The sequence below is a fragment of the Peromyscus californicus genome, unplaced genomic scaffold (assembly GCF_007827085.1).
Source record: "Peromyscus californicus insignis strain IS unplaced genomic scaffold, ASM782708v3 Scaffold_20__1_contigs__length_68692818, whole genome shotgun sequence".
In the NCBI taxonomy this organism is placed as follows: Eukaryota; Metazoa; Chordata; class Mammalia; order Rodentia; family Cricetidae; genus Peromyscus; species Peromyscus californicus.
In genome coordinates this window covers 24180948-24252473 of record NW_026294503.1, presented here as the reverse complement: position 1 = coordinate 24252473, position 71526 = coordinate 24180948, and the positions used below count along the sequence as shown (strand labels likewise).

At 41.3% G+C, this 71526-nt stretch overlaps 2 protein-coding genes and 1 non-coding gene across 7 annotated transcripts in view; 1 reads left to right on the top strand and 2 right to left on the bottom strand.

The window, feature by feature from the left end:
* Nucleotides 1-13435, bottom strand: part of Ntaq1 (N-terminal glutamine amidase 1) — a 19931-nt gene extending 6496 nt beyond the window's left edge. The window contains exons 1-3 of one of the 4 annotated variants that reach the window (XM_052747854.1): nt 13190-13435; nt 4769-4876; nt 3406-3456 (exon numbers count right to left, since the gene is read on the bottom strand). In XM_052747854.1, coding sequence (XP_052603814.1) covers nt 3411-3456; nt 4769-4876; nt 13190-13281 — 246 coding nt within the window. In that variant the 5' untranslated portion in view covers nt 13282-13435 and the 3' untranslated portion in view covers nt 3406-3410. The remainder of the gene's footprint in view (nt 1-3405; nt 3457-4768; nt 4877-13189) is intronic. The other 3 variants (XM_052747852.1, XM_052747853.1, XM_052747851.1) reach the window with 3 other exon arrangements.
* Nucleotides 7695-7821, bottom strand: LOC128117252 (small nucleolar RNA SNORA11). Its single transcript, XR_008220743.1, has one exon. It is a non-coding gene; the product is annotated as a small nucleolar RNA SNORA11 (small nucleolar RNA).
* Nucleotides 13436-18646: 5211 nt separating the features above from the next.
* Atad2 (ATPase family AAA domain containing 2) lies at nt 18647-66846 on the top strand. 2 transcript variants are annotated; one of them, XM_052747849.1, is made up of 28 exons: nt 18647-18903; nt 24501-24649; nt 27196-27242; nt 28867-29032; nt 29471-29573; nt 29798-29885; nt 31357-31521; nt 32380-32497; nt 37238-37342; nt 39523-39631; nt 39966-40081; nt 41203-41377; nt 42998-43086; nt 46159-46318; nt 47374-47464; nt 48784-49098; nt 49190-49322; nt 50860-51046; nt 51693-51878; nt 55917-56052; nt 57525-57721; nt 58376-58535; nt 60555-60677; nt 60785-60928; nt 62021-62407; nt 64034-64167; nt 64766-64894; nt 66248-66846. In XM_052747849.1, the coding sequence occupies exons 1-28, from the start codon at nt 18745-18747 to the stop codon at nt 66290-66292; spliced, it is 4116 nt and encodes a 1371-aa protein (XP_052603809.1). In that variant the 5' UTR covers nt 18647-18744; the 3' UTR covers nt 66293-66846. The 2 variants fall into 2 exon arrangements, with proteins under 2 accessions (XP_052603809.1, XP_052603810.1); XM_052747850.1 differs by lacking the exon at nt 18647-18903 and adding an exon at nt 19043-19791.
* Nucleotides 66847-71526: the final 4680 nt, after the last annotated feature.

Sequence of the window (71526 nt, the reverse complement as noted above, 5' to 3'; positions counted from 1 at the left end):
CTCTCACCCAGCTTCCTGTTCTCTCCATTCTCCTTTCTGTTAGTCCCGCCTACACTTCCTGCCTGGCCACTGCCAATCAGTGATTTATTCATTGACCAATCAGCAACACATTTGACATACAGACCATCCCACAGCAAGGGGGGGACACACACTTTAACCCCAGCACTCAAAAGGCAGAGACAGGTGGATCTCTGTGAGTCCGAGACCAGCCTGATGTACACGGAGAGCTCCAGGCCGGCAGAACTACATATTGAGACCTTAGAAAAACCAAAGCCATGAAGCCTAGAGAGAAGTCTTCTGGACACTAGGGGCTCAGCCTTGAAGGGGGCATTGGGAGCCCAGCCCTTCCTCTTCTTTCTCTCCTTGGCCGTGAGACAAACAGCTCTGCCCCACCACGTGTTCCTGCCTCGCCACAGGCGCAAATACACAGAGCCAAGCAATATGGACTGAAACCAGAAACTGAGCACAGAATAAACCTTTCCTCTACAGTGATTCACTTCGCATGTTAGTTACAATGACAGAGAGCGACAGACCCCCCCCCTAAACTGCAAAAACAGTGGGGTCTTCCTGAGGGTAGTGAAAGTGACTGACCCCCGCTCCCAAACTGCAAAAACAGTGGGGTCTTCCTGAGGGTAGTCTGAAGAGGACACTAATTTCCCATTTTTATTACTTTTCTAATTAAAATAATAATTAAAAAAACAACACCAAGCTCTCATCTGCAGCCATTAAAGGAGAAGATGAAGACAGCTCCACAGCCCTGCTTGGTTACAGAATGGATGCCACTTTTACCTCCTGCTCTCACTCCCAGACACAAGGCACTGCCAGCACCAGCCAATGGCTAGGAGGACCACGGGATCCTCAAGGGACATGTATGCAGGCTGGTGCTTCAAACCCAGGAACAAATGCTCTCGTGGAGAAAACGCACCGAAATGATTGTTCAGTCTACTATCACGCTAGCGGCAGCTGACATGCCTCCAGCACTTCACAGTTTACACAGCATGCTAGCGCTGTGACCTGTGAGATGCGAAAGACAGTCGACACTAGAAACACCCTATACTGAATGCTCCCTTCAGCTCCGACTCCAGTGAAAGAAAGCAGAGATGGAATCTATGAGTGCACGCCCCCATCCAGATGAGCCAAGAGCCGCTTCCCCTGTAATAGCCTACTTCCTCCCCTGGCCTGATGACCTTCACATTCCCGCCACCACAACAACCCTGTTCTTCAACTGCCAGTCACGTTCTCCTAGGAATTAGCTAAGAATACTAAATCTTGAGCCAAGGAGGACTCAGCAGAAAAAGGAAGTAGCCACGGAAGCCTGACAACTCAAGTTCCACTCCTGGAACCCGTGTAAGAAGTCTGTGGACGTGGTGTTGAACGGCTGTAATCCAGCACTCCTACAGCGAGGTGGAAGGGGAAACAGGCCCGGGACTACAGACCAGCTAGCCTAGAGCCTGTAGTACAGCAGCAGAACCAAGAGACTGTGCCTTAACAAAACAGGTAAGAGCCAACACAACTGGGGTTGGGGATTTAGCTCAGTGGTAGAGCGCTTGCCTAGCAAGTGCAAGGCCCTGGGTTCAGTCCTCAGCTCTGAAAAAAAAAAAAAAGAGCCAACACGACGAGCTATGTTCTCACCTCTGCATGCACCTGTGCACACATACATGCAATAAACACTAAGTTAATATTAAAAAAGCGGACACTAAATCTTGAACCCCTCTCCAGACAAACTAACACGGTACTTATACTTTTAACCAGTCTCCGGATCAATCAAACGTGCATTCAGGCTATATGTGAAAAGCTCCTAGTGCAGAATGGGTACAAGACAGGGAAATCACAAAATTTTTCTCCTACACTGGACATTTATAAACATTACTGTAAGCCAGACATGATGGCCTACGCCTTTAATCCTGGCACTTGGGAGGTAGGACAGGAGAAACGGAAGGTTTAGGCCAGCCAAGACTGTAGCAGGCTTCCTCTGGGCCACCAACCAGTCCCAAATCAAGATGCGGAGACAATGTTAGTTATGAACGCTCGGCCTTAGTTTAGGCTTGTTTCTTGCTGGATCTTTTAACAACCTGTTTCTCTTCAGTGCCTCAGTGCTTTTACCTTTCTTTCATTCTGTCTGTCCTACTTTCACTGCTCCCTCCATGTCTGTCGGTCTGGACAGCCCTGGGCATCTCCCTCATTCTCTTCTCTCTTGAGCCTAGATTCCTCCTCCCACTTATTCCCTCTGCCTACCAGCCCCGCCTATCCCTCTCCTGCCTAGCTACTGGCCAGTCAGCTCTTTATTAGACCAATCAGGTGCCTTAGGCAGGCAAGGTGAAGCAGCAACACATCTTCACATACTTAAAACAAATGCAGCAATAACAAATGTAACACATCTTTGCCCAGTTAAAGTAATATTTCACAACACAAGACTGCCCAGAAAGAGCCTGCCTCGGACTCCCTGTGTAATCTGTCCTAGTCAACATTCCCCAGTTCTATAACCACATACCTGACAGAAACAACTTACATGAGGAAATGCTTATTTTGGCTCACGGTTTCAGACTGCAATGAGTCTTTTTCTGTCCCGCCAGCCAGCTCCCAAATAATGACACAGAGACTTCTTATTAATTATGAATGCTCGGCCTATAGCTTAGGCTTGTTCCTAGCTAGCTCTCGTGACTTAACCCATTTACATTAATCTATGTTCTATCACGTGACGTTATCTCTCTTCCACCTTGTGCCTCCTGTTTCCCCTCTGTGTCTCCTGGCTTCTCCTGCACACCTAGATTCCTCCTCCTCTTCCTTTCTCTTCCCGGAAATCCCACCTATACCTCCTGCCTAGCTATTGGCTGTTCGGCTTTTTATTACACCAATCACAGCAATACACCTTCACACAGTGTACAACTATCCCACAACAACAAACTACAGTCTACCAACCCTACAGGGAAGGCATAATGATAGGAGTGACTATCCATGGCGGCAGGAATATGGGACAATTGTTCCTCATGTGTTGACAGGCTGGGAGGCAGAGAATAAGAGAACAGAGGCCATAACCAGAAGTAGGTACAACCTTCATGGCCCACCATTCTCAGTGATACATTTCTACTAGCTAGGCCTCAGGTCTCAGAGATTCCACAACCTCACAGAACAGCATCACCAGCTAGGGACCAGGAAATCAAACACAGAAGCCTGCAGTGGATATTTCATACACAAACCATTACAGATCTCAAAACAAAAGCTGGAAAAATATATGTCCATAGTGCTTTATCACAGACAGAATAACATCCATTCTCAAAAGATCATTTATCGGTAATTGTCATAGGCTTTCTCTAGCGTCCCTTCAATTCTGCTTTACCACAGCATAATGGTCACTGACAGGCCACAAGGAACAATGCATCAGAGGCTCTTAGGTGGCCATCTTACCCAGATCACAGGTCCATTCCCAGGTCTTGCCTGCTGTTTCCAAATAGGTACCTACAAAATACAGGACATCCATGAGTTTTATTCAAATCCTTCTAGAGTCTCTACACCAACATATCAGCGAGTAATAGACTGTTCCTAGGTGGGCTGGGGAGATGGTACAGCAGTTCATAGGGCTTGCTGCTCTTGCAGAAGACCTAGGATTTGTTCCTAGCATCCACATGGTAGCTGACAAACATCTGTAACTCCAGGCCAACCCCTTCTTCTGGCCTCTGTAGGCACAGTGCACACAAGGTACACAGGCATATATGCAGGCAAAACACCTGTACACATTGGGAAAAAAAAAAAAAAAAAACAGCCAGGCATTGTTGCACACACCTTTAATCCCAACACTCAAAAGCAGAGGTAGATGGTTCTCTCTGAGTTTGAAGCCAGCCAGGGCTACATAGTGAGACCCTATCTCAGGATAAAGAAATTAGTTAACCAAATTCAATTTTAAAATCAAAATTTTTGTTTCTAAGCAATCCACATTAAGGTGAAGAAATGAAGTCCAAATCCTAAGTGTAAGCATCCTCCACTGTGAGAGTTCACAAGAACTAAAGATAATGCACAGTGTTCTCCAGAGAGCAGGGGGGCCTGGGTTAGGAAGCAGAAGGAGGCCAGGCAGGGTCAAGTCCTGCCTTCTCTCTCAGTTATTCATGAGACCTCTCGGAATCTCCTTCTTCACCAATTAAGGGGAGAAAGTTAGCAGGTCATGGCGGTACATGCCTGAAATCCCAGCCTCAGCGGCATAATGACTGTGAGGCTAGTGGGCTTAGGTAAATGTCTCCAAAATAAAAGTCAAGTCAATAAAATAAAACAGAGAAAGTTGTCTAAACCTTGCCTACTTCACAGAACTTTTATTAACCCAAATGAGACAATGCCTGCAAAGGTGCTTTATAAAACACAAAGGGCCACTTCTAATGCTCCATGAAAGTTTACTCTGCTCTATTCAAACTTCAGAGACAAATCCTTACTTCGAATCAGTTCTATGGATCTAATTATACAACTAAAAAGGCTCTAAACCAGACACAGAGCATGCCTATAACCCCAGTACTCAGAAGGTCACCACAAGTTTTGTGGCCAGTCTGGTCTACACAGGGAGTTCCAGGTCAGCCAAGGTCTACACTCTGAGACACTGTCTGAAAAAGAAAGGAAGGAAGGGAGTGCAACCTGTATAAACATGCCATCACATCCTTCATCACCTTCAAGGAAGGGGCTAAATTCTACCTCAAATCTAATAAAATAAAAATAAAAAAGCTGCTTGAAAGGTTGCTGTGACAAAGCACATTTCACCCTAACTCTCATTTTCACTATTCTCACTTACCAACTTACCATCTTCCTCTCATTTGATATGAAGACGGCGGAGCACTCTTCCAAGGGATACTGGTCGTGGGTTTTGATGTATTCACAGAGTTTCCAAATGTTTTCCTCACTAAGAGAAAATAATTACAAGTGAACACGCTCTGCCTTTTGAATTTAAACAGAAGACTGATGAGGATATAATTGGAAGGGACCTTAACCACCCCATCTGACTAACAGTGGCTGGCTCACAGTGACTCTCCTCCAAAGCACAGTCAACAAGCTGCTACCCAACCTGTACTGTGTGCACATCCAGACAGAGGGTCCTTACCCACCACTGAAGACTGTGGCCAGTAAAATGCCATGTCAGGATTCCAGAAGCTGAGAAACTGCTGGAATTCTCCTCTGTAAAATGCACATTCTCACACACCGTAACCCTCCATAAATCCCAGTTAACACTATTTCCCCATTTGTCCAAGAAATGTGACAAGATTTTTTTGTTTGTTTTGTTTTTCGAGACAGGGTTTCTCTGTGTAGTTTTAGAGCCTGTCCTGGAACTCTCTCTGTAGACCAGGCTGGCCTCGAACTCAGAGATTCACCTGTCTCTGCCTCCGGAGTGCTGGGATTAAAGGTGTGTATCACCACCACCAGGCTCGTGACAAGATATTTTCATTAGAGGTAGAATTTCATTTGAGGTAGAATTTAGCCCCTTCCTTGAAGGTGATGAAGGATGTGATGGCATGTTTATGTAGATTACATTCCCTCCCTTCCTTTCTTTTTGAGACAGTGTCTCAGAGTGTAGACCTTGGCTGACCTGGAACACCCTGTGTAGACCAGACTGGCCACAAAACTTGTGGTGACCTTCTGAGTACTGGAGTTATAGGCATGCTCTGTGTCTGGTTTAGAGCCTTTTAATTGTATAATTAGAGACATACATACATACGTATATGTTTCTAAGCAAGCCACATCAAGGTGAAGGAATGAAGTCCAAATCCTAAGTACAAACATCCTCCACTGTGAAAGTTCACAAGAACTAAAGATAATGCACAGTGTACCCCAGAGAGCAGGGGGGCCTGGGTTAGGAAGTAGAAGGAGGCCAGGCAGGGTCAAGTCCTGCCTTCTCTCTCAGTTATTCATGAGACCTCTCGGAATCTCCTTCTTCACCGATTAAGTGGAGAAAGTCAGCAGGTCATGGCTGCTCATGCCTGCAATTCCAGTTTGGGGTAGAATGCTCCAAAAACCCTTCAGTAAGAAAGGTCTTTTAGAAAACTGTCTCACCAGGCATGGTGATGACACACCTTTAGTCCCAGTACTTGGGAGGCAGATCTCTGCAAGTTTAAAGCCAGACAGGGCCATTTAGTGAGGCCCTGTCTCAAAAACAACTCGGGCTGGAGAGATGGCTCAGTGGTGAAGAGCACCACTGCTCTTCCAGAGGTCCTCATTTGATCCTCAGCATCCACACCGCAGCTCACAACTGCCTGTAACTCCAGCTCCAGGGGCATCTGACACTCTCACATGCACATAATCATATCCACATTCCCGTAAATATGTGAGATTAAAGATAAAGTCTAAAACATAGATAAATCTAAAACATCTCAATTCAGAAAGGAAGTTCTTTTAGGAACTGAAATTCATCTTCCGACACTGTCCCAGACAAGTCTCTTCCTGACGGGCCATCAGCTGTCTGACAGGCAGTCAGAACCTGCCTAAACACTGCCCAGAGCCTCCTTCCCGAGCACAGGCAAGAACAAGCGCTCCTGGCTGTCTTCACAGCTCAACCTCTGGGTTCCTGTCTCTGTGTGATGAATCACACACACCTCTGCTCAAAATGAGTCTCTGTTGCTCCACTCAGAGCGCATCACTCAGTCTGTCAGGACCAATTTCTCGTCATCCACATCTCCCTGACAATGAAGCAAGACAGAAACAGCACGCAGCAAATTTATGAAATCAAACTAAAAGTATTACAGAAATACACACTTGTTTATTTTTTATTACATTTAGTGTGTGTAGCAAATTTATGAAATTAAATTGAAAGTATTACAGAAATATACATTTATTTTTATTACATTTAGAGTGTGTGTGTGTGTGTGTGTGTGTGTGTGTGTGTGTGTGAGAGAGAGAGAGAGAGAGAGAGAGAGAGAGAGAGAGAGAGAGAGACAGGCAGACAGACAGACAGACAGACAGAGAAATACTTATGCATGCCACAGTGCATGTGTGGGAGTCAGAGGACAACTTTTCAGGAGTCAGTTCTCTCTTCCACCTTGTGGGTCCCAGGGATTGAACTCAGGTCCTCAGGTTTGTTGGCAGGTACCTTTAGCTCCCCAGCACACACACATCCTTTTAAGAAAGTGGGGGAATCTACCGGAGACCAGCTCAGACCTGCTCCCACCTTTTGAAGGGTTCTTGGATGGAGGAGAGAGGAATGAGGAAATATTAGGTAGAAAGATAGACCTAGACAACAATGAGGAGAAAGACAGAGACACAGGATAGCTTCAGGAGGGCCCTGGGTCAATACCCAGGCACCCAGAGCTTTTTTCTAAAGGGCTTTTTATAATATGCCAAAGGGAGAGGCAAAAGACCTCCCCCATGCAAGATCAAAGCACACTGTACAGCCAAGTGCAGACCCTTCCAAACACCTGGTAAACACACTCGTGGCCAAACCATCTCCTTATGCAGCCCTGCTGGGTAAAGCAAACTCAGATGCTCTGACCCCGAGTAAGGTCTCACTAGGAAGCCTCTGTGGGCCACCACAAGAAAGGTTCAGGGATGGGAAGATAGCTCAGGAGGTAAAGGCCAGGCCTGGGGATCTATGCAGTGAAAGGAGAATACTCATGTTCGGTCTCTATTCCTGAGACCACCACCTCCCCAACTAAATACTGGAGCATTTTTCCTACTAATGACTCCTGTCCCACTGGTGTTACCTGAAAGCCATGTGGATGAATAGGGGAGAAGCATGTGGGGGATCTGCTCATAGAGAGGACACAGTGCTGTGCCCTCATTACAATGGCCCCAGATTTTTCTTGGGTGTGTTGTAAACAGAGAAGCCATTCTCGGGGCCCCCTGCTCTGAGCACACCCATAAAATATTTATCCAGGTTCTGAGAAGACATGTGTTGGTCTGGTCCACAGGAATTTTGAACTTAACCACAAGCATCTTCAAGAGCATATGAGACACAAATCACAGCTAAGTGCTTAGATAATGAATGAAAGTCTATAGATGGCAAGAGGCACTCAGATCTAAAGTACCAAGTATCCCAGAAGGCTATAAAAGATCCACAGAGAAAGCACAGAGGAGAAAGTCATTGTAGCTAGAGTTTTCCTGCCTGGCCCACAGTCAGGACAAATCTCTGTCACCTGCCAGTCCCACAGCCGCTCAGACCCAACCAAGTAAACACAGAGACTTATATTGGTTACAAACTGTATGGCCGTGGCAGGCTTCTTTCTTGCTAACTGTTCTTATAGCTTAAATTAACCCATTTCTATAAATCTATACCTTGCCACGTGGCTTGTGGCTTACCGGCATCTTCACATGCTGCTTGTCATGGCGGCAGCTGGCAGTCTCTCTCCCACTCTGCCTTCCACTTCCCAGAATTCTCCTCTCTCCTTGTCCCACCTATACTTCCTGCCTGGCCACTGGCCAATCAGTGTTTTATTTATACAGAACAATATCCACAGCAAGTCATTAACTGAGACGTATGGGGAAACAGCAGAGGTACAGGTCAGCAGTTGCTCCTTTTTGCCCTGCCCCCATCTCCATCCTACAGGTGGGTTTGGAGATAATGCAGAGTTCATGAGTCCACAAGCATCATAAGTAGGCAGAAGCCATGATATGGCTTGAATACACACTGTACATTATTTTTCAAATTTGTGTGAATGTTACATAGGGTAAAGTAATAATAATAATAATAATAATAAAAGTTCCCTCCCCCCTTTTTTTTGAGACAGGGTCTTGCTCTGTAGCTCTGACTGACTTGGAACTCACTATGTAGACCAGGGTGGCCTCAAACTCATGAATATCCTCCTGCCTCTGCCTCCTCCTGGGTGCTAGAATTAAAAGCATATGCCACTAAGCCCGGCCATCAATTACTATTCAATAATATAACTAACACTATGTTAAGGAATATCATGAAATTTCTGCTGTTTGACATTTGAAACAGGGTCTGCCCTGGAACTTGCTATGAAACCTAGGCCAGACTCAAACTTGAAGTTATTTACCCGGCCTCTGCCTGTGGGTGTTAGTATTATAGACATGAGCCACAAGACCCGACTCATGAAACTTCTTTTAAAAACAAAGATTTATTTTATGTGTAGGGGTGTTCTGCCTGCATGTGTGTCCGTGCACCCCATGTGTGCAGCACCTGAGGAGGACAGAAGAGGGCATCAGATCTTCTGCTACTGGTGTTATAGACAGTTGTGAGCCACCATGCAGCTGCTGGGAATCAAACTGTAGTCTTCTGGAGGAGCAGCCAGTGTTCTTAACTGCTTAAAGCATCTCTCTGTCCCCCACTTTTTTTACTGAACTTTTGATGTTAAAGGGGGTTGGGGGTGAGGTGCTTATATTTGGGAATTCTGGAAGCTGCAGCAGGAATAGAAAGCACTCTGTATTTGTTACAGATCCTGGCACCTATTTAACTGTTAAGTAGAAAAATAAGACAGGTGGTGATAATAGCATCTCCAGGGTAAAAGCTGATCTTATCCATAGCCAAAAGGCTAACAAAGCAGCGGGGGTTACAGTGAGCTGCATTCAGCAGACACAGGGGAGCAGCCCTCAGCCACAAAGGGAATGTGACCAGCTGGGGGTTCAATACTTAACACTGGGGTGGGAAGGGGGAAGGGAAGGGGGAAACCCTGCAAAACCACACAATCCTAGCCAAATCTTAGCTACCATTATCATCATGAAGTGGGATCTGGAAAGAGAAGTAACATCTACCAGAATGCAACAGTAGAGGCATTTATTTCAAGTTAAAAGAACCTGGAGAAACAAATGCAGTCAGGTGTGCCTATTGACATGCTAGTCACAGCAAGACAAGCAATGTCTAGAGGTATGTTTGGTTGTCACAACTTGGGGGTACGGGGAGCTGGTAATGGCATCTGTCTGATACAGGCCAGGATATGCAATTACACACCCTAAAATGAATGGAACTTGATACTCAAAATGCCAACAGAGCCAGGGCTAAGAACCTGGCAACAGGGCAGAGAAGGTAGGTTCAAAATGAGGTTGGAAAAACACAGGCCTTGGACAAATAAACCAGACAGCCAGTGATACTCAGATGGACTTTGTTATCTCTAAGCATATCCCACAAAATATGATCAGCAAGCCCGGCATGGTGGCACAGGCCTTTAACCCCAGCACTCAGGAGGTGGGGGTGGGCATATCTCTGTGAGTTGGAGGCCAGCCTGGTTTACATAGCAAGTTTTAGGACAGACAGTGAGAGACTGTCTTTAAGAAAAAAAGGAGCTGAGAGGTGGTGGTGCATGCCTTTAATCCCAGCATTTGGGGGGCAGAGCCAGGTGGATCTCTGTAAGTTCGAGGCCAGGCTGGTTGACAGAGCAAGATCCAGAACAGGCACCAAAACTACACAGGAAACTCTGTCTGGAAAAACCAAAAAAAAAAAAAAGAAAAGAAAAAAAAGGTGGGGGAGGGGTTTGGAGGTTTGGAGAGTTGACTCAGAGGTTAAAAGCACTGGCTGCTCTTCCCAAGGACTCAGCACTAAATCCTGTCTCCAGGGATCTTTTACTAGCCTCCTTGAGTACCAGTCACACATGTAGTACATGGATGGATATGCAAGCAAAACATTCATAGAGAGTAAAAAATAAAAATAAAATAAGCCAGGCGGCAGTGGCACACGCATTTAATCCCAGCACTCGGGAGGCAGAGGCAAGTGGATCTCTGTGAGTTCGAGGCCAAATTGGGCTGGAGAGTGAGTTCCAGGACAGCCAGGACTGTTTCACAGAGAAACTCTGGCTTGAAAAACCAAAAATAGATAGATAGATAGATAGATAGATAGATAGATAGATAGATAGATAAAATAAAGATCAGCAAAGCAGCCTTATATTATTCCACGGTACAACCTGTAAGTCCAAACTCTGGGGTAGAACCCTAAGATGGACAGGTCTTAACAAGCTCTCAGATGATTCCTCAACACATTCAAACTTAGAATAGTTTTGAGCAGTGTGAAACCAGCAAAGGGTAAAGCTCTGTGGATGGAAGAGTGTTGGTTACTTTTCCCATTGCTACAGCATCCTTTTTGTTTTTTGTTGTTTTTTTTGTTTGTTTGTTTGTTTGTTTTTGCTTTTGAGCCAGGGTTTCTCTGTGTAGCCCTGGCTGTCCTGGAACTAGCTCTGTAGACCAAGCGGGCCTGGAACTCATTGATCTGTCTGCCTCTGCCTCTGAGGGCTGGAATCAAAGGTGTGTACCACCACTACCCAGCTAGCAACATCCTCTTAGGGAAGAAAGGGTCTATTCCAGCTCGGTTTGACAGTGGGGGAAACATGAAGCAGCTGGTCACATTGCATCCCAAGTCTGGGAAGCGTAAATATGGGTGCTCAGCTCTGCTGCTCATTTTTATTCAGGCTGGGACATCAGTCCACGGAATGTTGCTGCCCACATTTTGGGTGGCTCTTCCGTCTCAACCCACTCGAGAAACTCCCTCACAGATATGTCCACAGGTTTGTCTTCCAGGGGATACTAGACCTGTCCATTACAGATAAAGAAGTAAACAGACCTATTAGGAAGCAACTGGAATAGTCCCCATGATGGCAGAGGAAGGCTCTGCTGTAGCTGAATGAGTCCAAAGGAGGTCACCTATTGAAGAGATGTGACCTCTTGTCACTCTTCATCCCACTGCTCCAGTCCTTCTCACCAACCCCCCTGTCGCTCCTAGAAATACTCACCACACGCATCCTTCTCGGGACTTCTGCGCTTGCTGTGCTCCCTGCCTGAAATGACCAGCTCTCTGTTCAGTGTCACCTTATCAACAACGTCTTCCTTAAACATCCCAACATAAAGCAGCATTAGTCACCATCTATTTTTTCTTATAGCCCTTACCACCAGCCAAACTTGGTTTACTTGTTGCTGTCTGCCCATTCTCCACTGAAATATAAGAATCATGAGATCTTGCCAGGAAACGTATCCATTTTGTTCACTGCTATATCCTCGGTGCAGAGACTCACCCAACGTATGCTTCACATCCCGAAGAAATATTGACTGAATAAATGAAAGAAATGGAGTAGATGTTCCAGATAAAAACTAGCAGGGCTTGGGAACCAGGCAGGGCAGGTATACAATGCACCAGCTAAGAAGCAATGACTCTGGCCCTCACACAGACTCCAGATTACATTCCACCACTTAGCTGTGTGGTTTTCGACAAACCACAGTCATTCTATGGCTCAGCCTTTGTACTGGTGATAATGATCATCAAACCGGTCTCCAAGGCATTGCTCTTCCAGCAGTTCTCAACCTGTGGGTCATGACCCCTTGAGGTCGCATATCAGATATATGCCTTATGATTCATAATAGTAGCAAAATTACAGTTAAGAAGTAGCAACGAACGAAGTAATTTTATGGTGGGGGGGGTCACCACAATATGAGGAAGTCTATGAAAGGGTGGCAGCTTTAGGAAGTTTGAGATTCACTGCAACGGACTTGGGCTACTGTGGTCACAGCTGAATAAATGTTAAGTTCTCAGTGTCATCGGCTGAGTGATCAGGTGAAGGGGGAAGGAGTAGATTTAGATGACCCTGAGGTTCCTCTTGAGTTGGGGAAGAAGTCCCTACACAAGAAAAGGAAGGGGAGGGGTGGAGATGAAAAAGCCAAGGTGAACAGTGTTTGAGCTGCACAGGCAGCCTAGGGTACTAGCCTCACAATCTGAGGCTTTGAGTAAAAACCCTTCTGTGCCTCAGAGTTCTTAAAAACTGCGATCACAACAGCACCTGCCTCTTGGGGTTACTGTGGAGTTCAACTGAGTTAATTTACTTAAAGCACCCAAGACAACGCTTGGCACATGGCAAGGGCAGTGCAAACGCAACCTTTATCATCACCCTAGTACAACGATCAGGATAGCGTATCTGTTGCCTAACTGGATTTCCCGCTACCTCAAACTGTCTCCATTGTCTTTAAAATTAAAAATGCCCCGAACTTCAATTTGAAACCACACGGACTTCTACAGTTACCTCAGGGTCTCCAGCCTAACTCCCTTTTCTTGTCCCCAGGCACTAAGACGCGCAGACATCCGTCACCTCCTCAACTCCACCCCACTGCCCAGGCTCAGCTAAGGAGACCAGGGGTGCGCTCCCCACCCTTCTCATCTCCCCACCCTTCTCATCTCGGCGCCAGAACCCGGCAGTGTAGGCCTGCAGCGCTCGGGTGAGGGCCGGGAAGAAGCAGCATTCCGTAGCGGTGCGCGACAACGCGCAGATCCCGGGCCACCGCGCCCGCGTTCTCTCACCAATAGCAGCTGCTGTAGACACACGCGTCCCGCGTAGGGCAGGCCGGCTGGTATTGCGGGGCCGTGGCGGCGGCGGGGCCGTCCCCCTCCATGGCCCGAAGCTGTGGCTCACAGAACAAGCAAACAACCCGCTTGCAGCAGTTGTAACTAGCTCCCCAGGCGGAGTGGACCCGGCCGGCACCGACCAGGGCAGTTTCCGGGGAAAGGGAAAAGCCTAGAGCCGGGTGGGCGGGACCCAGTGCAGCGTGAGGGCGGAGCCCGGGATGTAGAAGACTGCGTGGTTCCGGATGGGCGGGACCTCGGAGAGTGGGTGGAGCCCGGGCTGGGGGGTGGGACGGGGTTGGTGGAGCGGGTGCTAGGGGGCACGAATCCTAGGATACCAAGATAAGTGTGGTTCTTGCCAGGCCTTACATGATGGGTGGAGCCTGTGGCAGGGTGGGCTCCACTGAGAGGGTTCCCCCACCCCCGGACTTAGGCTGTGCTGCGTGGACCTAGTCGCCATCAGGTGGGGAATGCTTCGTGTTGCTGAAGTGTTAGGTATGAGCTTCCCGACACCCCTTCAACCCCAGCTGAGGGTGCCAGCTGTGTTGTGTCGGGTGTTGAGTTCAAGCGGGTCCTTGGAAAGAAGAAACAGGCATTCTAGGATGAATTTTAGCCTTCTGCAGCCGCAGGAGAATCAACCTCTGGTGAAGTGACTTGACTGTGGCTTACTTAGCCAAGGGCTCCTTGATTGTTATACCTTTTAGCAAGTTAATTTCCGTACACCAAAAACTCTTATCTGAAGCTCCCAAAGTCCTCCCATAAACAAGTTTTGCACAGGCTTTGAACAAGGACCCTCTCAGATAAGATTGACACACTTCAAACGGAAGGTACGACACAAGAGGTAGCAGTCACAAACGGCAGATCAAAGCCAAGTCTAACACTCTGGAATCAAACCCACTGCGGGAATCTGCAGGAGCTCTCGCTACACAGCTGTGTGGAACCAGAAGCGTCTCTAAAATAAGAGACGCTTGGGCGTGAAAGCTGAAGCTTTAGAACTCTGAGCAGGAACCCAGAAAGAAGAAAAAAAAAAACTAATCTCACCATATTGTTATTTAATTTCTTTTAATTTTAGAAATTTATATATGTATTTGTATGTATAGACAGACTGATCTAGTAAGTAAACAAGTTTTAAGCAGGTGTGGTGCTGGGCACTTATAATTCCTGCATGCAGGAGACTGAAGCAGGAGGATTGCTTTGAGTGCAAAACCAGCCTGGACTACATAGTACCAGACCAGCCAGAGCTACATAAGAATTTTTCTTAGAAAAAAAAAAAAGGATTAAAGAATCTGGATAGCATTCTGTATTAATTGTACTTATTTGCAGAAGGAAAGACACCAAATTGCCAAAACAGTGTTTATTCATAGTGAATTAAGGACATAGAAAACTGCCTCTCTAGACTTCCTAGTTTCCTATGTTTGCAGTAAACATATGTAACTGCTCAGGGAACTTCCCTACAAAAAAAAAAAAAAAAAAAAAAAAAAAAACTGTAATTCTTAAGACTGGTTTATAGGCCACCCACAGACTCTCAACCTCACAGTCCCCAAACCCATAAAGTGCTGTGCTGGTGGTATACTGGTGAATGTAGCTGCCTTCCAAAACCCATAAATCCTAAACAAAACAAAACAACCAAAAAAAACTAAACACGTGTTTGTGTCTGTTACCAATTTATTGCTTCAGCTTGAATATTCGCTTCAAAAGAGGCTCTGTGCAAAAAAAAAAAAAAAAAGTCATAAAACTGTTCTTGTTTAGTAAAAAGTGAGCATGGAGTTAGTTAAGCTTTCTCAGAAAGAGGCTCCCTGCAGTCTCCAGGAAGGCACCATGGCTGGTTGTATGGTCATCTTAACTATGGAATGGAGTCAGCTCTGGACATAGGCCCAGAATTTGGCCCTGCTGTGACCTTGAAAGTTTAGCCTTTCTTCAATGCCCTGGATTGAGAAACCAGAGCTTGAGGAGGCCTGCATACAGTTGTAGGTGGCTGGGGGGGGGAGGGGTGTCACACAGTGACCTTCTCGCCTCTTTCCTCCCTTCCTAGTGCTCTTGTCCTAGGTGCTGTGGGAATCACCCCTACTTCTCAGCCTCCACCCTAGTGTGCCTTCACGATGTGGTGACTGCCCCACACACCACACCACACACACACACACACACACACACACACACACAACCATGTTCTGGGGGTTGCCTGTCTGCCCAGCGACTGCACACCATCCCACACTTGCCATACCAGCAAACGGATCTGCCTTCTCATAGACAAGACAAGCCTTCCTCAAGGAGACAGATAGGGACCAGTTACAAGTTTGTACTTCCTTGGGTACTCTCTTCCAGCCTTAGATGCATACAGAGTATGTCTCTCTTTTGTAGTTACTACTTTCTATTCAACTGTTGCCTAATCTGTGATTGTCTCCTGATTATTTGGGGCTGTGTGTACAAAGGGGGTGCTGAGACACGGTCTCACATAGCCCACACTGGCTACCACCCAAGCGTTAGAATTACAGGCGTACATCACCATACCTAGATTTTTGAATTTAACCAGCAGGCTCCACCAGTTAATAGGTGTGTGCCCTTGAGCAGAGTTACTTCTCCACCACCCTATTCCCTGTGCCTCAGTTTCACATCTGTAAAATCAAGTTAACAATGCTATTATCTAAATAGGTCTGCTACAAGGATTGAGTGTGGGTATATAAAGCACTTAGTAATTGTTGGTTACACTGAGTCCTCAGGGCTTAGGTGCCCCTAAAAACAATCCCGACACTCTGATGTTCATGCCAGATACAATGGCTTTACCAATTTTCCCCGCTATAAGTAGTTACTGGCACGCAATCACATAAATCACAGTTATTTGAACTATAGTCTTCCCATAGAGACTTCAAGACTTAACCATATCCCTTCCTGGTGGTTCCATTTCAAAGGAATACTTCTCGGGTCCTTCAGAGAGAATTCTGAATTGCCAAAGATACATATTGACAATTATAGGATTTTATTTATTTATTTTTATTTTTTGGTTTTTTTCAAGACATAGTTTCCCTGTGTAGCTTTGGAGCCTTTCCTGGAACTTGCTCTGTAGACCAGGCTGGCCTCGAACTCACAGAGATCCACCTTTCACATGCTGGGATCAAAGGCGTGCGCCATCACCGCCCGGCTTAAGATCTTTTTAGTAATTGTTCTGGTAGGGGGAAAGTCAGGGCCTATCCTAAGTATTGGCAAGAACAAACAGTAAAACTTCCTAGCAGTGTTTAGCTTTCCCAAGCCGTCATTTTAATGGGGGCAAAAGAGGGGGGAGAGGAAATCCATCCTACTAACACAGCTTTTAGGAACTGTTAATATTTTGTTAAGTCTCTTAAAGCTAGGGTTTCTATGTTGGTATCATGTGACTGAATACCCTATACAAAGCACTGCATCACTTTGAAATTATCATCATACCATTCTCATATCTCTTGCTAAGCATTATAACTGGCATAAATCCTTTTTAATTAGGATGCAGGTGGTGGGAGATGTAGCACTGGATGGAAAACAGCAGTGTTATAGATGGGTATCAGGGTCCAGCAGATGCCCACTAGGATGTCCACTTTCTTCTATCTCAGAACAAAGAATTGGGCCAGCGACATGGGGATAACGGTAGAAACAGAAAACAAAATGTTTATTAAGGAAGAGAGTACCACTGGGCCTCAGTGGTGCACACCTTTAATCCCAGCACTTGGGAGGCAGAGGCAGGCAGATCTGAGAGTTTGAGGCCAGCGTGGTCTACAGAGCGAGATCCAGGAAAGCCAGGGCTACACAAAGAAACCCTGTCTTGTTTTTTTTTTTTTTTTTTTTTGGTTTTTCGAGACAGGGTTTCTCTGTGTAGCTTTGCGCCTTTCCTGGGACCCACTTGGTAGCCCAGGCTGGCCTCGAACTCACAGAGATCCGCCTGGCTCTGCCTCCCGAGTGCTGGGATTAAAGGCGTGTGCCACCACCGCACGGCGAAACCCTGTCTTGAAAAACAAAAATCAAAAGAGAAAAGAAAAGAGAGTACCTCTAATCAAAATGGGCCAGAGCTGGAAAGGTCAGAAGCTCGATGATATCTGTTCCTATCAAAGTGGGATATTTATACATCACTTGTTTTGGTTTTGAAAGGCTTTTTTTTTTTTTTTTTAATGCCAAATGGTCTTTGTGTCAATCAAGAATGTCAAAGATTTATCTGCTACCTGGACAGCTATCCTGGGCTACTCCAAGGTGATCTTGATGACTTCCTTTGCACCAGATCCTCCATCTTTCACCACTCAGAGCAGCAGCGTTACGTCTTTCAGAGGAATTTTGGGGACCAGAACTACTTTTTCCAGGCAGAGCAGAGCAGTCAACCAGTGTCCACCGTTTGGACAGCGGTGCCGGTGCCGGGTGAAGCATGGGGCAGTTTTTGCCAGGTGGTCAGAATAACTACGCTTGAAGCAGGTTCGGGTGGAGTCCATTGCTGCCCATCTTCTTCGGGGATAGCCTCAGGGCTGCTACCAGAAGCTGGTATTTTTGTCAGTCGGAGGAAGCATTTTTCATTAGACATCTTAAATGCCATATTCAGCAGATCTCTTTGAGGGCCATTATCTAATCTCTTAAGGATACCTGATTTTAAAATTAAAACAAAACTTGTTTTCAGTTACTTGCTTTAGGTTTAACCTTGACATATACAGAAGGCTAAAGTTTGTCTCTTTAAATGAATTACAATGGTACTTAGGCTACAAACATTAAAGAATTCGGTCATTTATAAGGTGACTGACCATTAACTTACATGTCTTATCTTTAACAGTTTACAACAAGTTTTTTATAAGATTAGGATTTTACAGTTCTATCCCTGGTATGTATTGTATGACTCCGGCTTATCCCAATAGCTATTGCCAGCACTTTTAACTCTTTAAGGACCCTTAGGTTTTTCTTTCTTTCTTTCCGGTAGTTAATTTATTTTCCTTCGTTCATCAACAAAAACCTCTTCAGTCCCAAAGTCAAACCTGTCAAAGGCAAAGTGCTTGAAGCGGTTTAAGGACTTTTTTTGTGTGTGTGCGTTTGAAGCTTGGATGGCGGGAAGCAGCCGGCAGGTGGCCAAAGGGGCCCTCCGCATCACGCGCCAAAATTCCAAACAAGACGCTGCACCGCTCGCTCCGTCTCCCTCCACCGAAGGCGGGGAGCCGGCACTATAGAAGGAAGAAAGAAGTCGCAAGTTCCTGTTGGGTCCCCGCCACGGTTCGCTGGACTCCCAGCTCACGTCGGCATAGGCTCCCGCGCTCTTCAGATGGGAGGGAAGAGTCTCCGGTTTGTGGGTCTGGGGTGGCGGCGGGGGCGGGGCCGGCGGCCGCGGGGCGGGGCCGGCGGCGGAGGGGGCGGGGCCGGCGGCGGAGGGATTCCGCGCGCGCACGCTGGGGCCGCTGGGCGCGCAGTTTGTGGCGCCAGAATTCAGAGCGCGGCAGCGGCAGCGCCTGAGAGGCAAACCTGCGGGGGCTCCGGGCCGCTCTCCCCTCACAACGGGTCCCGGCTCCCTGCAGCGCGACACGATGGTGGTTCTCCGCAGCAGCCTGGAGCTGCACAGTCGCTCCACCGACTCTTTGGACCTGTCCAGCGAGTTCCTCAGCCTGCAGGACAGCGGCCGGAGGCGGTCCGGCTCGACCCGAGGCGCGGAGAAACCTCTGGTCCCCACGGCGGCGGCGGCGGGCGTGAGTACCGGCCTGGGCCGGGCACCCTGGGCGGGGGGGGGTGGGGGGGGGGGGCCTTGGGTCGGAGCCGCGCTGAGGGGACCGGCGGCCTGAGGGGGGGGACCCGCGCGCCGCGCAGGGGTGGTGGGGGTGTCGCGGCCCGGCCGAGGTTCCGGAGAGACAGATCTGGCTGGAAGCGGGCTGAGCAGTGCGTCGCCCGACCTCGGTCTACGCTAGAGGAAGCCGAGGCCCGCCGGAGCTGAAGCGCCGCGTCGGGCGGAGCCGCGGTGGTCTGGGGCCGCTCCCCTCCCCATCTCTCCGTCCCCGGGGTCGCGTCCGTCAGGGGAGCGCGACCCCGAGGGTGCTGACTTGCTGCGGCGCATGCACGGGAACGTTTTACAGGGAGTGCGGGCCCAGAACGGTAACTCCATTGACCTCCATTGACGGGTCCAGGGAGGTTCCATGGTAAGACCTCGGCGAAGTAAAACATCAGGTTGCATAATGTGGAGGGCCGAACACCAACGTCTCGTGAGGACGTCCCTCCAGTCTCCTTGACAAGCCTTAGAGGGTCGGTAGTGATGACATCCGTGTGACAGATAAAGGAATGGACTCCTGACAGAGAAACAGAAAAGTGGTAGAAAAAGTTCTGAAGTTGGCACTTAGAGATTTCTGCCTCCCGGATCTCTTCCTGCTCTGGTACTGCGTGCTGTAGTTACAGTATCTGCAGGGGATGTTGCGAAGGACAGAGAGCTGGCAACAAATGCTCCTTGCCTATCTCAAGGACCAGTGCGATTTTTGAAGGACAGTGTCCAGAGGGAAGGACATCTCCCCACTTGGGCAGTGGTGGACGGGAGCAGCGTTCCCCAAGAAGGCTGAGGTTAAGGGAGCCACACTCAAGTTACCCCGCAGGTAGTGATGGTCTGTCTGGTTGCTGTGAGGAGGATCGGTGTGGGAGTAGGAAAAATGGGACAGGAGAGCTGGTCAGGAGCCTGGAAGTCAGAAAGGCTGAGAGGAAGTGCTGGGGTGAGAGGGACACAGAAGTTTCCATTTAGTTGAGACAATGTTAATCTTGTATTCGTGTCCTCGTAGATGTCTGTGGGGACTGGGATGAAACTATAGTCTTTTTTTTTTTTTTTAACTCTGAAATTGTTGCTTCTAAATTGGAAACCTTGACTTCGGGATTTGTTTCTCAGGTGCAGGAATGGGTGGAGATCTGGGTAGGGTAAACATTTCTTACTCAAAATTACAAAGCAATCCTCTTTACGTGATCTTTTATTCTGTCCCCTATTCTAGCTTCTAGGATATCTATCATCTTGCAACTTTTCTTATTTATATGTCCCCCTAAATCAAATGTAACTCCATAGGGGCTTGTATTTTTTTGTTTTTCTGTTAGCACTGTATTCTAGGACAGAACATGGCACATAGTAGGTGCAGCATTTGGTTTTGGTTGTCATTATTCATAAAGAAGTTAGCTACATGCCGGGCGGTGGTGGCGCACGCCTTTAATCCCAGCACTCGGGAGGCAGAGCCAGGCGGATCTCTGTGAGTTCGAGGCCAGCCTGGGCTACAGAGTGAGTTCCAGAAAAAAAAGAAGTTAGCTAGGCATGATGTACATGCCATACATACCATATGGAGGTTGAGCCCTTGAAGTACATACAGCAGCCTGTTGTAGGGGAAGAGGATAGTCTCTGAGCCAGAGTTTACAGTACACATCTTATCTTGTTTATTTGTGACAGGGTTTCTTTGAGTAGCTCTGGCTATCTTGGAACTCATGTCCTTGAACTCAGAGATATGCCTGTGGAGTGCTGGGATTAAAGGTGTATGTACCACCACCACCTGGCCACATTTTATCTTTTTGAAGTAAAGTATTCCTTCTGTAAATCAAGGCACTTTTGTAGCTCTTCTAATTAGAGGTTAATTAGGAAGTGTTATATTGGACTTAAAGAAATTAGTAGTCCTCGAGGATAACAGATTCATATTACAAAATGCCGTCAATGCCAAGAATAAAGTAGCTTTGTATTTGAAAAGTTTTCTAATATGGGGGCTTTATGTACAGTCCCCTCCTTTAAGTCAAATGTGTGTTTCAAAGACTTAACTCCCTAGTACGCTGGTATTTGAAAATTTCCTAATTCCTGGTCTCATATTTAACAACAGATGGTAGAGATGGTACTTCTTCAGGTGGTTAAATTGATTCATTAGAATTCATTAATTTGATTTTTTTCCTGTTTTAATATTGGAGACTAACCTTTAAATTCTGAAGGTACTGAGAGTGACCCATAACTACATCGTATTTTTTTTTAAGGCAGTTCTGTAATTTTATTTGACTTTCAGCAGGTTAGTTCTCATCTGCATTTACTGTAGATTTTTTTTAGTGTGGTAGCAGACATTTAAGTTATCAATGTGTAGAGTTTGAGTCCTTACCCTCATTACATTTTCTGGACAAGTATGGATACAATATGGAGTTTCCCCCTTTTTTTGGGTTTTTGTTTGTTTGCTTGTTTGGTTTTTGGTTTTTGTTTTCTTCGAGACAGGGTTTCTCTGTGTAGCTTTGGAGCCTGTTCAGGAACTCGCTCTTTAGACCAGGCTGGCCTTGAACTCACAGAGATCCACCTGCCTCTGCCTCCCGAGTGCTGGGACTAAAGGCATGGGCCAACTCCCTACCCCAACCCACCCCCTGGCACATTCCTTATTTTTGCATCTGTTATCAGTGTGCACATCTGGAGTCCCCATCTCCTTCATGCCAAATTTCTTTGAGTGCCTGAGGGATACGCTTCTTGAGATCCATTCTGCCCAGCCCAAGCTAGAAATAGGTTTGTTTTTGAGATGGCATTACTGCAGCCCTCCATGCCCCGCTACTTTGACATTTTGAATGTTATCTCTGTTAAGATTTGTGTTTTGTTTTTTCTTAACTTGTATGAGTTCACTGAGTAGTATGGTACTGTTTAACTGGATTCTTTTAACCTTTATTTTCATTCACCAACCTTATGAGTTGAATGCATTTTCTGTGGTTTCCTTTTCCTCTTAGAGTCAGACTAGCCATTATCTATTTCTGAACTTTGACAAGTCTGTAACTCTTTGATTTCTGTAAACTTGGGGATTTTTATTCTGAAGAGTCAGTTAAGGATGGGTAGTAGAACATGTACGTGTGTGTATGGGGGTGGTTGTACATGAAGTTTGGATTGTGTTCACCTACACTTTTGTAGGGTTTTGAGTAAGCTAGGCAAGCACTCCAGCACCAAACTCAATCTCACGGTCTGTATGTTTGTTTTGAGACAGGGTCTTACTATGTAGCCTTGTCTAGCTAAGAGTTCCCTATGTAGACCAGGCTGGCCTGGAACTCATAGATGTTCACCTGCCCCTGCCTCCCAAGAGCTAGGATTAAAGGCATGTACTACCCACACCCAGCTGTTTGTTTTTTGAGACAGGGTTTTATTGATACTGCAGTATGTAGAGGTGTGTGTGTGTGTGTGTGTGTGTGCTATTTTTTAAAAATTTTGTTTATTTAAACATCTGGGAAAACACTCCATACTCAATACATATGGAAAAATTGTTTTTAATTATATTAAGAGCCTAGTATAGTGGTGTATACCTATACCTAACAGGTAGAGGCCAGAAGATCAAAAGTTCATATTCATCCTCTGCTCCATATCAAGGCCAGCCTGGGTTACTTGAGACTTTTTTTTTTTTTTTTTTTTTTTTTTTTTTTTTTTTTAGTAAATAAGAGTAAAAAGCATATAGTTTTAATGAGGTGCTAAAAGTGTGAGTAGGGAGATTTTGACATGGAATGGTGAGTGGTGCTTTGTGAAGTTGGGTAACATGATACAAGTCTTCATGGAATATGAGCCAGAAAGGGTTCTTAATTTTAGGTTTAGAAGTTACAACATTAGGAAGCCCTAAAGAGTTGGAATAGGGATTTGATGAGATAAGTTAGATTATAGTCAGCAAATCCAGAATTTGGATGACCAGTTAAAGGTTATAGTACTAATAGCTTGCTTGTGTATCTGTGTACCACATGTATGCCTGTTGTCTGGTGAAAGAAGAGAGTATTAGATCTCCTGGAACTGGAGTTAACACAGTTGTGAGCCACTATATGGGTGTTGGGAATCAATCCGGGTCCTGAGGGAGAGTGAACAGTTGCTCTTAATTGTTGAGCCGTCTCTCTAAACTTTCATTCTTTTTAAAGGCATGATAATATTCTATTGCATTTTTAACAACTTAAAGTGTTACGTTATTTTTTTGTTGTGGGGGCAGGTCAGTCACTTTTCATCTTTTACCATGTGGGCCCTGAGGATTGAACTCAGGTAATCAGGTTTCATGGCAAGTGCCTTCCTAAGCCATCTTGACAGCCTGTGAGTTCGAGGCCAGCCTGGGATACAGAGTGAGTTCTAGGACAGGCTCCAAAGCTACACAGAGAAACCCTGTGAAAAACCAAAAAAAAAAAAAAAAATTATTGTTGAAATATTAGTAGTTTAGGTCAGTGATTTAGAGCAGTTGTTGCTCTTGTAGAGGACCTGGGTTAAATTCCCAGCACCCACATGATGGCTCACAACTGTCTGTAAATCTAGTTCCAGGAGATCTAACCCCTTCTTCTGACCTCCACAGGTACCAGGCACATGCAGGCAAGAATAATAAATTTATTTTATTTATTTTTGGTTTTTCGAGACAGGGTTTCTCTATGTAACAGCCCTGACTGGCATATAGACCAGGCTGGCTTCTGCCTCTCAAGTGCTGGGATTAGAAATGTGTGCCATCACTGCCCAGCTCAATAAATCTTATAAGAAGAAATATTAGTTGTTTGTATATAGTAGATGTATTTTCTCCCATTCAGTGGGCTGCCTCTTCACTCTATTGGTAGTACCTTTTGATATATACATATACATTTTAGTTTAGTTTTTTTGTTTGTGTGTGTGTGTGTGTGTGTGTGTGTGTGTGTATGTATGTGAGGAAATCAGGACAACTTGCAAGAGTCTGCTCTCTCCTTCCACAATATGGGTCCTAGGATTTTTTTTTTTTTTTTTTTTTTTTTTTTTTTTTTGGTTTTTCGAGACAGGGTTTCTCTGTGTAGCTTTGCGCCTTTCCTGGAACTCACTTGGTAGCCCAGGCTGGCCTCGAACTCACAGAGATCCGCCTGGCTCTGCCTCCCGAGTGCTGGGATTAAAGGCGTGCGCCGCCGCCACCACCACCCGGCTGAGTCCTAGGATTTTTAATTCAGGTCTTCAGGCTTGGAAGCAAATTCCTTTAACACTGAACCATCTAGCTGACCTTATATATTCTTTTGTATGGGTATCCCCGCTCAGCCTCACACTGTGTGTAACTGAGGATGACTGAACTTCTGATCCTACTGCCTCCCATCTCCCATCATCCCAAGTACTGGGATTGCAGGCATTCTCCACCCACCATGCCTGGCAGTAAATCCTGCATTTGCAGTTTCATAGCCTTTACTGTTCCTTGTAATGAAAACATTGTTTACTTTGATTTATTGTTTCTTGGGGAGGTGTAAAAATCACCCTGCACTAGAAGCAATCGTTATTAACTTGTAATCAGAGAAAATTCTTAGGACTTAAAGTTGGTCTTAACTAAAGTAAAATTTATAACGGCATTCTTACTTTTTCTTAAAGGATGGATCCTCAGTTAAAGGAGTTGAAATCTACCACCATACGCATTCTTTAAGATCTTTGAGGAAAAAACCACAGATTTCTTCCGATTCTAGTTTTGATAAGAATATGGAAAGAACAGAGAAACATACTAATGGCAGACATTTCACAAGGTAATGCAAGATGTGTAACCACTAATTCAAAATGGCTTTAAAATAGTAATTTTTCTAAAAAAGCTTGCTTTATTTTTCACTTTACTTTCTATATGTATTTAGTGCTTTACATGTGTTGTGCTTGCATCTGAAAGATCAGATAATCAATGTTGTTGGAAAATGTAGAAAGTTTGAGTAGCCATCCAATAATGGTGGATCTATATATTTCTCTGATCATGATGCTCTTGATTAGGGTCCAGAGTTCACACCAGTGATCTGCAGAGAATACATGAGACTTGTGAAATAATGTTTTAACTTGTGTGTGCAGTTTTCTAGGCAGAAAAGATAAATGGCTTTACTCAGATTCACAGGAGTTGAAGTCTAGCCACCTGGTTTTACAAATTCATTGGCACACAACTATAAACATTCATACTGTCTATGGCTGCTTTCATGCTACAGTGTCCAGTAGTTTTGATAGGCACAGAATGGCTGATAATAATATATTGGCTATCTAGCAACTTTACAAAAAGTTAGTAATTTCTATAAAATTAAAAGCCCATCTGGTCCAGTACAGTAACAACAAAAAAGAAAATTACTACGTTAATTACTTTATTTGAAGTATTTTACATTTGATGGGTAGAGCTCCTTGAAAAGAAAAAATTATGAGCCTAAAAACTAACTCTTCAATGAATTGCTCAAACCTTTTTTTCTTTATGCTTATTGATTGAGTGAGGGTGTGTACATGCAGAGGACAGCTGTCAGGAATTTTTCTTTCTGCTATGTTGATTCCAGGGATAAAAATGAGGTCAACAGCCTCGGTGGCAGGTGCTTTTCCCCACTGAGCCATCTTGCTGGCCCTGCTTTAAATTAAAAGCCTTTATTTTCCCTTTAGTTCTTACCTGTGTCCCAAGAAAGGTAAGGAATTGATGCTACTTAACAATTTTCAAAGGACATATGGGTGAATCATTTTGGAAAGTTTCCTTTTATTTTTTTTAACTTTTATGTTTGTGTGGTATGAGTTCAGGTTTGGGTATATGCACATGTGTATTTTTGTAGGCCCGAGGTCCATATCAGGTGTCTCCTTCCGTAACTGTCTACCTTATTTTCAGGTAGGAATTCTCAATGAGCCTGAAGCTCATCATTTCAACTAGTCTAGCTGGCCAGTAACCTCTGGAGATCTGCCTGTTTCAGCCCACCTCCACCCACATTTCTTCCCCCCACATCTCATCCCCCGGTGCTGGTATTATTAGAGCTGTGCTGCTAATAACGGGTACTTTTTAGATGGGTACTGGGAATCCAAACTCAGGATGCTCGTGCAGCAGGCACTGTGTCAAATGGAAAACTTTTCTAATTTATTTATTATTTATTTATTTTGATGCTGAAAATAGATCCCAAGATATTAGACACAACTAGGAAGTGCTTTACCACCGAACTGTATTTCTAGTCCTTGTTTCATTTTAAAGAGTAATATCTGTACTTATTGAGAATAGTGTCAATAAATTTAAGTTAATAATATATATGTTTTGAAAGATGATGAAGTCCTGTTTTTCAGGCTTGAATTTTTTTTTTTTTCCTCCAATTCAGTAGATTCTCTATATCATTTTTGGGTGTGGAGGGGATATTTAGTTTCAGACAGTTCTTTACCTGAGCCTAGTCTTGAATTCTTTGTGCATTCAAAGCTGGCCTTGGGCTCATGGTTAGCCCTTTGTATTTATTTACTTTGTTTGTTTACTTATTGAAACAAAGTCTCCTTGTAAAAACCTGGCTGACCTGCAACTTCGTACATAGACCAGGCTGACCTTGAACCCAGGGATCTGTGTGTCTTTGCTTAGTTTTTGAGCACTCCATGGTGATCCTCTTGGCCCATTTTCTCAAGTGCTGGGATTAGTTTCAAGCAAGCAACTGTTCATAGAAAACAATTAGCATATCTCTAAGGGCCATTAATTCTCTTTAGAATTCCAAATTCCTCAAGGTTATGAGATTGCTATGTTTCTTTCAACTGTACTTAAATACTTAGTCCCAGAATTTCACTTCTCATTTCAAGTGAGATACTTCGCCTTGATTTTTCTGCTTGGCCAAGAGGTAGTAGCTGGTGTGATAGTTCACAGCTATAACCCCAACACTTAGAACGCTGAGTCGGGATGGGGCAGGAGAGATTGCTCAGCAGCTAATAGTGCTTCCTGCACTTCCAGTGAGTGGACCCAAATTCAGTTCCCAGCAGCTCTGTAAGGTGTCTCACAGTAGTCAGTATCTTCACCTCCAGAGTATCCGACACCTTCTGGACTCCACATGTACAAACACATAATTAAATAAATAAAAATGAAGGCTAAGACCCGAGTATTGCCTTTATTTCACATCTAGCCTGGGCTACAATATGAGACCTCCGTCTTAAAAAAAACAAAAATAAATGGATTAGTCATTGAATTTAAAACAGACTTTTGTTTCATTTTCAAGTGTCTGAGTTTCTTACTTTCTTGGCTTTCCACATTAGTTTGTTGTATAGAATGTAGGCTTTTAAATGTCTTGTCAATTTTATTTTCAGTTCATTTAATATATTTTTCATATAGGCAATTGGCTCGACAGCAGGCTGATAAAAAAGAAGAGTGCAAAGAAGGTAAGTTGTGCTAACAGCGTTTCAGCTTTTTTTTTAAATTTTTTTTTTTTTTTTTTTTTTTTTTTTTTTTTTTTTTGGTTTTTCAAGAGGGGGTTTCTCTGTGTAGCCCTAGCTATCCTGTAGACCAGGCTGGCCTCGAACTCACAGAGATCCACTTGCCTCCCAAGTGCTGGAATTAAAAGTGTACACCACCACCACCCAGCTCAAGCATCTCAGCTTTTTTTTTTTTTTTTTTTTTTTTGGTTTTTCGAGACAGGGTTTCTCTATGTAGCTTTGCGCCTTTCCTGGAACTCACTTGGTAGTCCAGGCTGGCCTCGAACTCACAGAGATCCGCCTGGCTCTGCCTCCCGAGTGCTGGGATTAAAGGCGTGCGCCACCACCGCCCGGCCCGCATCTCAGCTTTTTAAAACATGTGATTCATAATGTTTATAGGTTTATTGAAGCACATATATTACCTGTACATAAAATATATACTTTGTTAGATTTGGTGTAGTATGTAAAAGAAGCCATCATGTACTAATAGAGTAAAAATAACCTTTACCTCTAAAAGTTTTTTCAAAATACTGTGGTGGTTTGAATAAGAGTGGCCCCTATAGGCTCATATCATGCTAAATCACCAGTGGGTGGAACTCTGATAGGATTAGGAGGTGTGGCCTTATTGAAGGAGGTGTGACACGAGGCTTTGAGGTTTCAGAAGCCCAAGCCTGCCTAGTGTCTCCCTCTCTCTACCTACTGAACGGGATGTTGCTCTTAGCTACTGCTTCAGCAACTGCCTGCATGCCATCGTGCTCCAGGCCTTGATGATAATGGTATAAGAGTTGCCTTGGTTGTGGTGTCTCTTCACAGCAATAGAACAGTGACTAGGACACTCACGTAATCTGTCTTGGCTCTTACAGTTCCTGCCTTGCCCTTAGATTCCCAAGTAATCAACAGTCTTCTTCCCACCCCACCCATAACCCCCAAGACAGGGTTTCTCTGTATAGTCCTGGCTCTCCTGGTACTCTCTCTATAGACCAGGCTGGCCTGGAACGCACAGATCCACCTTCCTCTGCCTCCTAAGTGCTAGGATTAAAGGTGTGCGCCACCACCAGCAGGCTTGTTTTCTGTTGCTGTAGATTAGTTTGCATTACCCAGAGGTTTATGTAAGTGAAATCATACAGGATATTTTATATCGTTTCTTTCACTCAGCAAAAATTAATTTTAAGTATTTGTCCATGTTGCTACTTTTGTAACTAGGTAGGATTCTATTGTATGACTATACCATGATTTATTACCCAGGCTGATCTTTTAAAAACTCAGGACCTACCTGAGTTTCTTGATGGTGGCGATTGCAGGTATGCTCTGCTACACCTGGCTGTACCTCATCCTCTTAATAGATGTGAGTTGTTTTCAGTTTGGAGCTATTACAAACTACTTTAAACTTTCTGATACAAGTCTTTATATGACATATCGTCTCTGAAGTAGGGTAAATCATACTATAGGTATATGTTATAACTTAAAATTTTTTCTAGAAGAACAAGTTTAAGATGGTATAATTTTGTTACATGAAAGTAGCTGTCCTGTGCATTTTCAAGTTGTTTTGCTAATAGTTATTTGAAATCTTTTTCTGTACATATCTGTGAAGACAAAGCTATTCCAATTACTCACTCATTGAGGAATAGAAACATTGCTCAAAGTACAGAACATTTGCATGAACAGAATGGAGATGTTGAAGTTCGAAGAAGTTGTAGGATTAGAAGTCGTTACAGCACTGTGAACCAGTCTGTGCTGTTTGACAAGCTTATAACAAAGTAAGTGAAAATGCTTAAGATCAAAACTATGTATCTGGAACAAACTCTACTAGAGAAAGATTGTGAATTTTCACTATTACCACACACAAACACAACTATGTAGCTGGCTGACCTTGAACTCAGAGATCTGCCTCCTAAGTACTAGGACCAAAGGTGTGTGCCAGCACCATGGCCCCTCCTCCCCTTTCTGTCTCTAGATTTTAGGGATTGAATACCTATTTTGTGTATGCCAGGGAAGTGCACTACCATTGAGCTACACCCCCGACCCTATCCTGAGCATTGTAATCTATTTGATTTATGTGAAACATACAGGAGAATGGCTATTGGGACCTTTATTCTATGTGTGTGTGTGTTTAAATTAATGAAAAGAAGTGTTTGAATATTTTACCAAGTAAGTCAGTGCTTCTTACTGAAATATTTTTATTAATATTTTTAAAGCACTGCTGAAGCTGTACTTCAAAAGATGGACGACATGAAAAAGATGCGTAGACAGCGAATGAAAAAACTTGAAGGTTTGGGAGTGTTTAATGAAACAGAAGAGGTAAAAATATTTTTCATTAGGTGGTGACTCAATCTCTCATTTAATGCATAATCCATTTATGGGTAGTAATTAATCATTTTGTCCAGCATTTGTTAGATTATTTACAAGTTACTACTAGAATTATAAATTTATAGTTATGTCTTCATTTTAAGAATAATTAGAGGGTTTTAATTTTGGTGTGAACATACACTAAATGTTAATGGCTTTTGTTTAAACATTTGTAGAGCAATCTTAGTATGTACACAAGAGGAAAACGAAAGGCTATTCAACAAGCTGATGAAGAAACAACTGATAACCAAGATGGCAGTGTGGGTTAGTGTGTTTTCCATCTTCTGTTTTCTGGCTTCAAATGTAAGCATTTTTAACTTAATGAGAAATAGCTTTCTTATTCAGTCTCTGGCATTTATTGTAATTTGCAGTGGTTATAATTTAAGAGAAGTAAGCACTCGGGAGGCAGAGCCAGGCGGATCTCTGTGAGTTCGAGGCCAGCCTGGGCTACCAAGTGAGTTCCAGGAGAGGCGCAAAGCTACACAGAGAAACCCTGTCTCGAAAAACCAAAAAAAAAAAAAGAAAAAAAAAAATTTAAGAGAAGTATAGACCAGGGAAAGTTCAAAACAGGATAGTGTGTTTTGTTAGAGAAAGTAACTGAAATCAACAGTGTTAAGGTAAAAAAATTGGTTTGCGACAGGGTTTCTCTCTGTAATCCTGGCTGTCCTGGAACTCTCTCTGCTTAGACTCAAAGATCTTCCTGCCTCTGCCTCCAGAGTGCTGGGATTAAACTCGCGCACCACCATCATCCAGCAATTAAAGTTAATTTTACTACTACATTTGAGATTTAATAACTTATTTTTTTTTCATGAGTTAAAACAGTTTTCAGAAATATATTTTAAAAATTGGTGGAAGCTATCTTACCCTTATCATAAATGTATTTGTTAGACTTATGTAGTTCCCATAGCCAGAGAATTAAGTTTTAAAAGGCAAACTTTTGTTTCTGGGGGTATTAAAACCTATCAGTATTGACATTAACTTCAAAGTTTTAGTTAAAATTGGCTTATGTTGAGATTTCTAAGAGCATTGTAAACTTTAATGTGGTATTTACGAGTAATATTTTTTAAACTTCTTGGCTTCCTTTTTTTTTGGTTTTTCAAGACAGGGTTTCTCTGTGTAGCTTTGCGCCTTTCCTGGAACTCGCTTTGGAGACCAGGCTGGCCTCGAACTCACAGAGATCCGCCTGCCTCTGCCTCCCCAGTACTGGGATTAAAGGCATGCGCCACCACCGCCCGGCTTTGTTTTTGTTTTTGAGAGAATGTCTCACTTTGTGCCTTGGCTAGCTTGGTACTTGCTGTGTAGACCAGGGTGGAGTGCCTCAAACTCATACAGAACTGCTGGCCTCTGCCTCCTGAATACTGGAATTAAAGGCATGTACTTCCACACCGAGCTTCTAAGTTTTAAATCTATAATTTTTACTTCAATTTTGAAAAATTCTTAATGTTGCAAACTCTTTCTATGAATAATGGAAAAGTAGATAAAGTTTTAAAAGATCCCTTTCTCTACCAACTCCTTGTGTTTAAAAAAACTGTTAGCCTTTTGGTGAGTGTATTGGATGTATCTCTTTTTTAAATTTTTATTATGTTTATTTTGGGTGAAGGTGGTGAGTGTATGTGGGGTGGCGGTCAGAGGACAATTTGCAGGACTCGGTTCTCTGACTTTGTGGGTCCCGGGCATGGAGCTCAGTTTGTCAGTTTGGTGGCAGTTACCCTTACCCGTATATTCTTAATTGTAGAGTCATCTGAAGAGGGTGAAGAGCAAGAGGATGATGAGGATGATGATGGTGAAGATGAAGAAGATGATGAAGATGAAGATGATGAAGATGGAGAAGAAGATAATCAAAAACGATACTATCTTAGGCAGAGAAAAGCAACTGTGCACTACCAAGCACCTTTGGAAAGTAAGTACTACAAATGGTCTTTCAGAAGAAAGATTTGTAGGACCTTATCTTTACTGTCCTTCCGGTTTTCCTTTTTTAAACATTAATTACACTTAGGTACTCTGTGGTGTGTGTGTGTGTGTGCCACCTGGCACACGGGGGTGCAATCAGTTATCTCTACTATGTGGATCTTGGATCATACGTCATCAGTCTTTGTAACAAGTGCCTTTACCTGCTGATTCATTTCACCATCCCTGGTTTGTTTGTTGTTTCCTCTTCTAAATTAGATGTGAAAGGGTAGTTTATCTCATTGTCATTTATAAAGAGAGTTAAATGTTGCCTTGAACAAAACAAATAACTGAGCTATTTTGAGATTTTTGTCTTATCTTTCTAAATCTTCTGTTTATAAAGATAGGATGATTTCTGTTAACACCATACCTCAATAACTTGTGAGCTTTTATGCTCAGGGAGACAATACCTGTTAAACATGTATAATCATAATGATTGTATGTAGTTAGTGTGTATTTTAGTTGATTGTCCTATACATACTTTATACTTGTTTGTGTGCAGCACCTGCACGCAAGTGTTCACGAAGGCCAAAAAGGGTGTTGGATCCCCTGTAATTGAAGTTACAGGTGGTGGTTATAAGTCACTCAGTGTGGGTACTGGGAATGGAACTCAGGTCTTCTCAAAGCAAGTGCTCTTTACTGCTGAGCTGTCCCCAGCCCCCACTACATATTTTTAATATCAACCCTATAGATAAATGACATTAGTAAAATATTCTTTAGATGCTTACTAGCACTTTCATGGAAGGCAGCACCTTTGTAAGTATTTTTTATATGTATGTTTTACATTATATATGCTCATTTCTTTTTCTAGAACCTCGACACCAAAGAAAACCCAACATATTTTATAGTGGCCCAGCTTCTCCTGCAAGACCAAGATACCGATTATCTTCTACAGGACCAAGAAGTCCCTATTGTAAACGAATGAACAGGTTAGGTTCTGAAATAGTGATTGATCTGTGATAACATAATTGGATATGTTATGACAAGATTCTAGAGTCTTTGGATTGAGTGTATTAGGATGGAATTCTAGAATTCCATACATGGGAGAGCTCTGCTCTGCATTTAGTGCTCTAGTTACCATTGCCAGTGACTGTTTTTGATTTTGCTTTCATTAATAGAAAGTATTAGTAACTACTTGGTAAGATAGTTTATTCCATTGTACCACATTGAATAATAGATGTACTTTGACTTAGTATATATTGTAGTTTAGGCTCTGTTAAGTATTTTACAAAGATTATTTCATTTAAATTTCACATTTAGATTGTAGCCTTTCTTTATATACTGCCACAAGCATAATCTCCCACCACGTTAAATATTCTAAGTTATATAACTTCTAGACTTGATCATGATACTGGCCACCTTTTAACAACACTCTAAAGAGTTCATGAGAATACTGAAAACCGGGATGATATAAGAAGAACCTCAGAATGTCTACTTGTGATTCTGACAAATAAGAAGGCCTAAGGACACAGGTATACTTATTTTTCCTAAAAGAAATGACTCTTCAACACTTAAAGTTTCTGCTTTCCATGACCAATGCATGACCAGATCCTTTACAGATTCTCTGAGAATTGTTTAAATAGCTGAAAACTTTGATTTTTATAGTTTGATAAAGATGTTTCATAGTTTGTTTCTCTTATGTTTTAGAGAAAAAAGTTATTTATTTTTACTAGAGGATTTCTTTCTTTCTATATCCCAACAGTTGTTTTCTTTCAGATTGAAGTTTACAGAGGTAACTTACACTTCTTTTCCCATCCTAGTAGTAATAAGGTTTTCTGATAAATTGAATAACCAAAGTTTGGGCAGTATTATGTGACTGGTAAATAGGAAAGACAAGGATGATACGGGTATGTGAAATAACTTGAAAATATTATTTTTCGGAAATAAGACTGAAATCAAAGTTTTCAGCTATTTAAACAATTCTCAGAGAATCTGTAAAGGATCTGGTCATGCATTGGTCATGGAAAGCAGAAACTTTAAGTGTTGAAGAGTCATTTCTTTTAGGAAAAATAAGTATACCTGTGTCCTTAGGCCTTCTTATTTGTCAGAATCACAAGTAGACATTCTGAGGTTCTTCTTATATCATCCCAGTTTTCAGTATTCTCATGAACTCTTTAGAGTGTTGTTAAAAGCTGGACCTGGTGGTTTGGTCCTCTAATCCCAGCTCGATATTGAGGCATGAAGACTGACAGTTTAAGACCTGTCTGGGCTACAGAGCAAGTTCAAGGCTAGCCTAATCAACTTAGCAAGACCATGTTTCTTTCTCTCTCTTTTTTTGGTGGGGGAGAGCCTGTCCTGGAACTCTCTAGATCAGGTTGGCCTTGAACTCACAGAGATCCACCACCTCCCTCTGCCTCCCAAGTGCTGGGATTAAAGACATGCTCTACCACCGCCCAGCAAGCAAAGACTCTGTTTCCAAAAAAAAAGATACATTCTTCAAAGACACATCCCTATTTCCTCAATCTAGGCTCCACCCCCTCCAAAGATTTTTTTATTTATTTTGTGTGCAGCATGTATGACTGCAGGCCAGAAGAGGGTATCAGATCTCATTACAGATGGTTGTGAGCCATCATGTGGTTGCTGGGAATTGACTCAGGACCTCTGGAAGAGCAGTCAGTGCTCTTAACCTCAGAGCCATCTCTTCGGCCCCCTAGGCTCCACCTTCTAATGGCCCAACAATTTATCAACTCATAAATGGACTAATCCATTGATGAGATCAGCATTATTATGGTCTCATTACCTCTCAATAGGGTTCACCATCTGGTGACAAAGTCTTAATAGATAAGCCTTTGGGGTCAGAGGGTTCTTTTATTTACAAAATGTAATACTTCATGTTTATCCACTCGGCTTTGTTATTTGCTAATAACTTTTACTGATTTGTGAAATAAACTAGAAACTACCAGTACAGTAGTATTTGACTTTTTGGAATAGATCTAGGTTTAAATTTGAACATCATTGACTTATTCTGATATTTTGAGCCAGTTGAACCTCACTGACCCTGACTGTAAAATGAGCCTATTAATAATGTATGTTGTCCAGAATTTTAATTAAGAATAAATGAGAGGGCGGTGGTGGTGCATGCCTTTAATCCCAGCACTCATGAGGCAGAGGCAGGCGGATCTCTGTGAGTTCGAGGCCTGCCTGGTCTACAGAGCGAGATCCAGGACAGGCACCAAAACTATACGGAGAAACCCTGTCTTGAAAGAAAAAAAAAAGAATAAATGAGAAGGCTGGTTGGTGTATCTCAGTGGTAGCACATTTGCTTAACACATGTAAGGCTCTGGGTTCAGCACTCACTAATTGGGGCAGTAGGTGGTAGGAAATAAATAATATGTCATGTTGGGTATATGGGGAACAGTCACTAAATAGACATTTCTTCAAATTGTGAAATGTGTCTTGATTCTATTACTATATAGTAAGTTTACATATAGTTGGGATATTTTAGAGTGTTGATGGTAATACTAAGTATGCAGGCTTGTACTAGGTAATTTTGGCTGCAGGATGATCATAAAAATGATCTTGGGTATATAGATCAATAGAGGGTTGTTTTCTCGTTTATTCTGGCTTTACCAACCCTTACTCAAACCCTGGAAACCATTTGTGTTTGAAATTTCAGATTTTATTTGGAGCTGTTTGCAAGGGTTTTCATGCAACCATCTCCAGCTACCTGAGCCAGCACCGCGTAGTCAAAGATTTTAGCATTCCTCTTATAAAATCTATGAACAATCATAGTGAGTGGTGTAGAGAACATAAATTGCTCTGTGCTATTTCAGGTTGCGTTTCCTTTGCTGAGTAGTTATAACTAGTTCATAGAGGTTTATTTATTTGATGTGTGTGGGTGTTTTGCCTAAACGGATATCTGTTCACCTTTCGTGCAATGCCTGTGGAAAACAAAGGGTGTCTGATCCCCTGGGACTTAGTTACAGACAGTTGTGAGCCACTATGTGAGCACTGAGAATTGACCCCAGGTCCTCTGGAAGAGCAACAAGTGCTCTTAACCTCTTAAGGCATTTCTCCGGCCCAAGTTTTTTGTTGTGGTTGGTTGGTTGGTTGGTTGGTTGGTTGGTTGGTTGGTTGGTTGGTTTTTCAAGACAGGGTTTCTCTGTGTAGCTTTGTGCCTTTCCTGGAACTCACTCTGTAGCCCAGGCTGGCCTCGAACTCAGAGAGATCCGCCTGCCTCTGCCTTCCTAGCCAGCCCAAGTTTTTAAAGATAAAGTCTAGATCTGGATTGTATAGATACTTTTTTGGTTTTTCGAGACAGGGTTTCTCTGTGTAGTTTTGGTGCCTGTCCTGGATCTTGCTCTGTAGACCAGGCTGGCCTGTAACTCAGAGATCCGCCTGGCTCTGCCTCCCAAGTTCTGGGACTAAAGGCATGTGCCACTGCCACCCAGCCGTATAGATACTTTTATAAAAGATTGTGAACCTTTTGTGTCTTTGAAAATACTTGCTTAGTGATTATATTTTAACTCAGAGAACATTGTAGCTCCTAAGCCAATAGAATCGTTAAAGTTTTCTCAGCCAGATTTTCTTTGTTATTATTTTACTTTCTGTGAGTTTTTGCAACTGTCCAAAGGCATTCTTCCTGTGTATTTGTAGTGCTTGACACGTTGTTATTTACTAAGAATTTAATCACATTCTTATTATTTTGTAAGTAACTGGAGTTTCATACTATGCTTAACAGTTAGTTGATAAAGTTGACAATGCACTATAAATAAAAGGTCACCTTAATTCTTTTTTTGTTTTTTATGTTTTGAAGACAGGGTCTCACTGTGTGGCTCTGATTGTCCTGGAACTCACTATGTAGACCAGGCTGGCCTTGAACTCACAAATATCAGCCTTCCTCTGTCTCCCAAGTGCCTGGGTTAAAGGTGTGCTCCACTATGCCTGGCACCATCTTATTCTTCACTATTTCTCAGGGCTTCATGTGAGAAAAGTAAATATCCTACTACTAAGGTATACTCTTAGACCTCACAGCATTTAAAAACATTTAGTATATTTATTTAGTATGTGCCAGTGTATGTTTATGCACATATGAAGGTCGGGACAATTTGAGGAAGTCAATTCTCTCATTTTATGAGTCCCAGGAATTAAAACTCAGGGAGTCAGCCTTGGTGATGGGCAGGGCACCCTTACCCAGTGAGCAATCTTACTTACCCTTCTTTCTTGGTAGCTTTTTCTTTCATTACAGATTATCTTTTCTTAAAATATTACTTGTCATTTCAAAAATAGGTAATTTCTCATGTAAAACTTTATATAATATTGAATATGCATGTTCAGCCAGGCATGTTGCCACGTGCCTTTACTCTCAGCACTTGGGAAACACAGGCAGGTTGATCTCTGCCTTTCTGGCTCACCTGGTCCACATAGTGAGCTTCATCTCAGTCGGGACTGCACGGAGACCCTGTCTCAAGACTTAAAAAGTCACTGTCTACATTATCTCTAATCTTAATGAACATTTGACAGTCAGCTCTAACAACTTCTTATTTTTCTTCCCTTTCTCTTGGCTGCATCTTTTATCTCTTAAAGATTCAGCCAACAAAGCTTACTTCATTGTTTTAGAAGAATGTGTTCAGTTTATGTAAGTCTTTTAGATCATTAGGTGTTTCTGATCCTTATGTCCTCTGCCCTTTCTCTGTTTCCCTCATCATGATTTCCATTTCCCTGTTTAGGCGAAGGCATGCAATCCACAGTAGTGACTCTACTTCCTCTTCCTCTTCTGAAGATGAGCACTTCGAGAGGAGAAGAAAAAGGAACCGAAATAGAGCTATTAACAGGTGAGCTCTGACCCTGGTGTGGTGGCTCACACCTTTAATTTCAGCACTTTGGGACGTAAGAGTTCTAGGGCCAGCCTGGGTTATGTGGTAAGCCTGATCTCAACAAAAACAAACAAACAAAAAATTGGGGGAAGAAGAGGTGTAATGGATGAGTTTTAAAACTACCAAATACATTTTGAAAATAATTTTTCCTTCCAATTGTGCTTTTATCATTGGCAGGCCACCTGCATGCCCTGGTGTGCCTGTGGAGGTCAAAGGAGTTGATTTAGTTGGTTTCTCCTTCCACTTGTGTGGGTTCCAGAAATTAAACACAAGTTGTCAGACTTGACATAACTCATAAGCCATGTTGCCAGTCCTCAGGTACCTTTTTATGGGTGATGAGAAAGAACAATAAGTTAGAAATAAGTACAGTTTAACTGACTAAAGGCTTGCACCACAGATTAATACAAAGCAAACTTTTTTTTTTTTTTTTTTTGGTTTTTTTTTTTTCGAGACAGGGTTTCTCTCTGTAGCTTTGTGCCTTTCCTGGAACTCACTTGGTAGCCCAGGTTGGCCTTGAACTCACAGAGATCCGCCTGGCTCTGCCTCCTGAGTGCTGGGATTAAAGGCGTGCGCCACCACCACCCGGCACAAAACTTTTGCCTTACTAGAAATCTCTATAGTTGAAACAAATGGTAGGCTAGAACATACGGTTATAGTTTTTTTCTGGACCAGTATATTAGGCTTTTTTATTTTTTTGCCCCAAAAGCACAAATTCACATTTATTTACATACTTTTCATTAGTTTAAATATTAGTTTAAATCTGTGAGGGTACAGCACCACACAGATGCTGTGTTCACTGGCCTTTGCAAGAAGGTTGCTTCAGAATTTGGCAGGAATCATGCCACTGTGTTTACATAAGCCCAAGTTACCTTACCCAAGATTTGACTCCAGGTCTCGCTGTGCTTTTTGCTTTATACACATTAGCACATCTCTTGCCTAAGTAGAAATTCAGTTTCATCTCAGGCATAAACACCTTCAGTTTTCAAAAGAGCCATGTGTTCTTTTTGGTTCTGGAGCCCTTGCTTACAGCCAACCAAAATGGTCTTGTACCACAGCCTTTTAGAAGTCCTGTTCCTAGCAGGCCTCTACAGACACCAAGATGGTAAAAGGGATTGTAATAGACTTTATTTAATGTTGGCTTGGTGAACACTGGCTTGAGGAAATTACTTTTTTTTTTTTTCATTTTAAATTTTTTTTAACTTATTGGAAAATTCTACATTGAAATTGAAATATTTGATTATTTTCAGTTGTAGTTTAAGTCCACATGCTAGCCAATTCAAGATTGTTCTCATTTATAGCTAGGTGGGTAGGAATGAATACAATATTGGATTCTAATAATAAAGTATTTTCAGAGCAGAAAATAATGTTTGAAACAGGAAGGTTGGGTTAATTGGTTGATTATTGTTCTTGAGACAAAGCCTGACATAGCTCAGGCTGGCATAGAACTTGCTCTGTGTAGTTTAGGATCTTGAACTCCTGGTTTTCCAAGTGCTGGGATTGCAGGCACCTACCACCAAGCCTTGTAGCAACCACATGATGGCTCACAAGTGGTCTGTAACTCCAGTTCCATGTGTTCATTAGAATCTGAAGGTTGACAATGGGTGTGTTCCCTAGTCACTCTCCACTTTGAGGCAGGGTCTCTCACTGAACTGGGGCTCAGTCGTGGGACTAGTCTGGCTAACTATCTAGCCCCGGGGATTCCTTATCTCTGCTTCTAGGACCCCAAGATTACGTTTGTCCTGCCATTTCTACCCATATTTTAATGTATTTGGGAGATTGCTAACTCCTGTCCTCCACTTTGGCAGCAAGCACTTTACCCACTGAGCCATTTCTCCCAACCCCAAACCTTTTATTTATTTATTTGTTTATTTTTCTGGTTTTTGAGACAGGGTTTCTCCATGTAGTTTTGGTGCCTGTCCTGGATCTCGCTCTGTAGACCAGGCTGGCCTCGAACTCACAGAGTTCTGCCTAGCTCGGCCTCCCAAGTGCTGGGATTAAAGATGTGGGCCACCGACGCCCGGCCAAACATTTTTTAATAAGAAAAATAATATTGTAATATAGAATTTAGGGAGGAGGGTGATTTGATGTGTGGCTTTATATATTTGTGTGTGTGCGCGCACACGTGTTTTTTTTAATAGGTGCCTTCCACTAAATTTTCGGAAAGATGAAATAAGAGGGATTTATAAAGATCGAATGAAAATTGGAGCAAACCTTGCTGATGTTGATCCAATGCAACTAGATTCTTCAGTGAGTATTTTAAAGTTTGTGCTTGACCTAAAGTGTAATTTTGTTCACTTTACTTTTGTTTTAAGTTATCGGAAACTTAAATCTTTGTATACATTTTAAAAACAAAAATCTTTGGGGAGTTGGAGAGATGGCTCAGCCTTTAGAGCATTGTTGCTCTTGCAGAGTACCTTAATTTGATTCCCAGAATCCACATGGTGACTCATAGAAAATAAACATTAAAAAAAAAAATCTTGGGAATACTATAACTCTTAATCAATTGATTGTGGGATAATGTTATGAAGATATAGGGCAGTGGTTTAATTTTAACTGAGATCTGTGTCCTATTTCATTCCAGGTACGATTTGATAGTGTTGGTGGCCTTTCCAGTCATATTGCAGCACTAAAAGAGATGGTAGTGTTTCCCTTACTTTATCCAGAAGTCTTTGAAAAGTTTAAAATTCAACCCCCAAGGTAAACTAAATCTGTCTTTACTGTAGCCATAATGTGTGCTGTGCTGCTGTTGCTTCTCTGGCTTCTTAGAGCTTTACCTTTTTACTTAAATTATGTATCTGTGAGAGATTTATGTGAGCGAGTGGGTGTGTGGGTGCAGGTGCACATGCAAGCATGTGGAGGCAGGTGTCAGGTGTCATACTTGCCACCTTATTCTCTTGAGACTACCTCTCACTGAATCTGGAGCTAGGAGCTAGGCTGCCAACCAGCAAGCTCCAGCAATCCTTTTATCCCATCCCCCACAGCACTGGGATTGCAGGTGTACACATAACCACAACCAGTTTTTTGCATGTGTTCTGGGAATTTGAACTAAGATGCTCAAGCTTATGTAGCCAGTGCTTTTACTTGCTAAGCCATTTCCCCTGTCCTCTTAAACTTTTTGCTGATTAACTCCTTTTAAAGTGCTAGTTGCTAGTTCCTTTATTAAAATTATTCTCTATTTATGTGCATGTATGAATGTGTGCCACCTGTGTGGGGGTGTCTGTGGAGGCTAGAAGTCATTCAGTCACTGGAGCTGGAGTTACAAACTGGTTGTGAGCCACCAGACTTGGATGCTGGGAACCAAACTGTGGTCTTCTGGAAGAGCATCAAGTGCCCTTAATCACAAGCCTGGCAACCTAAGTTTGATCCCTAAAACCATTGTAAAGGTGGAAGGAGAGAACCAGCTCCATAGAGTTGTCCTCTAGTCACACATGAAATTACTAGTAATTTTTTAAGCCAATGCACACCAGTTTTCTGTATATTCCTCCTTGAAATACTATCCCCTCCACATAAAAATCAAGAGAGAATTATATGATTGTATTGTATGATTATATATTCAAGGTAATGTAATATATATGTGTGTATGATCTGGTAGTGAAGGACAATGTTTCAAATAAAGGAATTTATTTAGTTTCTGTATTAATTATATTGTATTGGTATTGACTCCCAGAGTTTAAACCTCTACTTTGTATAATGAAACTATTTCAGTGGTTTAATATTTTTAATTAACTAATTAAAGTGGTTATGAGATTGGTTCTTAATTTTTGTTTCAGTAGTCTACCTTTTAATTTAATACTAAAAATGTTTAACATGTTTTACAGAGGTTGTTTGTTTTATGGTCCACCTGGAACTGGAAAAACATTGGTTGCTAGAGCACTTGCCAATGAGTGCAGTCAAGGGGATAAAAGAGTGGCGTTTTTCATGAGGAAAGGTGCTGATTGTCTGAGTAAATGGGTTGGAGAGTCTGAAAGGCAGCTACGATTGCTATTTGATCAGGTATGATATTAAAATTTACCTATACAGATTTTAACCTACAGATTCAAATGTATGAGGATTAATTTTATTTTTTTTTAATGAATGAAGGTTTATTTGGGCTTCCCCTTCTCAAGGGATAAGATCCATCATGGTGGGGAGGCACAGCAGCAGGTAGCAGGCGTGGTGGCAGAAACAGGAAGCTGGGAGTTCACATCTTGAAAGTTCTCTCTTGGACTGATCCCACTCCTTGTATGCAGTACCGCTTGTCAGATGTCACAGCTCTGGCATCTCTGACGTCTTGGGGTATCTGTTGCAACCTAGGCTTCACTTTCACAGTTCAGAAAATGGTCTTTTAGCCTCTTGCCCTCCGAGGATCTTCATGTGGGAACTCCCCTGCCACTTGTTTTCTGGCCTCAACAGTTCTCTGACATTGTAGAGGAAGAACCCTTGACCCCTCCCTCTAGTCTTACACCCTTCTTGCCCCTAAAGCTAGCACTACATGGACAATCCTGCCAAATTTAGCTGCCAACTTGGGGTGGGCCTAGCCACCTTGAATCACATTAGCAGCAATGCATTTATTTATTTATTGTGTCAATTTTTTTAATGCTAACCTACAGCAAACAACTTTATATAGTTAGAGATAGGAATAATTGAATCTGAGTTCTTAGAAATATTAGAGCTCTTAGAGTTTAATAGTAGTAAATTATTTCACAATATGGAAACTGAAAGTTTCATATGCCAGATTGTGTTGACAGTACATTGTGAAATAATACATTCTGCTCTACTAGATGTACTGCTAAAGGATATTTTGTGGTTTTGGGGAGATTTTTTTGTTTTTGTTTTTGCTTTTTAGGCAAGATCTGTGTAGCTCTTACTGTCCTGAAACTCATTATATAGACCAGGCTAGTCTTGAAATCAGAGCTCTACCTCCTCAGTGCTGGGAGGTGCTCAACACCATGCCTGACACTGAAAACTGTTCTAAACACCTTTTTAGAACTAAGAGTCTTTATTTTGTTTCACTAAAATAGTTATTTTTTGTTTTTTTGAGACAGGGTTTCTCTGTGTAGCACTGCACCTTTCCTGGATCTCGCTCTGTAGACCAGGCTGGCCTCAAACTCACAAAGATCTGCCTGCCTCTGCCTCCCGAGTGCTGGGATTAAAGGTGTGCGACAACAATGCCTGGCAAAATAGATTATTTTTTTTCTTTAAGCTTGGTATTTTATTGAGTAATATTTTTCTATTTAACATGGAGGGAGATTGTCACTGTCCTCTATTATTTGTTTCCATGGTCAATAATGAAATTTTTCTCTGTGTCCAGTAACTATAACCGTATGAAATCCAAGATACGTAACTACTGGAATATTTTGAATGTTTTCAGTTGAAAATGCAAATAAAATTATGTTAATATAATGAATGTATGTATGTATAGTTCTAAAAACAGTTTTTGAAATTTATATTTGTCTTATAGTTATAAATGGCAAATTGTGGTAAGCAAGATTGAATGAAAATAGATTGAAAAGGTATATTCCAATTTATAAACTATATTCATAATAAATTTGAATGAAAATAGGTTAAAATGCTTTGTATTAAATCTATTTGAAGCTCTTTGTGATAACACAGGACTACTGAACCCTCTTTCAGGCTTATCAAATGCGCCCAGCAATTATTTTCTTTGATGAAATTGATGGTCTGGCTCCAGTACGATCTAGCAGGCAAGATCAGATTCACAGGTAAAATTTGATTGAGTTGTGTTGATGTTATACAAAAATAAGTATTAAATGGTGAAAGAAACCCAAATACATATATATGTGTTTTTAAAAGTGGACTTGTTCTGAGAATCAGGTTATTATCAAGAGTTTTAAGATCTTGGTTACGGGCTGGAGAGATGGCTCAGAGGTTAAGAGCACTGACTGCTCTTCCAGAGGTCCTGAGTTCAATTCCCAGCAACCACATGGTGGCTCACAACCATCTGTAATGAGATCTGGCGCCCTCTTCTGGCTTTCAGTCAGACATGCTGTATACATAATAAATAAATAAATCTTTAAAAAAAAAAAAAAAAGATCTTGGTTACAGAAGATTTAACTCATGATCCAAACATATATTCACAGGCCATTGATGAGAACAAGGCTGTGGTATAGAATGTGGCTGACATAACCAGTTATCTGTAGTTCTAGCTTGTTTATAACTGAGGCCTAAGAATTAGATTTTCTTTCTCAAGTTTTATGCTCTGTAGTTAAATATATCTTAAATGTTGCCAACTAATGCAGATGCTTTCCCCCTTTTAAACTTCCTTCAGTACTGGGGACTGTTCCAGGGCCTTCAGCTTGATGTGCAAGTGCTTTTACCACTGAGACAGATATATTCCCACCTCAGGTGTCTTAGTCACTGACTATTGCTGTGAAGAGACAACATGACCAAGGCAACTTATAAAGGGAAGCACTTAATTGGGGGCTTGCTTATAGTTTCAGAGGCTAGTCTGTTATGGCAGAGAGCATGGTGGCATGCAGTCAGGCACTGGAGAAGTAGCTGAGAACTTTACATCCTGATCCACAGGCAGCGAGAGTGACTGGGTCTTGGGTGGATGGGTTTTTGAAACGCCAAAGCTCACCCCCAGTGACACACTTCTTCCAACAAGGCCACACCTCCTCCTTCTAAACCTTTCAGAGTTCTACTCCCTGGTGACTTAAACATTCAAATATACGAGACTATGGAGGCCACTCATAATTCAAACCACCACAGGTGCTTTTAAGGGTGTAGCTCAGTGGTAGTATCTTCTCAAAGCACAGGCAGTACAGAATAAGTGCAGCCTCTGACATATCACTCCATTTAAGTACTTCATGAAAGTGACTTCCACTTTACCCCAAAGTGAGCTACACCAACAGCTTCCTATGCTTTTCAATAATCAATTCCTTGTTAGAACCAAGTCATTATCTGTATTGATAATGCTTTAAACTGTCTTGAATATCAAATTATCTGGGTTTTGTTTTTCTTTTGGGTTTTTTTGCAGGTTGAGGGTTTGAGACCTGGTTTCTCTGTTTAACAGTCCTAGCTGTCCTGGAACTCGCTCTGTAGACCAGGCTGGCCTCAAACTCACAGAGATTGGCCTGCCTCTGCCTCCTGAGTGTTAGAATTAAAGGCATATACTACCACCACCCAAATGATTGATGATTATTTTAAATAATTTTCAAGTGTTTCATGTATATTTGTGTGTGTGTGTGTGTGTGTGTGTGTGTGTGTGTGTGTGTCTATGTACGTGTGTATGTGTATTCTACTTGGTTTGCCAATGTACACATGAGTATGTTTTATAATTTTTAGGTAATTTGTCCTATATAAAAGTACTAATATTTTTTTCATGTTACAGTGTTTGATTTGGAACTTTCAAGTTTCCCTGTGAAATATGCTGTATAAAATTACATCTGGGATCCATTTGTGGCTCTGAAGATTATTTGTATTGTCAGTTGATTTCAATACCCGTGTCCATCCGTCCATCCATCCGTCCGTCCACCCCCCCACACACACACCCCTGTCCTGGGGATTGAACACAGCCTTGCACATATTTGGTAAACACTGCACACCTGAACAGCACACACCCCATCCCTTGATTTCAGTGTATTTGTTTTTCTTTTTAAAGTTGGTGTATATGAGCACATGGGTGCTTGTGTGCACTCATGTTGAGTTATTCCCCTTTCACTTTCCATTTCACAGTTTCTGTATTTTGTTTTTCGTGTTTGCACGCGTGTGCTCAAGTGAGCGCATGTGTGTAGACAAGCTGTTTGGGGATGCATATAGAAGTTTGAAGTTAATGTTGCAAATCATCTTGAATGCTCTTCCTCTCACCTTATTTATTGAAGCAAGGTCATTTTAACCTAGACCTCACCAGTTTGGCTAGTTACTAACCAACTTGTGGAGATCTCATGTCTTAACCTTATAAGACAGAAATTACAGGCAAGTTTGCCACACTAAAGCTGGCAATTAAGTGTGTTCTGGGGATCTAAACTCCAGCTCTTGTTCTTGCAAAGCAAGCACTTTAACTACTGAGCCATCTCCTCACCCCACATCAGTTTTGAGACAGGTTCTCTCAATGAACCTGAAGCTCACTGCTTGGTTAGGCTGACTGGTGAGCCAGTGAGCTTTGGTGATTCACTTGTCTTTTGCTTCACCATGCTGAGGTGGTAAACATACTCAGTGGTACCTGGCTTTTATATGGGTGCTGGGGAATTGGAACTCAGATCCTCTTTCTCAGCAAGGGCTCTTAACCCCTTGAGCCATCTCTCCAGTTTCCCTGTTGTGGTACTTCCTCCCCAGGGTGCTCCTGAGGCGTGAGGGATAAGAGATTTAGATAGAAGAATAGAGGGGAGAGAAACAGATAGAAACACAGGAGAGCCTCGGGACGGCCTTATCCACCGGCCCCTTCTGTCTCTGTCTCTTCTAATGGGCTTTTTTTTTTTTTTTTTTTTTTTAAGGAATGCCAAGGGGCAGGGCTAAAGACCTCTCCTTGCTAGATCAAAGCATACCACACATCCAAGTGCAGACCCTTCCAAATACCTGGTAACCCACACATGGTCAAGCAATCCTCTAGTGCAGCTCTGCTGGGTAAAGCAAGCTCAGATCTCACTAGGAAACCTTTGTGGACCGACCTCCACAATCTGTGTTTTCATTTTTTTTTTTTTTTCCATTGAAAAGTAGCTAGGTTCCATAAGAAAATTCATTTGCACGTTTATACATTAAACCTTTTCAAAAAAAATATTACTGAGTGATAGACTCATAGTACTGCTAATTTATTTTCTTATTTTTGTGTTTAGTTCTATTGTTTCAACACTGTTAGCTCTTATGGATGGTTTGGACAGCAGAGGAGAAATTGTGGTCATTGGCGCTACCAACAGACTAGATTCCATAGACCCTGCTTTACGAAGGCCTGGTCGATTTGACAGAGAATTCCTTTTCAGTCTACCTGACAAAGATGTAAGAAAATTTTAAATACTTTTTATTTTTAACAGTTCTGTACGATTACATCCCTTTATATGGCAGGGGTGGGGGATAGTCAGGGAGCGTTTGTGCCACAGTGCAGGTGTAGAGGTGAGAAAACAACTTAGTCAGTTTTCTCCCTGTGCTTTGTGGGTCTGGTGGGTAGAACTCAGCTCATCAAGTTTGGTTACAAGTGCCTTGATCCGCTGAGCTGTTTTCCACTCCCAGTAACAAGTTCTGATAGAATAAAAAGTTGAAGACTTTAGTTTTGTATCGCGATTGTTCAAAAGAAGTCAATAGAGGTAATCTATTATCTTTAAGCATGTCTCCCTCCCCAACTGCTCTTAAAATTATTAGAAGTTAAACATATCCTTGATGTTGTCAGTTACACTTCAGTAGCTTAATGAGTCCCTAGCCAGCCCGTTAGCTTTGGCTTCTTCCTGAACACCATTGTACTGCAGTTAGGCTAAAGGCACTTACTGCTGTTGAGAAGTATGTAATAAAATATGAATCGATCGAGCTGGCTGGAGGGGTGGCTCAGGGTTAAGAGTGCTTGCTTACATCTTTGTCAGAGGACCCAAGTTAGGTCCCCAGCACCCACATCAGGTAGCTCAGGACCACCTGTAACTCCAGCTGGGAGTTACACCCTCTTCTGAATCCGAAAGCAACTGTACTCAGGTGCACATACGCACTCACAGACATAATTAAATTAAAAAATATGTATTAACAAAGAAACTGAGTAGAGCTGTCAGTACTCCTAATTTTTAATGTACTCCAGGATGAACATACTTCTTAATTTTTAAATTTACATAAAGTGATGAATATAACTTGGGCACATTAAATGGAAATCTGCTTAATTTTGTTAAATGCCTACAGGTGCATCTTTTTCCTCATTTTCATGGCCTCATGCTTCTATTTATATTAAGTTTTGGTTACTTTAAAACTTTAAATAATTAAAAGTAATTTAAATTGAAGCATTTCTTATTGGAGTAACTTGATTATAGATGTAAAAAATTAAAATTGAAGGTTTTATTTTCTCCCCACCTCCCTAGGCTCGAAAAGAGATTCTGAAGATTCATACAAGAGATTGGAATCCAAAACCACTGGACATTTTCTTAGAAGAACTGGCAGAAAACTGTGTTGGTAAATATTGTTTTGAGCACAGGTGAAAAATGATGTGTTCGTTTCAAAGATGGAACAAGTTGGGTCTTGCCTTAAAGTTTAGATTTAAAAGGCTGGTGAGATGGCCTAGTGGGTTCAGTCCCTGGAGCATACCTGAAGATGGGAGAGAATAACTTGGCTCCACAAAGTTATCCTCTGACCTCTGCATATCCATATTCACACGCAACAAAGCAACAGATTTAGCTAGATGCTGGTTCACACATATGCAGTGTTAGCATTGGGGGATGAAGGTATACTGCAAGTTTATGGTCATCCTTGACTGCACAGGAAGGAAGGGAGAGCTGATCTGAAGAGAACATGGTTCATTTGCTTTTATCTCCTTTGTGGCATGTGTTAACCTCCAAGATCCTAGACATTAAAGTATAGATAGTTGTTCAAGTGTGGCAACATAGCCCTGTATCCCTAGCACTTGGGAGACTGAGGCAAGGTTGGCATGAGTTCAAGGCCATCTTAAGTATAGTGAGTGTCAGGTCAGCTATGTGTATGTAATGGTACTTTGTCTCAAAAAATTAAAATATAAAGATCAGAAAATTGAGGGCTAGAGAAATAGCTCAGTTGTTACAAGTACATTCAGAGGTCTCTAGTTCTATTTCCAGAACCTTAGTCAGGTGGCTCACAACTCTATAGCTCCAGCTCCAAGGAATATAACACCCCTTTCTGGTCTCCATGGGCATCTGCACTCACATGCACATACCTTCCACATAATTAAATATACATATTAAAATAAATCTTTTTAAAAATGAACAAATTGATCATTGAAGGAATTTGAAAGCAGATTAGACATGAAAATAGTGATAGCCCTGTGAATTAGATAGTATTATCATTTGACAATAAAGAATCCCCTGAAGAGTTTAAGTGAGTTTTGAAAGACCACACAGTAAATGACAAACTAGAATCTGAGCTTCCTCTGATTTTGGCCAGATGTGGTGGCACACATCTTTAATCCCATCATTCTGGATGCAAAGGCAGGTAGATCTCTGAGTTTGAGGCCAACTTGGTCTACATGGAGAGTTCCAGGCCAACCAGAACTACAGTGAGATCCTGTCTCAAAACAAACAAAAACAACAGAATTCTTGGTTTTTTAACCTTTATCCTGTACTTAGTGCTTGCATGTTTCATTCACAAGTTACTGATATGGTGAAGCCATTTAAGTTCACTTTATAGAAATTTTAGTTCCTTGTAAATATTTTACTAATATAAGACTTAATTTTTAAATTTTTCTTGAGAGTTTTGTTTGCTTCCCCCCCCCCCCCCCCCCCCCCCGTGGTTGATTGGGATAGGATACTGTGGTGCAGACATTAAGTCAATATGTGCCGAAGCTGCTTTATGTGCCCTGCGTCGACGGTACCCACAGATCTATACCACCAGTGAGAAGCTACAGTTGGATCTCTCTTCAATTAATATCTCAGCTAAGGATTTTGAGACTGCTATGCAGAAGATAATACCAGCTTCCCAGAGAGCTGTGACATCACCTGGACAGGCACTGTCTGCCATTGTGAAACCACTCCTGCAAAATACTGTTCATATGATCTTAGAAGCCCTACAGAAAGTATTTCCACATGTAGAAGTTGGAACCAGCAAACCTTTAAATTCAGGTATAAAACTTGATTGACCATTGAAAGAAAGAAAGTATGAATGACAAAGAAATATTACTAATGGACAGATTTTTTTATTATTATTTTGTAGATGTTTCTTGCCCTTTGCTAGAAAGTGATTTGGCATACAGTGATGATGATATACCATCGGTGTATGAAAATGGACTTTCTCAAAAACCCTTTAATCAGGCAAAAGAAAATTTAAATTTTCTTCATTTAAATAGGTATGTTTTCCCTGCAAATGAATGTTTTGGTATGTAAATTCCATAAAAATAAGTGAAATTTGTTTGACAAGGTAAAAGATGCTAGCCAATCAGCTTTTTATTTGAGTTAAAATATCAGAGCTGGCAAGAGGGTTCAATTGGTTAAGTGCTTGCATTTCGAACATGAAAACCTACTGTTGAGAATGGTGGTGTGTCCTTGTAATTCCAGTACTGGGGAGCCAGGATCCCTGGGACTCACTAGCCAGCTAGGCTAACCTAATTGGTGAACTCCATATCAGTAAGAGAGAGAGAGACTCAGTCTCACTGGAGGTAGTTAGTGTTCCTGAGGATGGCACCTGAGGGTGTCCTCTAGCCTGCACCACGCGTGTGCACACATTAAAGAATATCAAAGTTTGGGTATGAAGAGATAGCTAAGCAGTTAAGAGCACTGGCTGCTCTTCCAGAGGACCTAGGTTCAATTCCCAGCACTCACATGGCAGCTCATAACCATCTGTAATTCCAGTTCCAGGAGACACAACATCTTCTGGCCTCCACTGTATGCAAGTGGTGAAAACATGCATTCAGTACTCATGCACATAAATTTTTTTAAATAACAAATTTTGACCAGGTGTGGTGGCATACACCTTTAATCCCACATTTGGAAGACAGGGTTAGATGGATTTCTTAATAGTTTGAGTCCAGCCTCACCTGTGTTATCGAGTTCTAGGACAGCTAGAGCTATATAGTGAAACCCTGTGTGGCTAGTTTTCTCCTGCCTGGCCCACAGTCAGGACAAATCTCTCTCACCTGCCAGTCCCACAGCCACTCAGACCCGACCAAGTAAACACAGAGACTTATATTGGTTACAAACTGTATGGCCGTGGCAGGCTTCTTGCTAACTGTTCTTACAGCTTAAATTAATCCATTTCCATTTATCTATACCTTGCCACATGTCTCGTGGCTTACCGGCATCTTCACATGCTGGTTGTCATCGAGGAGGCTGGCAGTGTCTCTCTGATTCAGCCTTCCACTTCCCAGCTTTATTCTCCTCCTTGTCCCGCCTACACTTCCTGCCTAGCCAATGGCCAATCAGTGTTTTATTTATTGACTAATCAGCAACACATTTGCCATACAGAACATCCACAGCAACCCTGTCTTAAAAAAGAAGAAAATTCGCCGGGCGGTGGTGGCGCACGCCTTTAATCCCAGCACTCGGGAGGCAGAGCCAGGCGGATCTCTGTGAGTTCGAGGCCAGCCTGGGCTACCAAGTGAGTCCCAGGAAAGGCGCAAAGCTACACAGAGAAACCCTGTCTCGAAAAACCAAAAAAACAAAACAAAACAAAACAAAACAAAAAAAAAGAAGAAGAAAATTCAAAATGTGTTGTGGCTGTCATTATGATGTAAAAGTATTCTTAAATTTGGCACAATCATTGTGAGAAACCCAGCCATGTTATAATTGGCTAGTCAAATGAGCAAGGCTTCTGAAGTCTTGTAATTGGCAATTTAAGGGAAACATTTACATTTTTCCCCAAAATACAGCTTATTAATTTTTTTTCAGAAATGCCTGTTACCAACCTATGTCTTTTCGGCCAAGATTATTAATAGTGGGAGAACCAGGATTTGGACAGAGTTCTCACTTGGCACCAGCTGTCATCCATGCTTTGGAAAAATTTACTGTATATACATTAGACATTCCTGTTCTTTTTGGCATCAGTACTACATCTCCTGAAGAGACATGTTCCCAGGTAAGTTGTTTTCCAGCCAGCAAGTTATAAAGCAGTCATTCAGAGACAAAGTTCAGAGTTGACTCCGGTTTTGAACTTCAACTTAAAAAAAACAAACAAACAAAAACCTGACTTAAAGCTTACAAAATAGAAGTGTATAATTGCTTAGTTATTAAATAGTATATATTTTATTTCTCATATCTACCACTTAACATCCGTATGACCTTGGGCAATTTATTAGATCTCTCTACTTCATTTTTTCCTGTTTGCAAGGTGTGATATAATTTGGCTGTTGTGAGAATTGAAGTTCTTAAGACAATGACTGTTCTTTAGTCCACAAATATTCTATTTGTTTATCAAATGTTTCTGTTGTTGATATGTTTTGATTTAATTGGTGAATGTAAAACTATTTTATATTTGTATACTTGTTTAACCTTGGTTATACAGCAGAATAGTCTTTTAGTTTTCTTGGCCTGTTTCCTAGGTGATTGAATAAATTGTTTTCCCCCAAATGAGCTTTTATTAAACATTTAAAGGAGTTGTGAGGGTTTTTCGAAAGAAGCATTCAAGAAATTTGAAGGTTTTATGTGAAAATCCTGGGAAGTTGTTTGGGCACTAGTATTACTAATGTGCTGACTTTAAAACCAAATATTTTTTGTTTTATTAGACGATTCGTGAAGCTAAGAGAACAGCACCCAGCATAGTCTATGTCCCACATATCCACTTGTGGTGGGAAATAGTTGGACCAACACTCAAAGCCACATTTATGACATTATTACAGAATATACCTTCATTTGCTCCAGTTTTACTACTTGCCACTTCTGACAAACCATATTCTGCTTTGCCTGAAGAGGTAATTTATGGGGGGAATTTGCTATTCTTTAAGTTTTCTTATGCCAGAATAAAAACACTGTAAAATTTCTAGTGCTACTGAAGTAAATGAAACATAAGAAAGTCTTATCAGATACACCATGGTTAGCTGTTTGTGTTGTGTGCTCACTGTTAAGAATGTACATGTCTGGTAAGGAGATACATATTTTTTCTGTTGCAGAAATAGTGTTATATGACAAACTGTTCTGCTATATTTACCTTCCAGTGTGCCTTTTTTTTAAAGATTTATTTATTATGTATGCAGTGTTCTGTCTGCAAGTATGTCTGCAATTTTACCTGCAAACCAGAAGGGGGCAACAGATCTCATTAGGGATGGCTGTGAGCCACCATGTGGTTGCTGGGAATTGAACTTAGGACCTCTGGAAGAGCAGCCAGTGTTCTTAACCACTGAGCCATCTCTCCAGCCCCCGCCCCCACCTCACCCCTATGTCTTTTTTTTTTTTTTTTTTTTTAAGATTTATTTATTATGTATATAATATGCCTGTATGCCAGAAGAGGGCACCAGATCTCATTGATGGTTGTGAGCCACCATGTGATTGCTGGGAATTGAACTTAGGACCTCTGGAAGAACAGCCACTGCTCTTAACCTCAAGGTCATCTCTCCAGCCCCTATGTGTCTTTTTTTTTTTTGTTACTGTTTTTCAAGATGGTTATTTTGCATAACCCTGGCTGGCTTGGAACTCACAGAGATCCACATGCCTCTGCCTTCCAAGTGTTGAGATTAAAGGCATGTGCCACCACCACTGGCCTTCAATGTGTCTTCTGAATTAATCAATATTTAACTAATCTTCCTTTATGAGTTGCATGTTCTTGTTCGTTATCTTGTAATGAGTTATAACTTATAAGTTAAATCCCTGGTAATAGGTTAGCTATTATTTTGGTTGTTGTTTTTTTCTGTTTTTCTTTCTTGCTTTTCTTTTTTCTTTTTCTTTTTCTTTTTTTTTGAGACAGTGTCTCCCTTTGTAGTCCTGGCTGTCCTAGAACTGTAGACCAGGCTGGTCTTGAACTCAGAAATCTGCCTATTTCTGTTTCTTGGTGAGAAGCATTGAAGATAATGAGATTACACTTTTGGCAACAAGTATGAATTTTGGGTTTGTTGTTGTCGTTCTGGTTTTTTTCCTTGGGGGAGGGGGTGCCAGACATCAAATAGAGTGACTAGTACATGCTAACCACATACTCTACCACTGAGCTATAGTTCTAGCAAAAATGGTTTTTTTTAACTATTTCTTATTCTTCGAAAGTTTCGTGTTTTTATACAATGTATATTGATGATATCCACCTACTATTACCTGCCACCTACCTCATCTACCTCTCAATTTCATGACTTGACCTTCTGAGCCTAATTATTGCTGTTCATGTATACGTGGGTGTGTGACCATCCACTAAGGCATGAGCAGCCTTCCAGTGGCCTTCTTCTCAGAAGAAGATGACCCTCCCTCAACAGCCATCCAATGCTAATAGTTTATCCAATAGGGAGAGCCTCAGCGATACCTCCCCCATTCATGCTGGAATTTTGATGAGCAGGTGACCACATCTATTGTGAGTTGATGTGTGCAACTGCTACATCATGCCCCAAAATTAGCATTTCATAGTTCTCCCCATATGCGGGCTCTTTCCACTTCCTCTTCTTTCCAGTTCCCTGAGCATTGAATGATGACCCCATCTGTAGCTGAATACTCAGTTGCTTATACTCAGCACTTGGACTAGTTATGAATTTGTGCATTAAGCTCTACCCACTGTATAAAGCTTCTCTGACCGAAGTTGAGAGCTATATAAATCTATAGGTATAGTCATGAATGTTTAGAATGCAGTTTGACAACATAGCTGTTTAGCAAAACAATAGTAGGTTCCCCACTAAGGCCTATGATCTTTTTCAATTCTAGGCTTTTGATCAGGTTTACAATACCAGACACTAAATCTCTTCTGTAGAGCAGATCTTATATCCGATCAGATAGTATTGGGTTAACCCCATAACCATCATGTCACTATTGTGTCAGTGGGTACATCTTGCTTCAGGTCAGTGTTGTAGTGGGTCCAGTCCTGGATAAGAAGACTATTTATGCTTTTCTCCCTTAGCTGCCTATATAGCACCTTCTGGCACTATGTAAGCTAGCCAGTAAGTAGAGTTTCCTAAGAGTTTTCAGGTTGTTGTCTTTTGACATTGATGTCTTATGTTTACTTAATTGAGTGATGTCTTCAGCAGTAGAGTCTTATCATCTAGTTATGGTACACAAACCAAACCAAGAGCAATGGCCATGGTTTGTGGGGTTTTGTTTGTTTTGTTTTTGTTCCTTTGAGGCCTTCCTGACCAATAATTTGTAGGGAGATGTCATGTGTCTGGCACTGAGATTTTCATTTTACTGCTTTATCTTCTGGGAGCAGTATTGTTCACTCATAGAGGGTACTTCTGTTCAAACTCCCATTTTTGTAACCTAAATTCAGTGAAATATATTCTAGTACATTTTGTAAGGGTGTGGCACAAAATGAGGAATTGCTTTTTGGTTTTTTTTTTGGTTTTTTTTTTTTTTTTGCTGTTTTTTTCAAGGCAAGGTTTCTCTGTGTAGCCCTGGCTGTTCTGGTACTTGCTCTGTGGATCAGGCTGGCATGGAACTTAAGAGACCACCTATCTTCTGGGTGCTGGAATTGAAGGCGTGTGATGCCACCACCTGGCAAAATTGTTTATTTGTAAATGAATAATTTGTATGGGTATAAATAAATCATTCAGCTTTGAACTTCTTGTTTTCAGTGAATCATTGATTAGACCATAATGTGTATAAGGATAGTGTTTCATTTTTTACACTTGGTGGTGTAAGTGCTGGCCTTATCTGTGATAGAGCACTTGAATACAACATCCCCAAGTCCCTGGCTTCGATCCCTATGACCTGAAAAAGAGAAAAGTGCTCACAAGCAGGATAGCTATGTCATACATGAACACTATTGGATTCTCATAACTCATCATGGACTGCAAATAATGTCATCAGTGAAACAGAAAATTTTATGAATCCCCAAATGACACTGCAGTGGGATTAGGCTGATAAAGGTAATAATTAAATTTGTACATGAATTTGAAAGATGGAAATGATGTGCTCTGAGTTAGTGCCAAGAAGAACTTGAAGGAACTCTTGGACAATTCTCGTTTTCTTACTCGGCAGCCCTAGCTGGGCTGGAATTCCTATGTAGACCAAGCTGTCCTTGAACTGATTCACAGAGTACTAGGATCAAAGACACATACCACCACACCTAGTGACATTTCTATTGTCTACACATACTGGCTTTTGTGAATACTGCTATCAGTTATTGGTGTATAGATATCTTTACATTGTCCCTTTCATTTCTTTTGAATGTATACCTAGAAGTGGAATTGTTTGATCACATAATAATTTTTTGTAAAACCATGTTGTTTCCCACAATAGTTGAACCATTTTTCATTCCTCCACTTTTCAGCAATACTTGTTTTTGAGTCAGTGTTCTTTTTAGAACACTGATTCCCTTTTCATGTCTTAACATTTTACTTTAGGTTGTGAGAGTTAATTGAATAACCTCAGTAAGCCCTTTACATAAATTAGTAACAACAGTTACTATATTCTAGTTGGATTCTTGAATTCTAAAGATGATCTGATGTTTAGTTACTAATCTAGCACACGTATATCCATATTTAATTCTGTATGTATGGGTGCCCTGCCTGCTTGCATGTTTGTGTGCCACATGTGTGCAGTGCCTATAGAGGCCAGAAGAAGGCATTGGGTCCCTTGGAACTGGAGGTGCTGATGGTTGTGAGCTGCCATGGTGATGCTAGGAATCAGACCTGGGTCCTCAGGAAGAGCTGCAAGTGCTCTTAACCACTGAGCCATCTCTCAGGCCTCTGTCTCCTTTAAAAGACATATATTTAATTTTTTTTATTAGAAATATGTGTTTAACATACTGTTGAATTAACTGCAGTAATGTACATTGTGTGTTTGCATATATGTATATTCTGTATGTGTTACATTTTTTTTTTAAGGTACAAGAATTGTTTACCCATGATTATGGAGAAATTTTTAATGTCCAGTTACCAGATAAAGAAGAACGGACCAAATTTTTTGAAGACTTAATTTTAAAACAAGCTGCAAAGCCTCCTGTGTCAAAAAAGAAAGCAGGTTAGTTATCTCAGCTAATAGACAATAATTTTAAGAAAATGGAACTAAATAATAGCTAATATAATTGACATCTACCTGATAGCACAAACCCAAACCCTCAGTTATGAGGGTGACATGTTTACTATTTAAAATACCTCTGCTTCCTGCTAAAATGGACTAAAACTTCTTAAGGCACATAAGATGTTTCATAGAATAGCCCCAAACTGTCCTTCCAGGCTCATTTTGGAAACTCTATGTTTTCTCTTTTAAAGATTTATTTTTAATTGTCTGGAGGTATACACACATGAGAGCTGGTGCCAGTGAAGGCCAAAATAGGGTGGTTGAATCCCTTGGAGCTGGAGTTTTAAGCAGTTTGAGCTGCCTGATTTGAGTTCTAGGAACTGAGTGCAGATCCTCTGTGAGATCAGGATGTGGTCTTAACCACTGAGCCACCTCTCTACCTCTGGTACTGTATTCTTACCTATACTACCAGCACCTCTCTGTTAAACTATCCTTAAAATACACACAGCATCGCAGTTTCACTTCTGGTTCTTGTAAAGCTTCTATCTTTATCCCTCATTGCTGCTTAAAGAGCTACTTAGCTTGGGACTAGAGTTACAGATATCAGTGCTGGGAATGAATCCAGGTCCTCTGCAGGATTGACAGATGCTCTTAACTGCTGAGCTCTCTTTTTTTTTTTTTTTGGTTTTTCGAGACAGGGTTTCTCTGTGTAGCTTTGCGCCTTTCCTGGAACTCACTTGGTAGCCCAGGCTGGCCTCGAACTCACAGAGATCCGCCTGGCTCTGCCTCCCGAGTGCTGGGATTAAAGGCGTGCGCCACCACCGCCCGGCTCTGAGCTCTCTTGAGAAAGGGCTCCTCTCATTTCTCCTCCTCCTCCTCCCCTTCCTCCTCTTCTCTTTTCTTCTCTTTTGGTTTTTCAAGACAGGCTTTATCTGTGTGGCCTTGACTGTCTTAGGACTCATTCTGTAGACCAGGCTGGCCTCACTCATGGAGATCTGCCTGCCTCTGCTCCTGCATGCTAGGATTAAAGGCATGGGCTACCACTGCCTGGCTTAATTTATTTTTTATTTGTTTATTGTGTGTGTGCATGCATAGGTCACTCCTGGAACTCAGGTCATGGGGCCACCTCCAGTCCCCTTTCTCATTTCTTTTAATCCTGCGTATTGTCTTATTTTCTTAAAGGAAATTAAAATTTGATATATTTGGAGCATCACATATTTTTTCATTAGTCTATAAACTAAAGACTTTGTAGTTACAATATTCTTGTTTTAGGAATAATGTATTTTCAAAGTTTGCAAATTTTTCTGGAGTGCATGTAGGGATAGAGATTGTGGGAGTATTTTTCTAAATTTTTGGTTTCCTATCAGTTGTAAGGAAAATAACCCCTCAAAGCCTTGTTCTGTTTGCATTGAGTCACTTGTTTCCCTCCGTTTTGGGGAGGCTGTTAACTAAACTCTTCCGTCCTTGTGAAGTTTTGCAGGCCTTGGAGGTGCTCCCAGTGGCACCACCACCCGAACCAAGACCGCTGACAGCAGAAGAAGTTAAACAGCTGGAGGAACAAGAAGAAGACACGTTTAGAGAACTCAGGATTTTCTTAAGAAATGTCACACATAGGCTTGCTATTGATAAGCGATTCCGAGTCTTTACCAAGCCTGTTGACCCTGATGAGGTACTAATTTCCTCTTTGGATGAGATATGTTTAAACCATAATGATAGAAAAGCAGAAAGTTTGAATAGTAGTTCATGTAGGTGTCCTGCTGTCCTGAACTTGTTTTCTCTATGTGGACACATGAACTAGTGTCTTGAGTATGTATAGACTTGAAGAACTATCTAATGTATTTCCTTTGTTGCAGAGAATTAATAGTTAGCTTTTATACCCAGCTAGACAAAAGGAATTTGAGAATGTTTTAATTCCACATGGTATTACCATTATTTATAGAATGAAAATTAAGCTTAGAGTCAGACTTTTTGGTTTTTGAAACAGGGACTTGCTTTGTAGTCCAAGCTGGCCTGGAATTTGCCGTGTAGTCTAGGCTACTGTGGAGCTCAACATCCTCCTGTTTTAGTGTCCTGAGTGCTGGAATTACAGGCTTGTGTCGCAATAGTTTGCAGAGTTCTTTCTAAGTCAACATTGAAGGATGGGTGACAGTTGCATAAGGAAAGAAATGGTGGATATTACTGGAGAATATAACTGACCAAGAATAGGAGTAAATATAATGCAGAAATAGGTTAACATAGAATGAAAGTATTCATATAAATATGGTACCCTTATTTATACTATTTCCTCTGTACTAAGTGATTTGGTCATTTGCTTGAATTTTAGGTGCCTGATTATGTCACTGTAATAAAGCAACCAATGGACCTTTCATCTATAATCAGTAAAATTGATTTACATAAGTATCTGACTGTGAAAGACTATTTGAGGGATATTGATCTAATCTGTAGTAATGCTTTAGAATACAACCCAGATAGAGATCCTGGAGGTGAGCATTAGTGAATTCCTTTTCAGGGGGTGGTATGGGGGCTACTAACATTTAATGAGGGTTGATGGTTGGTTGGTTGGTTGGTTGGTTTTTAAAGCCAGGTATTATATTAATATTTTACATTAAAAAAATACCAGCCGGGCGGTGGTGGCGCACGCCTTTAATCCCAGCACTCAGGAGGCAGAGGCAGGCGGATCTTTGTGAGTTCGAGGCCAGCCTGGTCTACAGAGCGAGTTCCAGGAACAGCACAAAGCTACACAGAGAAACCCTGTCTCGGGAAAAAAAAAAAAAAAAAAATACCATATAATTCTCATAGTAGCCTTATCCCATTCTACAGCTGAGAAAGGTATAGTTTAGGAAGATTAAAACTTTGCTTGGAGTCACAGTGCCAGGAAAGGATAAGGGCAGAATTTGAATGCCTTTTTTTTTTTTTTTTTTTTTTTTTTTTTTCACTGAAGTTCCCAAATATTAACCACATAATATATCCTTTAATGTAGTGGTTGTTAGCCTTTAATACAGTTCCCCATGTTGTGACCCCCCAACCATAAAGTTATTTCGTTGCTGCTTCATAACTAATTTTGTTATTGTTATGAGATGTAATGTAAATATTTGATATTCAGGATATCTGATATGCAATCCCCTGTGGGGTTGTGACCCACCAGTTGAGAACCACTACTCTAATGAGACAAAATAGCTTGTTTATGCTTTCTGAAAGTGGAAAGATAAACACTAATAGAATGGATTTCAAAGTATTCCCTTTTTAAGATTTAAAAGCATTTTTTTTTAGTTTTCTTTTAATGATTTATTTACCCTTATTTTATGTGCATTGGTATTTTGCCTGCATGTATATCTGTATGAGAGTGTCTAATCCCCTGGAACTGGAGTTACAGACAGTTGTGAACTGCCATGTAGGTTCTGGGAATTGAACCTTGGTCCTTTAGAAGAGCAGCCAGTGCTCTTAACTGAGCCATCTCTCAAGCCTCTCAAAATGTTCTTTTAGTTAAAACATACCTTTTTTGCTGTTTTGGGACAGCCCTGACTGGCCTTAAAGTTAGGGTAATCCTGTCTCTGCCTCTCAGGTGCTGGGATTACAGGCATGTGCTGTTATGCTTGGATACATTTATATTACATAAATAATAGAGTATAATGCTTGCCTAATATTAATAGTAATATTAAAAGTGTGTGTCCAAAGATATATATGTGTGTATATAAGTCCCTATATAGAGAGAGTTAATTGGACTATCATTAGACCTCTAAAAGGTGGTACTTACAAATTAGAATGATTTATGTAGGTAACTATTAAAAGTTCCTTTTGTTCTTTTTGGGGTAGTTTGTTTGTAACAGGGTCTCACAGTGTAGCCCTTGTTGGCCTAAAACTCAGAGATCTGCCTACCTCTGCTTTCCCAGGGCTGGGATTAAAGAATGCTAGCCCCATGTTAATATGGTGTAGCTCAGGTTGACCTTGACCTGGCTGCAGTTAAGAGTGACCTGCTTCCCCTTTTCAGTCTCCTATGCTGGCATTAAAGGTATATTTGAAGAGTTCCTTAAAATAATTGAAAGCACACTGAACTATATATCCCTCTCCCTTTTTTCTGATATCTTATGGGGGAATCTTTTTTTTTGGTTTGGTTTGGTTTGGTTGGTTTGCTTTTTTGAGACAGGGTTTCTCTGTAGCTTTGGAGCCTTTCCTGGAACTCACTCTGTAGCCCAGGCTGATCTTGAACTCACAGAAATCCACCTGCTTCTGCCTCCTGAGTGCGGGGATTAAAGGGGTACGCCACCACCGCCCAGTTTATGGGGGAATCTTAATAGAGCACAGCAATAAAATGTTTTGGGTGTTGTCTGCTATATTGAATCAGATATCCAAATCTTTAAGTTATCACCCAAACCAAAATATAAAAGTTCTAGTAAATTTATTCGTTGAATGAAGTTAAGGAATTGTAATGATTACTATCTTTACCCAAAGTATTAAGTTTACTTTTGGAAAAATACTAAGAATTATATTTCTTCATTTCTCAGATCGTCTTATTAGGCATAGAGCCTGTGCTTTAAGAGACACTGCCTATGCAATAATTAAAGAAGAGCTTGATGAAGACTTTGAGCAGCTTTGTGAAGAAATTCAGGAATCTAGGAAGAAAAGAGGTAGGGAAATGCTTGAGCATCTGAAGATGATGCTTTGGATAAATCCTTTCATTCTTTGCATCATTTTGAGTTCTGGAAATAATTTCCAAATCCTGTCTATTTCTAAGGTTGTAGCTCCTCCAAATATGCACCATCTTATTACCACGTCATGCCAAAGCAAAACTCTACTCCTGCTGGTGAGAAAAGGTCAGATCAAGAGCAGAATGAAAAGCTAAAGGCACCTTGTACTCCTGTGGCTTGCAGCACCCCTGGTAAGGACTCTTGAGTTATCTTCATTTGTGAAGTTCTTCCATCCTCTCCCCGTGTCCTTTGTCTGCACTTTGCTTTGTTAATGCTTAGTAAATTACATCTATTTTGCTGATATCAAGCAACTAAACTGTAAAATAACCAGATCCTTCTCTTTTCCATATACATTTTGGCAAATACAGTTAGTTGCTCAACTACAAAGCCTTGGCGTGCTGAAGTTCTGCTCTTAACCACCCAAACACTCAGCTATCTTCCAAGGCCTATTAAATCTATTTCTGTAGTAGTCGTTCCTGCATTTTCTGTATACAGTTTACCCTGTATTCTCCCATTGTAACTTCTGCTGAGTTTCTTCCCAAGACAGATGAAGCATGATTTTACTGTATCACTTTAGACAGAATAGTGAAATTCTTTGTACTTTAGTTTCTTTCACTGTAAAGTGAAGGTGCTAATGGTAGCAAACCTCATCAGTTTACAAGTGAAATTCCGCCAGGCGGTGGTGGTGCACGCCTTTAATCCCAGCACTTGGGAGGCAGAGGCAGGCGGATCTCTGAGTTCGAGGCCAGCCTGGTCTACAAAGTGAATTCCAGGATAGGTGCAAAGCTACACAGAGAAACCCTGTCTTGAAAAAACAAAACAAAACAAAAAGTGAAATTCCAATGAATTAGTATGCATAACATGCTTACAAATATGGGCAGTATATCTTAGCAGTGTGAGTGTGGGTTATTTTAAGTGTTGCCTCTCAGTTACTCAGTTTATATCACATATTGCTGCTCAACTGTTATGTTGGTTTGGTTTTGGTTTTGGTTTTAGTTTTTTGTTGTTTTGTTTTTCGAGACAGGATTTCTCTGTGTGTCCCTGGCTGGCCTTGAACTCACACTGCCTCTGCTGGGATTAAAGGCATGTGCCCCTGCCACCAGGCCACTTCTCTGTCTTGTCACAGTACTTTACTTTGTCTGTATTCCAACCATATGAAAGTACTATGGTTCTTGATTGCTTTACCTTTTCATCTTTTTTTTTCTCTTTTTAAACTCTTCCTTAAAATTTAGAAAATTGTTAGATATTCTTTATCTTTTTTTCTTTTGTTACATTCCTTAAAGCTCAGTTGAAGAGGAAAGTTCGTAATAAATCAAAGTGGCATGTAGGTAACAGAATAAAGCGAAGGAAACTTTCACAAGCAAAAGACAATAGCCAAACTGCTATGAATAATCAAATCAGTGATACAGAGGAAAGTCAACATACAAGTGCAGAACACACTGAGCTTGGAAATACAGGAGAGTCTTCCATGGAAGAAAAGGAGAAGCAACATGCCTCTGAAAGCAACATGGACTTGAAAAATAACTCAAGTACCTCTAATACTGAGAATGAACATGAAGAGTCTAATCACACTACAGAGTGTACAGAATTGAGAGAAGAAAAAATTGGTTGCAATGGAGATGATTCTAGTTTTCAGGTTGTAGACATTGCTGATGAAAATGAATCAAAAGGTAAGTCTCACTTAACTCAATTCCTAAGCAAGTCATACATACCAATTCATTGTTTTTTGATGTCTTTCAGAGGACAAATGTTACCTAAGTAGAAAAATAGCATTATCTTTGCTTACCCTTTCAGCTAGTAGACCAAAACACCCATGTATACATATAATACAAATAAAATCTCAAAAAATTTTATGAAATTGAGTGCAACCACAGTGTTAGAGCAAACTACTGCACAAAAGAGAAGAGAAGCGGTGCGTAAAGGGGAGGGTTTGAAGAAAGAGGGAACCAAAGATGCATATACTGTTTCTTCCCAGCTTTATGCTACAAAAGGAATACTAAATGAGTCAACTCAGTGCTCAAGGTCCTAAAAAGACATTGTTCAAATAAGAGATTATACCACCAGCGCCCAGCTTATTATTAACTTTTTTAGTAATCGGTATCCTGTTAATTGTTGAGAGAGAGTGATGCCATCCAATGCGTTTCAAGGTACTTGTTGTAGAATACCCTGAACATTCAATTTGAAGAATACTTCTTATATTGTTTTGGTTCCAGCAGTGTTTGTTTGTTTGCTTTAAGACAAAGTTTTACTAAGTAGCTGCAACTGGCCTAGAACTTATTTTGTAGACCAGAATGGTTTCAGAGATCATCTGCTTCTGCCTCCTGAGTACTGGGATTAAAGGCAGGCACTACCACACCCAGCTAAATATTTCTTATACCATATGCTGTTTTGGTTTTTTTTTTAAATGTAAATGGCATGTCATAATCTTATTTTTTCTTTTTATTATTATTATTATTAAGAGATTTTCTATTCATTTTACATACCAACCACAGATTCCCCTCACCTCCCTCCCCCCCCCAACCCCACCCATTCCCACCTCCTCCAAGGCAAGGTCTCCCATGGGGAGTCAGCAAAGCCTGGTACATTCAGTTGAGGCAGATCCAAGCCCCGCCCTCTGTACCAAGGCTGTGCAAGGTGCCCCACCGTAAGCACTGGGCTCCAAAAAGCCCACTCATGCATCAGGGACGGGTCCTGATCCCACTGCCTGGGGATCCCCTAAACAGGTCAAGCTAAACAACTGTCTTGCCTATCCAGAGGGCCTAGTCCAGTACCATGGGGGCTCCACAGCTATTGATCCACAGTTCGGCATGTCATAATCTTACAACAAAAAGATTAACCCAGAATCAGTGCTTATGTCCTAAGTACATGTGGGAGGCCAGCTGGGAGACCTGACTCCCACATTTTACCCCAGGATACTCTTGAGGAGTGAGGGATAAGAGATTTAGATATAAGGATAGAGGGGAGAGAAACAGCTGGAACACAGGATAGCCTTAGGAGGGCCCAGATCCTTATCCACCAGCCCCTCTGTCTCTTCTAAAGGACTATTTATAGGAATGCCAAGGGTGGAGCAAAAGACCTCCCCTTAGTTCAGCCTAGTGTAGACCCTTCAATCACCTGGAAACCATGCACTTGGTCAAGCAGTCTTCTAATGCAGCCCTGCTGGGTAAAGCAAGCTCAGATCTCACTAGGAAACCTTTGTGAGCCTCCACAAGTACATATTCTGTTATTAATGTAGTTATTATTTGCCTTAGGCGTTATGGTTGTGAACCAAATAATTGTTTGATTTTTCACTTTAGAAATGTGTATTCTGCGAATGACTCGAGCTAGACGTTCCCAGGTGGAACAGCAGCAGCTCATCAGCGTGGAGAAGGCTCTGGCGATTCTCTCTCAGCCTACACCCTCACTTGTTGTGGACCATAAACGTTTAAAAGTATGTTAAGCTGAAATCATAATGCTTTCACTAGGCATTTTTCTCTTCCTCACACACTGGATTGCAGGCTAGTAGATTAGCTACATACAGATTCCTCTTAGCTTCCTTGTCCTTCAGAAAAAGCTCTTCTGAACTGGAGAGCTGGCTCAGGTTAAGAGCTCTGGCTGCTCTTCAGGACCTAGTTTTAATCCCTAGCACCCATATGGTGGTTTAACGAATACCTTTAACTTCAGTCTGCTGGGATCCAGCGCCCTCTTCTGGCCTCTGGGCAGTAGGCATGCACATAGCATACCTTAAATATTTAAGTAAATAGTTGGGTTTTTTTTTTTGTTTGTTTTTTTGGTCTGGAGGAGTTTGTGTATACAGTTGAAATGAGCAACTTATGCTGTAGTTTGGGGATAATACGAGTTCCCCAAGGCCAAGGCTGGTGTCACAGAATGAAGGAAATGTGAAAGAATCATTGCTAGAAGCTGCCATGTCTCAGCAATGGCTTAGTCTGCCCATATGCTGCCTTTATAACAGTTCGCTAAGCATTCAGAATTAAAAATCTTGTTGCAAGGAATTAATCTGGCACATATAAATCCTTGTTTTCTTTTAGAATCTTTTGAAGACTGTTGTTAAAAAAAGTCAGGAGTATAATATAGTCCAACTGGAAAACTTGTATGCAGTAATCAGCCAGTGTATCTATGAACATCGCAGGGACTATGACAAAACAGCACTTGTCCAGGTAAAGTTTTGACTTAAAACTGTTTTAGTTGTTTATTTTGAGACAGGATCTCTCCATGTAGCACTAATTATCTGGAACTCATTATGTAGACCAGGCTGACCTCAAACTCAGAGATCCACCTATTTCTGACTCCCCAGTGTGGGATTAAAGGTGTATACCCCCATGCCTAGCTAACCTGAAACATTTTATGTTCCTTTTGCCATATAATGACTGAAGCCTTTAACTTATAAAAATTTAAAGACCAACCAAGGTGCAGTGACACACACTTGTAATCCCAATATCTGGAGTGTAAACAGAAGGATCGTCTTCTGCTGTATAGCATGTTCAAGGCCAGCTTGGCTACAAAAAAAAAAAAAAAACTGTCTCAAAGGCCATTTTTATGTGAAGATTATGGATTCACAAGCTTGGTGTATCATAAGTCTAGAACTTCACGAGGTTGGCTTTATAATAACAAATAGCTCCATAGTATCAATAAAACTGAAAAATGTTTTGTGTATTTTAATGTAGATATGTAACTTTTTTTTTTTTTTTTTTTTTTTTTTGAGACAGAGTTACTCTATGTAGTTTTGGTGCCTGTCCAGGATCTTGCTCTGTAGACTAGGCTGGCCTCGAACTCACAGATCCGCCTAGCTCTGCCTCCCGAGTGCTGAGATTAAAGGCATGCACCACCGCTGCCTGGCAGTAACTTCTTTTAAAGTAGACTTTTACCCCTAAGATAATTTTTTAAGGCGGGTATGGTGATGTACACCTGGAATCACAAGTTTAGTCCAATCTGGTGACATAGTAAGACCCTTTCTCAAAAATAAAGATAGCCAACTTGTCTTTACTTGATCTTTATAGAAAGTATAGGAATATTAATTTTTTAAAAATAAATGTTGGGGCCGGGCGGTGGTGGCGCACGCCTTTAATCCCAGCACTCGGGAGGCAGAGCCAGGCGGATCTCTGTGAGTTCGAGGCCAGCCTGGACTACCAAGTGAGTTCCAGGAAAGGCGCAAAGCTACACAGAGAAACCCTGTCTCGAAAAAAAAAAAAAAAAAAAAAAAAAAATAAATGTTGGAGGCTACTTATGTTACCAGTCATTTTATATTTCTATAAAATATAAAATGTTAACCTGTGATATACCCACCTAGTATATGGAGAGGGGGTGTGTGTGTATTTAGTATACTAGGATATGTACATGCTATGTATAGAATACTATTGTTTACATTGTCTATGTGTACCAATAACTTACGAGATATTTACATGAATAATTAATATTCTTAAGGGTATTTATTTTTTTAAAAAATGAAATTATGTTTTTAGCTTTTTTCAATATTGAAATTTAACTATTTTTCTTTCCTGCCTTTTATATAGAAAATGGAGCAAGCAGTAGAAAACTTCAGTTGTTCCAGATCATGATGCCATTGCTTCAAGAATTTTTATATTCAATTCCTATTTAATTGTCTTCAGATATGTCTACATAACTAATGCAAGATAAGATGAAATCTTGCATCTTCAAGAAAAGATTAAAATAATAAAAGTATTTTAAATTTCCTGATATTTATGTACATGTGGTAAGATAACTGATAAGTCTTGGATGTTTGTTTGAGCAAAACACTGTAACAATAGTAATATTTCAATTGTGGCCAGATCTTAAGCTATTTTGGTAATTAATGTTTTGTCGCATTTAGTAATAATTTAGCAGCATTGGATTTGTTGTTGTTAGCTGAAGCACTTTTAACTTGACCATTCCTAGTAGATTACTGTGTCAGACCAGAATTATATCTGTTGTAGTTTTGCCATCTCTGTCTTTGTTTCCCTTTAATGCCTTTCTCTCATCTGCCAAAATTCAAATTGTGATCTGTAAGGGGGCCTCAAATACAATTCTGTACTGAGTATAAAAATTAATGTTTTCAGATTTTTATAATTCTAATTTGGGTTAATAAAGGTTTAAAACACCGTTTACTTTGTAATTACATACAAAACAAATGGATTAGTGACTAGTTTTTGTATTTGACAACTCTTGATCTTTCTACCATTGTATTTAGGTTATATTCTATAAATACTTTTATATGCATATATGACTATAAATGTAAATTTTGTATTACTGATACCAAAAATCCATTTCTTTCTTAAAGTTGAAACCATTTGCTTCTATTCACTCACTATTCGGTAGGACATGAAAACCTTTGCTTGCAGAACAGCATCTGTTGGAAGGCTTGTTTGAGAGGAATAGAAAATGGTAACTAAAGTGAGAGAGAGGCTATGGTTGTTGGTGAGGTAATGGGAAGGATGGAACCCTGGGCCCAGATCCCAGGCCCAGTGTACACTAAGCACATGCCTAGCTCAACAGTTTAGGTTTTAGTATAGTTGTATTATGTAGATATTTAAAAGATTTCTAAGATTCAGTAATTTGGATACTTTAATTAGTAGATGCTGCCTTATATACCTATTAAAAATGCCAAACACCAATAACATTTGAACATGTCCATATTGCTAAAGATAATATTGTACAAGTTGAGCATGATTGTGTACATCTGTGATCTCAACCCTGGAGGCAGAGACAGGAAGATCAGGAGTTCAGGGTCATCCATTAGCTACATAGCAAGTTTGAGGCCAGCCTGGCTACTTGAGACTATCTGAAAACAAGTAAATAAATAAATAAACAAAAAGGGTTATGCTTAACAGTTTTTATTGAAGTTTATTATAATTTATTTCAGATGTATCCTTTCATTGTGCATCTTGTATAATAAATTTTAAAGTTGAAAACTTAAATTGTTTTTAGTTCTTACTTTAGAAAAACATTGTGTGAGTGTGTAGTCATCATAACACACATGTGGAGGTCAGAAGACAATTCTGTGGAGTCTTTCCTTCCACCTTTACATGAATTCTAGGGGATCAAACTAGGTTATTTGACTTTATGGTAAGTGCCTCTATCTGTAGCTAGAGTTTTCCTGACTGGCCCACAGTCAGGACAAATCTCTCTCACCTGCCAGTCCCACAGCCACTCAGACCCGACCAAGTAAACACAGAGACTTATATTGGTTACAAACTGTATGGCCGTGGCAGGCTTCTTGCTAACTGTTCTTACAGCTTAAATTAATCCATTTCTATAAATCTGTACCTTGCCACATGGCTTGTGGCTTACCGGCATCTTCACATGCTGTTTCTCATCTTGGCGGCTGACAGTGTCTCTGACTCAGCCTTCCACTTCCCAGCTTTATTCTCCTCCTTGTCCCGCCTATACTTCCTCCTGCCTGACTACTGGCCAATCAGTGTTTTATTTATTGACCAATCAGAGCAACACATTTGCCATACAGAACATCCCACAGCATCTATCTACTGGGCTATCTTACTGCTCCTTCAGTTTTTAAAAATTGAATAAAGATAGGACAGCGAAGCATCGTGGTTCTTTCTTATATAATCCCAGCTCTTAAGGCAGGAAGATTGCCTCATGTTCAAGGCCAACATGGTCTTCAGTATTTTGGGACAACAAAGGCTGCATAGGCATCAAACAGATAAATGGATGGATGGATGGATGGATGGAAGAACTCAATGTAAAACAAATACAGGTGTTCTTTCCTATACTAGTGTATACATTAAAATGCTGTTGGCCTGCCAGATGCAGTGGCAAGTGCCTGTGGGCTTGGGCACTCAGGAGGTTGAGGCAGAGGTTCACTTAAACTGTAGTTTAAGACCAGCCTAATTACCATTGACATGGGGATGTTTATGTGGTTACATTCACTCTTTAGAGACTAGAATACACTTTCTGTGACATTAGATTTTGAAAGTGGTAAGTCTACATTCCTAAATACATTTCAAAAACTTGCTAAAAATCCCAGGTAGGCCGGGCGGTGGTGGCGCACGCCTTTAATCCCAGCACTCGGGAGGCAGAGCCAGGCGGATCTCTGTGAGTTCGAGGCCAGCCTGAGCTACCAAGTGAGTCCCAGGAAAGGCGCAAAGCTGCACAAAGAAACCCTGTCTCGAAAAACAAAAAAAAAAAAAAAAAAATCCCAGGTAGATTAACTTTTTTCCTGCTAAAAAGGTACCAGCTATATTTAGAGCAATTAAGGAAAAGAAAGATAATTCATTCAAATTTGAAAGGAAGAAAAAAACCCTACAACTTACATAATCTCATTGTATTTTCATAAATGAAAAGAAACTGGTAGAGCCATTAAGTGAATTAATCGCTCTAAAAAAAGGTAAGAGTCAGCTGTTTCTATACATTGCTAATATGTAATCCAAAAAGGAAGTTAGAAAGTAATTCAGTTTGATCATTTTTCATGACAAAATACCTGAGAATAAAAAGGAAAGATTTATTTTGGCTCACCATTTTGAAGGTTATAAACAACGCTTAGTTGGCTTTATTGCTTTAAGGCCTCTAGGAAAGCTGCTCACCCTAGTTAGTCGTGAGGTGAAACAAAAGAACCTCAGATAGTGATGTAAGTCCAGATGTCAAAATATCCAGTAAAATGATTTTAACAAAGAATGGCCAAGTTTATGAGATTGGAAAAAGATGTCCAAATACAAAAGAATGAAACTGAATCCTTGCCTCATGCCATATAGAAACCAGCAGAAAAGAAATGGAGGCCAGAGTTAGCTAAAACTACAATTCCGTGATGACAGTTCTTACATCAAATCTGAGTTGATTGATCTTGATCACTAACTGATAGGGTGTTTCTCAAGACTTTTACTGAGAAATTATTCTTTTCTCCTTGCTATTCTGTGGGAGGGTTATCTTGAGGATGCTTGCTTCTAGTTAATTCTGTCAAGATTCCCAGTAAACACACTGTAGCTCAAGATTAATTGATCTCATTTCATATTCCTGTTCAATACAGCACACACTGACAGAACATTTTGTCGCTCAACTGGATACAACTGGAAGATAGCAACATGCTGGATACGTTACGGAAGTGAAAGCTCGCTTAGATTAGACTAATCATTAGGAAAAGATTGCCAGTGCCCTGAAACCCTCCCTTCCCTTTTCTTGATCTTAATAGCTGTAAGCACAACTATTTCTTTCTTCCATTGCAGCAAAATGTTAAGTGACAAAATTGCAGCCAGTGAAATACAAAGGGAAGTGCCCAATTTCTAGGAAAGCTCTTATCTGGGTGTGGGTATTAGTGCGAATGCATATGGAATAATGGCCAGAGCTCCCAAAAGCTGGCCTGGATTATGAGAAGATTTTAAGGATGGAACTTGGGTTCTCATTTATGAAAGTCAAACTGGACCCTCACTCATAATGACTTGATCTCACTGTTCAAATTCTTAACTTCATCTAGACTTCTTCAAAGACTGGACTTCCTTTATAATTCTCCAGTGGGTCTGGATCAGTAGGGAAATGTAATTCTCAACCTATAAAGGCATATAAGGAACTAAGTTGAAGACTTTGTGTTCTATGATTTTTAAGTCAAGGTCTCACATTCTAAGTGAGCACTCTACCACCGAACTGAGCACACAGCCTGGAGACCATAATTTGGATGCTCAGTCTCTGAAAGCATGACTCATCATCTGCTGCTTTTAGGAAGTAAAAGTTGGAAAGGTTCAGAGTCGCTGAGTCCTTGAGTGTGAAGGATGAAGCATGGTCAGATGAACTGGACAAAAGCTGTCCTGGCAGAGTAACGGGCTGCACCACATGAGCTGCATGGAAGCAAGCATTCATTTTTCTAAAGGAAAGTTTAGTAAGACCCACTTTGGGAACAGTGCACGGTGAAGATTGTTCCAGAGTTATAAAGGTAGGTAGGTAGGTACCTAAGGATTGGTAGGTATGTTAACAGTGACAGAAGGGCCGCCAGTTTCAGGTCTCACGTGAATACTGGGGGCATTTGAACTTTCCATTAACGGGGCATCAGTGAATAGTCTCGTGGTTCCCAGTTCACACTTATCTCCAGTCATCTCAAAATGCCCCCTCCCCACCATCTTTGTCCTAATCCCTAGGACCTTGAGTGCTGCATTCTTTGTCCAAAAGAAAACCCTTATGACCTGAGCACAGGGGAAGTCCGGCAAGCAGTAGGTCACTAGGAAGTGTGTTTTGAAGAATACCCATGTGCTGAGAACAGTTCTTCCACTGAGCTGCCTTGGACCTTGGCAGAAACTAGTTTAGATTCTGTTTCTGGACTCTGTTGTTTTCTGTTGATCTACTTGGCTGCTGTATCACTGTATTGATTGCCATAGCTCTCTATATGAAAGCTATAGCATTAGTTCTACTGGTGATGTGTGTGTGTGTGGTATTTTGATTGTTCTATAGCCTTTAGATTTCTATAGGAATTTTAAGATCAACATGCCAAATTTCTTTCCCCAACAAAGGCCTGCTAAGAACATGGAGGGCTAGACTGATAACTCAGAACATAAAAGTGCTTGGCAAGAAAGCATGACTAAGGACCTGGGTTTGATCTAATGTCAGTTGATTTTTATCAAGGTATTCTATCAGAGCCACAGGAATGAAACTAGAGCACCTCCCCTCTTCGTGCCCCAGCCCCTGACCACTGCTGTCTTGCTTTCTGCCTGTGGATTTTAACTACTCTACCCACTATAATTGAAAGCGTACAGTATTTGTCTTTTTGTGATGGCATATTTCACTTTAGAATAATATCCTAAGGGCTGATTCTTCTTATAGCCTAAATCAGTTTAAAGGAAGGATATCCTACTGGGTA

Coding starts and splice junctions, on each gene's coding strand:
- Atad2 (XM_052747849.1), top strand. CDS start 18,745: ATGGTGGTTCTCCGCAGCAGCCTGGAGCTGCACAGTCGCTCCACCGAC. Junction 24,650..27,195: donor AATGGCAGACATTTCACAAG/GTAATGCAAGAT, acceptor TTTTTCATATAG/GCAATTGGCTCGACAGCAGG. Junction 31,522..32,379: donor CTACCAAGCACCTTTGGAAA/GTAAGTACTACA, acceptor TTCTTTTTCTAG/AACCTCGACACCAAAGAAAA.